We start from the raw sequence: 59,075 nt of genomic DNA on the forward strand, positions 1-59,075 counted from the left end.
GAATTAAGGTAACATATAATTAGGGTTTAAGGCTTGGCTTGATCCGAATTACGTCATTAGACTTATCCAACAATCCCAAGACAAAGAAGTCTACTCACTCATGTTCATCGTAGACATGGGGGAAGAAGAGAGAATGCGATAAAGTAAATTGCGAGAAAAGAAAGTAAAAGGAAATAAAGACTTCATTGAAATAATACTTGAAATATTCAAAGTAAAGGTGAATGTTTATGGTGGAGAGCTACTCTATTTATAGCTTTACAATTGACTTAGAAACTAAGCAACTAAAAGGGCAAAACAGTAAAGCTGCAATAGGGTAACTTGGGCTTGAAGAAAAAGCAGCAAAAGTGGCCTCTGGAGGTGGCACGACCGTGCCACATGTTGGCACTGGCCGTGCCAAGCTTCTGACTTGGTGGGAACATATTTTTGTTCTGTATCTTCGTATTTTCGCACTGTATTTGCTCCAGTCCTCTTTCTTCTGCTCCAAGACACCTTCCACCATATATTCATTCCTAAAATATAATAAAAAGCAATTTAAAGTAAAATATTCAAAAAGGAAATAAATATGCAATAAAATAAAATAAAATCTTTATAAAACTAAACTAAATAATGCATTAAATTTTTTTTTGAAGAAGTAAAAATGAAATATATTAACACTGGAGTGTAATATCCCTAGCACAAGGTGTACTAACGGGACCACTCCACCAAATCAAGAGTCAAAACATAGTTACAAAAAATAAATCAGTCAAGACCCAAACAAACCAAAGGGTCTGACCACCATCTCTCGGAACCGTTTACAAACATGGTGTTTTTAGCTTTTAGCCACCAATAGGAATGAAATTTAACTTTGTCTACAATCTGATCCATTGGAGTTTGAATGTTATTAAAGAGCCTGTTATTTCGCTCAACCCATATTAACCAAACTCCCAGCAGCCAAATGAGATGTAAAAATGATTTTCGGCGCCCTGAGATACCTGTGCAATGAATAAACTGGTGGAAATGGTCACTGATTGATTGAGGATCAGCACCTGTTACACCTAGCCAAGACCTAATATATTGCCATAATGAACTAAATAAACCACAGTGAATGAACAAATGAGATGCTGTTTCGACGTGCCCACAGCCTGCGACACATCCAACCATGTCTGGATGAATTATGTTGCACCTCAAAAGGTTGCTCTTAGTTGGTAGCCTATCTTGCAACAGTCTCCATGCCATAACCGACACCTTCAGTGGTACCTGTTTGTGCCAAACAATATCTCCCAAAGCATCCTGAGGATGTGCAGCCTGGCTAGTTAAGATCTGGTACGCTCCGTTAACAGTATAACCCTTTGAGATATCAGGGTCCCACTGCCACCTGTCAGAAATATCAGAGTGCAAAACAATATCATCAAGCAAGACCCTACACTCCGCTATCAAGTCCTCCTCCCACGCCCACAACCTACGTTTCCACTTCCAAGCCTCACCTCCATCCGACCATCCTAAAGTAAACATTTCCTCTACCGTTGCGAACTTGTTAATAGACAAGTCAAATAGGCGAGGAAAGCGCTTACGTAATGGAACTTCACCAACCCACCTATCATACCAGAAAAAAGTGTGTGAGCCATCCCCTACTTTTCTCGACACACTTAAATACTCATCAAACTCCCCCACACTTGAATCTTTGCTTGACCTCAAGCAAAAGGCAATGGACATAGCATCAACTAAAAGGATTAATTATGGCAATGCAATTGAAAACACAAGTCTCTTTGAAGGTTTTGTTTCAAGTACACTAATCATAATTTCAAATATTCCTCGTGATCCTATTCAACGCATCATCAAGTCTCAAGTGAGTGTGTGTGTGCAGTCCAACTTTTTCTTGCTCCTGTATAAGATAGATATTATGAGGAATAGGTTCTCTCCTTAATGCTAAAGTAACCGAGAAAAGTCATTTAAGTTAGGGGCTGCAGGTGCTTAGGGGCTATCTATCCTCATAGGAAGTCTTTTTGGATGTAATTGTCCTTTCCCCCTAGATTCAAAATCACCCTAAGCAGTGCTGCAAAATTTTCTTTTTATTTCATCTCCGCGTAAGAAGTCTTTTTGGATGTAATTGTCCTTTCCCCCTAGCATTGATGAATTTATTTTCTTTAAGTTCAAATTAGGGAGTCACCACCACAATTAGGAAGTTAGGGATTGTCCTTTCCCCCACATGTTGGTGCCATTCTCCCGCCCCATTTAACTTTTAACAATTAAGAATATAACATTGAAGCACAATTGATTAATTTCCCATACAAACTTATACTACTTTTACTCTAAAGACTTTAAAGGATCTAAGTTAACACTAAAGATAGAACGTGCTCCTTAAAATACCTATTCATACACTTGCTCAAAGATTGCAACCGGGTGCTTTTCTCATTGGAGAGTTTTTCACAATAAAACAAGTTATGGGTATAGCAAGAACACAAGAAACACAAGAAACCACTTTCATGTACAAGAAACAACCTTTAAAGAAGAGACAAAACAAAAATTTTATGCCATTTTTTTTACTTTAAAAACAAGCTACTAGTCATGCCTTTCACACAAAACAAAAGAATAAAGATCAAGGGAGTTTGGACACTACGACTCCAGACACTTTATTAGCCCCCCCCCCCCCCCCCCCCCCACAACACTTAGGGGAAGCATTGTCCTCAATGATTCAAACAAAAGAGAATTAAAAGAGAAGAAGAAGAAGAAGGAAGGGATGCGGAAAGCTCACAATGTGCCAAAAGTGCAAAAAAAATTGAATTTTTTGAGTCTGTAGGGTGGCACGGCCGTGCCATCATTCTGCCAATTTCAGCTTTTTTGAGTTCTCAAGCTGGCACGGCCGTGCCAACTTCAGCACGGGCCGTGCCATCCTTCTGGACACCGGTCTTCAGTTTTGCTTCCTTTTTTGAATCATAGTTGGACAATTACCTACAAAACAACTTAAAACAAACAAAAGCAATTAAATGCGTGGGTTGCCTCCCACGAAGCGCTCTTTTAATGTCATTAGCTTGACAAAAGATGTAAAAGTAGTTCCTCATGGAGGATCTGAGAGGGCTAGGATTGTTTCTTCTTCAACAGCTTCACCTGCATTGTAAATCTTTAGTCTTTGGCCATTAACTTTGAAAGGTCCAGTCTTTTCATAAAAAATTTCAATTGCCCCATAGGGGTAGACAGTACGAACATTGAACGGACCAGACCACCTTGATCTTAACTTACCTGGAAAAAGCCTTAACCTAGAGTTAAAGAGCAGCACAAGATCACCGCTCTTGAAGTTCCTTTTGAGGATATGCTTGTCATTCCAATTTTTAGTTCGTTCTTTGTAAATACAGGCATTCTCATAAGCATCTATCCTAAGTTCCTCTAACTCACTTAATTGAAGTTTTCTCTTTTGACCGGCTAACTTTGGGTCCAAGTTGAGGCTTCTTATTACCCAGTAAGCTTTGTGCTCAAGTTCAACCAGAAGGTGACAAGATTTTCCATAAATTAGTTTAAAAGGTGTCATTCCAATTGGAGTTTTGTAAGCTGTTCTATAAGCCCAAAGAGCATCGTCGAGCTTACTTGACCAATCCTTCCTAGAGTTTGAAACTGTTTTTTCAAGAATGGCTTTTATTTGTCTATTGGAGACCTCAACTTGTCCACTAGTTTGTGGGTGATAGGGTGTAGCAATTTTGTGTTTCACTCCATACTTTTGTAAAAGTATTTCGAAAAGTTTAGAGATGAAGTGAGACCCGCCATCGCTTATTACAACCCTTGGCACTCCAAACCTTGGAAAGATAATCTTTTTGAAAAACTTTATAACAACATGTGCATCATTAGTGGGAGAGGCAACAACCTCAACCCATTTGGACACATAGTCAACCGCCACCAGTATGTATTGATTTCCAAAAGAAGAGGGGAAAGGCCCCATGAAATCAACACCCCATACATCGAAAATTTCGACTTCAAGAATGTTGTTTAAGGGCATTTCATTCCTCTTAGTGATGTTACCGGTGCGTTGACATCTGTCACATTTAGAAACGAATTGATGCACATCTTTGAAAAGTGATGGCCACCAGAAACCAGATTGAAGAATTTTGAAAGAAGTCTTTTGAGTACTGGCGTGGCCACCATAAGAAGAGGAGTGGCAGTGGTTTAGAATACTACTTACCTCGTTTTCAGGAATGCATCTTCTGAAGATCCCATCCGAGCCTCTTTTGAAAAGGTAAGATTCATCCCAATAGTAATGTTTGAGGTCATGGAAGAACTTTTTCTTTTGTTGGTAGCTCAATCCGGGTGGTAGTACTCCAGCTGCAAGAAAGTTAACAAAATCTGCATACCAAGGTGCGTTAGTTTGTGCCAATAAGAAGAGTTGGTCATCCGGGAATGAATCATCCAGGGGCAACTCATTCTCATTGGTTTCCCTAAGGCTGGACAAGTGATCAGCTACAACATTTTCGGTACCCTTTTTATCTTTTATTTCAAGGTCAAATTCTTGGAGGAGCAAAATCCACCGGATCAACCTCGGCTTTGCATCTTTCTTGTTTAACAAATATTTTATTGCCGAGTGATCTGTGTAAATGATGATTTTTGATCCTACCAAGTATGGCCGAAATTTGTCAATGGCATAGACTACCGCTAACAATTATTTTTCTGTTGTGGCATAGTTTACATGTGCCCCATCAAGGGTCTTACTCTCATAATAAATGGCATGCATCTTCTTGTCTTTTCTTTGTCCCAACACAGCCCCTACCGCATAGTCACTAGCATCACACATTATTTCGAAAGGTAAGTTCCAATCCGGTGGTTGTATGATTGGAGCAGTGACCAAAGCTTCTTTCAACCTGCAAAATGCCTTTAGGCATGCATCATCAAACACAAAATCTGCATCCTTAAGGAGCAAGCTTGTTAGTGGCTTAGTTATTGAAGACAAATCTTTTATGAAACGGCGGTAAAATCCTGCATTGCCCTAGGAAACTTCTTACTTCCTTTACCGAGGTAGGAGGAGACATTTTTTCAGTAATTTCAATTTTTGCTTTGTCCACCTCTATACCCCGTTCAGAAACTAAGTGTCCTAGGACAATTCCTTCTCTTACCATGAAGTGACACTTCTCCCAATTCAACACTAAGTTCACATGTTCACGTCTTTCCAAAACTTTTTCCAGGTTAGTCAAACAATTATCAAAACTAGATCCATGCACAGAAAAATCATCCATGAAGACTTCCATTATATTTTCAACAAAATCAGAAAAAATAGACATCATGCATCTTTGAAAAGTAGCGGGGGCATTGCAAAGACCAAAAGGCATTCTCCTATAGGCAAAGGTACCAAAGGGGCATGTGAAAGTGGTTTTCTCTTGGTCATTAGGGTGAATAGGTATTTGGAAGAATCTGGAATACCCATCTAAGTAACAAAAGTGTGAATGCTTAGCTAACCTTTCTAACATTTGGTCTATAAAGGGGAGTGGGAAGTGATCTTTACGGGTTGCTTTGTTAAGCTTCCTATAGTCAATACACATTCTCCAACCGGTGACGGTTCTAGTTGCAATGGATTCATTTTTATCATTCTTAATAACTGTGAGACCACCCTTTTTAGGTACTACTTGAACCGGGCTAACCCATTTGGAATCAGAAATTGGGTAGATAACACCTGCATCTAGGAGTTTTAAGACCTCTTTTTTCACAACTTCTTTCATGTTAGGGTTCAACCTTCTTCGGTGTTCAACGGAGGGCTTATAGTCCTCCTCAAGTAATATCCTATGTGTGCATAATGAGGGGTTTATTCCTTTAATGTCGTCGATGGTATAACCTATAGCTTTAGGATACTCTTTGAGGACATAAAGCAATTTTTCAGTTTCAACCTCATTTAGATTTGCATTCACAATAACAGGGTAAGTTGAATTAGGGCCTAAGAATTCATACCTCAAGCTTGGTGGGAGTGGTTTAAGCTCCACCTTTGGTGCCTCTTTTGGTGGAGGGGCTGGTTCTTCTCCCATTAGTTCCTCCACGCCCATATCTTCTATAGGAGGAGTTTCATTCAACAACTTCTCATACTCTTTGGCATCTCCATCTAGCTTTGTACCTGCATCACTAACCAAGCATACCTCCAAACCATCATGTGTAGTTGATGCTAATGAGCATTCTTTCACACAATGGTCAATTATATCTAGCATGCAACAAGAGTCTTTGATGGAAGGATTTTTCATTAGTTTAGCAAGTTCAAATTCAACGGTTTCCTTACCAACATTAAATGCCAACTTACCATGCTTAACATCAATTATGGCTCCTGCGGTAGCAAGGAAGGGCCTTCCCAAAAGTATCAGTACTTGGTTGTCCTCCTCTATTTCCATCACAACAAAATCTGCAGGGATATATATTTCTCCTACTTTGACAGGGACATCCTCTATGATTCCAGCTGGGTACTTAATGGAACGGTCTGCTAATTGTAAGGTCATTCTTGTTGACTTAAGTTCCCCCAATCCCAACCTTTCGTAAAGAGAATAAGGCATTAAACTGACACTTGCTCCTAAGTCACACATTGCCTTTTTTACTATTTCAGGGCCTATGACACAAGGTATGGAGAAACTTCCTGGGTCTTTAAGCTTTGGTGGCAATTTATTTTGGATGATGGCACTACACTCTTCCGTAAGGTTCACCGTTTCATTCTCCTCAATTTTCCTCTTTTTTGAAAGAATTTCTTTTAAAAATTTAGCATAGGTAGGCATTTGAGTTAGGACATCGGTGAAGGGAACATCAATGTAGATTTTATTCATCATTTCAATGAACTTTTTAAATTGCTCATCAAGCTTAGACTTTGCAAATCTCTGAGGGAAATGAATTTTTGGTTTGAAGGGAGGTGCTGTAACTTCTTCACTTTGTGGTTTCTCACTCTCTTCTTTAGTCATCTCACCTTGTGGTTTACTAGTCTTTTCCTCAACCTCACTAGGCTTGACTCTTAAGGGGTCCTCTAATTGCTTACCACTTCTAAGCGTAACGGCGTTCATTCTAGGTTGGCAAAATTCTTGAACAACTAGAGAAAGCTGAGTCTCTAAGATTTTGTTGTGAGAGGAAATAGAGTCTACTTTTGATGTAAGTGTAACAAAAGAGTCATTCAAAAGTCTAGTTTGATTCGCAAGCTCCTTGAGCTGTTCGGATTGGTTAAAAAGAAAATTTTCCATTAAAAGTTCAAGATTAGACTTTTGAATAACCTTTTGATCAATTGCATAACTTGGTGGTGTTGTTTCTTGAACCAAGGGATTGGGGCTTCGGTTAAAACTTACCCCTTGGTTGTTTTGAATAAAGTTTATTTGCTCAACACTACCTAGTTCGCATTCACTACATGTTTTATAAGAGGGAGGTGTAGAAGTAGAAGTACTTGCACTAACATTAAGTTTTTCAAATTTGTGGGTTAGTGCATCAATCCTAGAAGCAAGGTGGTCATAGTTAGACACTTCGTACATACCTGCCCTCTTTTTGGAGGGTGAAGACCTTGTAATGAATTCTCCATCGGTCCATAGAAAGAGATTTCGAGCCATGTCTTCAATCAAGGCATAAGCCGTTTCGAAGTCCTTGTTCATTAGAGCACCACCTGCAGCTGTATCAACAAAGATTTTAGTAGCATGAGATAAACCATTGTAAAAAGTGTGGATGATTAACCATTCCTCTAGTCCATGGAGGGGGCAAAGTTTTAGCATTTCCTTAAAACGTCCCCATGAATCATGAAGAGATTCCCCCTCTTTTTGAGTCAATTGAAAGAGCCTTGCCCTTAGTTGGCCGATTTTTGACGGAGGAAGGAAACGGATGAGAAATTCTTGCTTTAATTGGTCCCATGAGGTGATAGAACCAACTCTTAGAGAATGGAACCAATTAAGAGCCTTGTTTTTTAGAGAAAAAGGGAAGAGATGCAGTCTTAAAGTTTCTTGGTTTTTCTTATATGTTACAGTGAGCCGCCAAAAAGTTGAGATATGAAGATTGGGATCCTCATCGGGGGATCCCGAAAAATAATTTTGTTGCACCATCTTAAGTTGGGCAGGCTTAATTTCAAAGTCTTCACCCTCAACCGTTGGAGGAGTCGCGTATTCTTTAAGAGCACATTTTTCAGCCATGTTGGTGTTATTTTTGTGCTTTCCAAGAAGTTGATGGTGAAGGAAAACTAAAAATAAAAAGAGAAAGAAGAGAGAAAGAAGAAGAGAGAATTCTAATCACTAAGAAAAAGTTAATCAAATTAGTTAACTCCCCGGCAACGGCGCCAAAAACTTGATAGGGCCAAACCGCAAGTGCACGGCCTATTGAAGTAATAGTAGTAAGTAGAGTATCGTTCTGCTAGGGAGTTTTTCAATCTAATTAACTTTTTAGAAAATGATTAGATGAGAAAGAAATAAGAAGTTTGAGAGTGAAGTTGTTTGAAAGTAAATAACAATAATAATAAAGAGCCTTTGGGATCATTGGGTTATCATAATAACGAATCTTTTCACAAGCAAGCCTTAAACTTTATAATTCTATGTTAATCTTAATTACTAAGGACAAGTTTCTCTTTAGCATATCACAGCTTCTCTCGAAGTCAGTGAGTGTATCCCTCCAACAACCACACCTATTCTCATGGGTGATTGCCTTTGGGTCCCTTGAAGATCGAAACTTTATGTGTCCCAAGGTTTGCTAGACTATTCTCATGTTTCGCAAACCTTGTCTAAATTCACTTGTTTGGATATCAAAGCTCCGCGTTCGCTTTATGAATTGATATCTGTGATGATGAATTAACCATTATCAAACCCTCCGCGTTCGCTTCCACAGTTTGATAATAATTAATTCATGTTAAAATGGTGAATTTAGATTAGGAATTAAGGTAACATATAATTAGGGTTTAAGGCTTGGCTCGATCCGGATTACGTTATTAGACTTATCCAACAATCCCAAGACAAAGAAGTCTACTCACTCATGTTCATCGTAGACATGGGGGAAGAAGAGAGAATGCGATAAAGTAAATTGCGAGAAAAGAAAGTAAAAGGAAATAAAGACTTTATTGAAATAATACTTGAAATATTCAAAGTAAAGGTGAATGTTTATGGTGGAGAGCTACTCTATTTATAGCTTTACAATTGACTTAGAAACTAAGCAACTAAAAGGGCAAAACAGTAAAGCTGCAACAGGGTAACTTGGGCTTGAAGAAAAAGCAGCAAAAGTGGCCTCTGGAGGTGGCACGACCGTGCCACATGTTGGCACTGGCCGTGCCAAGCTTCTGACTTGGTGGGAACATATTTTTGTTCCGTATCTTCGTATTTTCGCACTGTATTTGTTCCAGTCCTCTTTCTTTTACTCCAAGACACCTTCCACCATATATTCGTTCCTAAAATATAATAAATAGCAATTTAAAGTAAAATATTCAAAAAGAAAATAAATATGCAATAAAATAAAATAAAATCTCTATAAAACTAAACTAAATAATGCATTAAATTAGACTAATTATTGACTCATCAAAGTCGCAGCATGCTGCTGTGATCGGCGTTACACCAGCTGAAGTTGTACATGATATAATTACAAAACAAAATGGAACACATGTTTTAGAAAATGATCAAAACGTAGGTGCTTTTGCAGGGAAAGTTGTGCTTGCCATTCAAGGGGGAAAGGACCAGCATGCTACCGTTGACAAACAAAATGGAACACGTGTTTTAGCAAAGGATCAAAACGCAGGTGTTATTGCAGGGAAAGCTGTGCGCGCTACTTTTTAAGGGGGAAGAACCAGTTTGCGTTTTCAACAGCAGGAAATGTCACAAAAGTGGACTTCGATAAACGACGGTTTGTAACCTTTTATTTCACAAATGTGTTGGACATGATTCCTTATTTCTATTTTAAAAAAGGCTTTGAGGTATGTGGAATACTGGACAATCTGTTTTTATCAAGATATATGGCTTTGTTAGATTTGTTAATGTTAAAGATGAAGGAAAATTGTTGAAAATGGTGAATAATGTGACATTTGGTCAGTTTCGAGTATGGACGAGGGTTTCTTGCTTTAAACGTAACAAAAGTGGTGATGCAGGGCCGAATGAGAATGAAAGTGGTTGTGATGAGGGTGGGGCGGTGAGGGGTGTGGGAAGAGATGGAGAAGGAAGGTCATTGGGTGAGGGAGAAAAACTAAGGCGAGATATTGAAAATGGTGAGGGAGATAAAATATCAAAGGGGAAGAAGGTGGGTGGAATTGACGGGTATAATAAAGGGAGGGAGTGCATGAGGCTAGGGATGGGGAAGGAGAAAGGGGATGATGGTGAGGGTGTTATGGGTTCTATGTCTCTGGCGGGGAGGGAACTGAAGGAGAGACTGATAAGGTCTAGTAAAGGCAATACAGTTAAGTCGTATGCGGTGATATTTCATGGAGGAAGTGAATCAAAGGGTGTTGTTATAGAGGGTGCGAAGCAAGTTAGTAAGTTATTCCGTACTTATATATCAACGCCTAAAGATTTATCCTGGGCACGGAATGGTGTGGTTTTTACTGTGTGAAATTAGGAAGTTATTCCGGTGGTGCAAATGTGTATTCATGATGCAGGTTTTGAAGATTTAGACATCATTCCTTTGGGTGCTGACAAAGCGTTTATTCAGAGCATGTCGAAGTTGGATGTTATGTCGATGTTAACAGAGGCAAAATATTTTTTAATTTATTTTTTTTGAATCCTGTGAGGTGGAATAAGGATGTGGTGGCCTACGAACGTGGAGCATGGGTACGAATTTATGGTATTCCTCTTCATGCATGGAATGTGTCTTTTTTTAAGCTGTGTGTTTTTTACTGTGGAAGATTTGTACGGGTGGATAATAGTACAATTGCTAAAGATCCTTTTGATTATGCATGGATTTTATTAGCCACTTCGTCTTTGGAAGTGATTAATACATCAGAAAAATTATTGGTTAATGGAGTGATGGTGGAACTGAAAATAATTGAGGAATGTGGTTTTCTATCGGGGAGGACGCATGTTTGTTAGAAGATGATGATATTTCTCAGGTATCATGTCTAGATAATGATATAGATCATGAGGCTCCAGATACATGTGAGCATATTGCAGAACTTGTCAACCATTTGGCTGAGGATTGGGGGACTGAGGATAAAGCAAAACAAAATCACAACACATTTATTGATGACCCAGTTTCCAAGGAATCAGATCATATGCAGAATGTTCCTATGGTTTGTAAGCCTAATGGAGTGATAAGTCTAGCTGAGTTGGAAATAGTGGAAAATATGTAGTTGCAGCAGTTGGAAATCCCATTGAATGGGGTGGACATTAATCATCCTTGATAGTTAATTGTGGTGGATGTGGTCAATGAAAATTATGATGGGGAAGGCAAGCCAGTGGAGGGGGATGTAAATGGTTTTGTCAACAAAGAGAGTACAAATGGCGTGGTGGTTTGTGCTAGAAAGAGGCGTCAAAATTCTTGCCCTCCGACATCAGCTCGCTCTGTTACTTAAGGTTTGTGGAGCTTAGAGTGGATTCATGATCAAGTTCATGGAGTTGCGGGTGTGGTTACCTCATCCAAAAAGAAGAAAAAGCATAAGTTTCAGGCAAACGAGCAAGTTTCTAAAAGTGCGGTGGCGAGTATCTTGACAAAAAAAAATCGGGAGATTTTTTGAAACATTTTGTTGCTAGTTTAAAGAAGATTATGCGGCTTCCGAATAAGGATAGAAATCAGGTTCTTAAGGTGTTGAAGAGGAAGGTGCATAAATGTTGTAGTGGTAAAAGTACTAATGATCTGAAAGAAGCTACTTGTAAGGGGTCACAGGTATCTGATTCCTCATCTTCATCTGTTAATAATGATTGGAAAAATTGGGTTGTGTTACATGGTAATGACGATGTGGTTAAAGAGGATGTTGTGGGTATTGGAAAGGCATTAGGTGTAAATTTTTATGCCGATAAATCAAATATGTTTAATGCCCTGTCAAGATCGAGGAAACAAAATAAGGGGAAGGTGGAGGGAGTAGTGAAGGGGGGCAGTGATGTGGTTTGAAGTGGGTGTGCGCGTGAAGGGGTGGAAGTGGAGGTGATGTGGATTATTACTTGGAATGTACGGGGGTTGGGTGGGGTTGAGAAAAAGCAGGAACTTCGTAAATTAGTTTAGGAGAAAAATCCTTCAATTATTTGTCTTCAGGAAACGTAGTTAGTTGTGGTTGATGATATTACCTGTGCGGCGCTATGGGGTAACTTGACACATTTTTATTCTTTCCGGCCGTCTGTAGGGGCATATGGGGGTTTGTTGGTTATATGGGACTCTTCTGTTGTGGAGATTTGGTCTTCGTGTAATATGGAGCATGTGTTGATTATTTATGGTTGTTTTATTTTAACTGATGAAGAATTTTATTCTTTTAATATGTATGGTCCTTGTGATAATGGGCCAAGATTCTTCTGTGGAATTCTCTCACTACGCATCTTCAACGTGTGGTGGGGAAAAATGTCTGTTTGTGTGGTGATTTTAATGCGGTTCGGAGTATGGAGGAGAGACGGGCGAAAGGGGTCTGTCTGTTCTCTTGATATCGATCCTTTAAAGAGTTTTATTAATGACAATCTCCTAACGGATCTCACTCTTCATGGTCGCAACTCTATGAGTCGTCTTGATCGTTTTCTGTTATCTAAAGATTGGTGTTTGAGGTGGCCAAATTGTATGCAAGTGGCAACTATACGTGGGTTGTCAGATCATTGTCCGGTTTTGTTGTCTGTAGATGAGAAAAATTGGGGACCGCGACCTACACGCATGTTGAAATGTTGGTCAGATATTCTTGGGTACCATCATTTTTTGCGTCGCAAATGGCAGTCTTTTCAGGTGCAAGGGTGGAGCGGATTTTTGTTAAAGGAAAAATTGAAAATGATTAAAATCACTCTCAAAGAATGGACTTAACTCACACTCATAATTTGCCTTATAGAATTGATTCAGTAAAGGAAAGCATCTCTTTGTTGGAGTCTAAGGGTGAGGTGGAGGAGCTTACCGAGGAGGAGATTGTTTATTTACATGGGTTATCTATTAATCTTTTTTCCTTATCCAGGGTTAATGCGAGTATATCGTGGAAGCAAGCGAGAATGTCATGGTTGCGTGAAGGTGATGCTAATTCTAAATATTTTCATGCTATAATGTCAGGTAGGAGACGTAGAAATGTTGTTTCATCAATTTTGGTGGATGGTGATCGTGTGGAGGGAGTGTTTGATATCCAGGAGGCGGTTTTCAACAATTTTGAACATCATTTTAAGTCATTTGTTTCTAGTAGACCGGGGGTGGATAATTTGTGGTTTCGCAGGTTATCAAATGTTGAGGGTGCTAATTTGACTAAACCATTTTGTTTGGATGAAATTAAGATTGCGGTGTGGGATTGTGACAGCTTTAAGAGTCCTGGGCCGGATGACATTCATATGGGGTTCATCAAAGATTTTTGGATGGAATTGAAGGATAATTTAATGAGGTTTATTTCGGATTATGTTGGGTATTTGTATTGGCAGCATTGTTGCTAAAACAAATATCCTTGTATGTGTTGTTGGAACCAATGTTCCAACATGAGTTTAGGCATCCCTGTAAGATGTTGGATACGATGTTCCAACATCCTGGCACAGTTCAGTGTGCTTGGGTTCATGCCTGTTTGTACGCGCGCCCTTTATTGTTTAAGGAAACAATATTTCCTTATCTTATTGACCAAGCAACACGCATATCTTTACAGAATCAGCTGTGGAATATTTCTAAAGTAGTATTTAAATTTTAGGAAATATTTGTTATTGTTTTGGGACGATCCTAAAGATGTTCTGAAATTTTAGAACGTTCCATATTTGTTTCTGAATTCTGTTTTGCAGATTAGCTGAACCGTTCTTCTTTATGCTGTAGCCCAAGCTGCTTCAGTATATAAACAAGACTTCAAGACCTAATTGATCATTCAAGCCGTCATACTAAAAAGTTTAAATTTTTAGGGTTTTGAGTCTATATGTGCTCTACTCTTGTATCATGTTGATGCAAGTTTATAACCTTTATTGTGAGCCTTTCTTGTGTCGTTTGTGATACATGTTAAGGACTGTGTGTTGAGTTTGATACTCTTGTGTACTGCACCAAAGCTTGTAAGCAAGGTGTTAGTTGTGTGTTTGAAGGTAACTTCACCGTTTGAGTATGTGTTTAGGTCTGATAGGTCACAGGGGTTGTGACTGACCATAGGATAGTGAGATGGGATCTCAGATCTATGAGTTCCTAGGGTGAAGTCTATACAGGTAAGTCCTAGGTCTATATTGTAAACGAGGAGTTTGCTGAGAGCTATAGAATAAGGACTACACTAGTGGATTTCCTTCCTGGCTTGGTAGCCCCCAGAGGAGATGTGTTTTTCACCGAATTGGGTCATCAAACTCACCATGTTCTTTACTTTCTTCACATTTATTTTCTTGTTTTTATTTCTGTTTATTTCAGGATGTTGGAACATTGAACGGAACATTGCAAATGTTAAAACATCTTACAGAACATATTAAAACAAGTGCGCTTGAATTTTAGATTTTCATCGCAATTTTCGACTTTCCAAAGGTATCAATAGAACTTTCACTGTTCTTATTCCAAAGGTTGATAATTTGCAGAGCCTACATGAATTTCGTCCCATTTCTTTGGTGGGGTGTTTGTATAAAATTCTAGCAAAGATTTTGGCAAACCGGTTGCGAAAGGTTATGAACACGGTTATCTCTGATACTCAGTCGGCCTTTGTGAAGGATAGGAAAATTCTTGATGGTATCCTTATAGCAAACGAAGTAGTTGATGAGGCGCATAAGTTGAAAAAAGATTTGTTGGTTTTTAAGGTCGACTTTGGGAAAGCTTACGATTCCGTAGATTGGGGTTATTTGGATGAGGTTTTGGGGAGGATGGTGTTTCCAACATTATGGCGGAAGTGGATGAAGGAGTGTGTAGGTTCAGCAAATGCCTCGGTTTTGGTTAACTGAAGTATTACAAATGAATTTACTTTGAAGAGGGGGTTAAGACAAGCGCGACCCGCTTTCCCCTTTCCTTTTCCTTATTGTTGCAGAAGGTTTGAATGTTATGATGATTGCGGCGACGGAGGAAAATATGTTTACTAGTTATAATGTTGGTTCTAATAATCCTATTGTGATCTCTCATTTGCAATTTGCGGATGATACGCTTCTGTTAGGAGTTAAGAGTTGGGCTAATGTCAGAGCCTTAAGGGTTGTCCTATTTCTTTTTTAGGCTATGTCAGGGTTGAAAGTGAATTTTCACAAGAGCATATTGGTTGGTATTCATATTGAAGACTCGTGGGTCCATGAGGCGGCCCCTGTTCTGTCGTGCAAAATTGGGAGGTTATAGCTTATTTATTTGGGCCTTCCTATTTGTGGTGATGTTATGCGGTTGTTGTTTTGGGAACTGATTATTGACTGTATTAAGGCTAGATTGTTTGAATGGAAGAGTAGATTTTTGTCTTTTGGTGGTCGCTTGAGTCTCATTAAATTCGTTATGTCTTCTCTGCCTTTCTACACCCTTTCTTTCTTCAGAGATCCCTCAGGTATAATCGCCTCTCTTGAGTCTATTTTAAATTATTCTTTTTGGGAATGGTGTGAGGATCATAGGAAAGTTGCTTGGGTTGATTGGAATACTATTTGTATGAGTAAGGAGTATGCGGGGTTTGGGGGTGCGACGGATGAAGGAATTTAACATTTGCTTTATTAGGTAAATGGTGTTGGAGGTTTCTGGTGGATATCGAGGGTTTGTGGTATAAGGTGTTGTCTTCTCGTTATGGTGAGAAAAGGGGGTGAATCAAAGATGGTGGGAGAGACGGGTATGCTTGGTAGAGGGAGAATGTGAAAATTCGTAAGGGGATCGAGATTGAGGGTGGCAATTGGTTTGAAGAGAACATTCAGATGAAAATAGGTAATGGTTTAAAAACCTATTTTTGGTTAGACTATTGGGTGGGGGCGGTCCCTTTCCGGGAGAGATTTAGGAGACTTTTTGATTTATTGATTTATAAGGATAAGACGGTAGCAATAATGTTGTCCTTAGGTTGGGAGGAAGGAGGAGAAGCTTGAGGGTGGCGGAGTCGGTTGTTGGCATGGGATGAGGACCTAGTAGGGGAGTGTACATCTTTGCTTTCTAATGTCACTTTGCAGAATATTATTAAAGATGTATGGCAGTGGCGTCGTAATGTGGGTGATGGTTATACTGTCTGTAGTTTGTATCAAATACTTGTGAGGCAGGAGATGCATAACCGCGATGAATTATTTGATGCAATTTGGCATAAAATTGCTCCTTTGAAGGTGTCAATTTGTGTGTGGCGTCTTCTCCGCAACAGGTGGCCTACAAAGGAAAATTCGGTGCGTAGAGGTATTATTTCGTGCGATGCTCAATTGTGTGTCTGGATGTGGTAGTGATGAAACGATAGATCATCTCTTAATTTATTGTCCTATTTTCGGTGTGCTTTGGCAACATGTCAAAACTTGGATTGGTTTTTATTCGGTGGAACCCGAACATATTTTGGATCATTTCACTCAGTTTGCTTACTCCACGGGAAGCTTTAAACAACGTCGGTCGTTTTTGCAGCTTGTCTGGTTATGCAGCATTTATGTGCTTTGGAATGAAAGGAACCACATATTGTTCTCTGATAAAGCTAAATCTGCTATGCAACTTCTGGAAAGAGTCCAAATTACTACTTTGCATTGGCTGAAAGCTAAAAATGTGTGTTTTCCTTATGATTACCATATGTGGTGGCATCAACCTCTTGTCTGTTTGGACATTGGTTGACTGTTTTTTGTCTGTAATTATTCAGGATACTTTGTAGACTTTTGTTATGCTCTCCTTTGCACATCTTGTGCTAGAGAGTGGGACTTTTATCTCGTGGTAATATATATCATTTTTTATTGTTAAAAAAAATACTCTTATTAATTATAGTTAATGTGAAATGCAATAAATAATAGTATTATAATGGAAAAGAATAATAAATATTGTATTAATATCATAAAATAGAGAAATAATTCGAGACAAAGTAAAATAGTAAAGATGACACATATTTTAAATCAGATGAAATACTCTCAACCTTTCTTTAATTCCCTTCAACCTTGATGCCTTGAGGTAAAAAAAAATACCTTTTACTTTAAATACTTTTTTTGGGTAGTGTTACAAAGTAACGAGGCAAAAAGAAAAAGAGGGAGAGGTAAAACTAAGTTCCAAGCTTATCTCTCAGAATGAGAGATTCCATGCCAGGCGGAGGGCAGTTCCAGCGAGCAGAGCACCTTGCATGTGATCTTTCCTTAGCCATGAAATTTGCACACATATTTTGTTCCCTAAGAACATGCACCAATGTTGTATTACCATTTCCATATAAAGCATCTCTAATATGAAGGATGTCAGTAGCATAAGTGTGCAAAGTATGATCACGACCATCAATAATCAGGTCAATTGTTTCCAAACAATCACTCTCACAAATAATGTTGTCATAGCCTTTTAGACTACAAAAATCAAGACCTATCTGGATAGCACGTAACTCCGTTAATAACGCGTCACCTTCAGCTTCATAGTGAGAAAAACCAGCTATCCAATCTCCATCGTGGTTGCGAACAACACCACCAGCACCTAAACAACCCAAATCTTCTAGAAAGCTACCATCAATATTGAGTTTAAGTGTCCCTTCCGGAGGGGGGATCCAATGAGCTAAGAGGCGTGATGAGTGTGGGTCCAAACCAAGATTGGGATAGTAAGAAATGCATTCATCATGTAACAAAAAGGTCTTTCGTACTACATCTTGAATACGCCAGTGTTGATCCTCAAAAATAGTATTGTTTCTCCAACACCAAGCAACCATACTCCTGTAATAAACAAAATAGCAAAAGTACCCTTTGTCATCTCATGAATGCAAACTTTGACATCAAATTCAGAGAAAAAATTATTATAGCGCCCCATATTCAAGCGGAGCCAAAGCTCTCTAGAGTGCGGGCAATCACGTAAACAGTGAAGAATGTCCTTTATGGGTGAAGAGCAACGGGTGCAGCTTGGAGAAGCTACCATGTTGCGATGATGCCGACGGGCATTAATAGGGAGAGCATTATGAAAACAAAGTCATAGAAAGTGCTGAAGTTTAGCTAGTACTTTAAGACGCCAAACCCAATTCATGTTACAATTCACGTTCCAATTTCTATTTTGTTGAAGAAGCCAAGAGTATCCACTCGAGCAAGTATATTCATCTTTCTTTGCATGTCTCTAAGTCCACGCATCTGGAAGTCGTGCATCCAAGTTATTAGGAGCTGAAAGCTGATGAATGTATTGAACAATATCGGTTGGTATCGTAGTGGCAAGACCTTGCAAGTTCCACCTACCATCCTCCCACACATCCTTCAAACACATAACTAAATCACTGATGTTAACAAATGAGACCAATTGACAAAGGGGACCGAGTGTCCAGTCAATATTCCAAATCGATGAGTCTCCGGAGCCTACACGAAAACTATATCTTGCAGCAAAATTTGTAATGACATGTTGAATATCGCGCCAAGTGATTGATGGTTTATTATGTTTCTTATTCGTCCATAAAGGCGTGTTACCCAATTATTTATGGGAAATAACTTTCACCCACAATTTATCTTTATTATGAAGCATGTTCCACACTAACTTATCGAGGAGAGCTAAATTTTACTTTAAATACTTGATACACTACCAAGATTTTTGAGAGAAACCAATTGAAAATTGCTGTTCACACATTTGAGAAGGCTGGGACACACATGTAAAATACGGTTTTGCCCCCTCGACAGTTAAGTACCGAGGATTTAAAAATCCGGCTGCAGTTAACTGCCGAGAAATTCCTCGGTAGTTAACTGCCGAGGAAAACAATATTATAAAAACCTCGGTAGTTAACTACCGAGGAAAACAGACCCTTCTCTTTCTTCTTCTTCTTCTTCCACTTCAATCCCTTTTTTTGTTTTTTTTCTTTCACAACCACAAAAACTGGTTTATATTATAAGCTTGCTTTTGTAGGAGACTAACTCATCTTAGCCTTGGTCAAGTATTGTGTTGTTTATGCTATCTTCAAGTTATTAATGTCTTCGACGCAAATGGATGATGATGAAGTTTATCAATTTTAGATCCATGTTCACGTTTGTTGTGTTAATTTCACCATGCTTGCTTCGATTAACAACTGCCATTAAGAAAATGAATCTTCATATCATGTTTTTTTATAAAAGTAAAAAAAAAAATTAAAACAAATTCAACCGTAGAAGTAACGATTTTGTTGTGGTGTAAGTTTATTATTATATATATATCTAAATTCTTGTTTGTGTTGAAATGGAATTCACAAGTGATATGGTTGAGAATTAATTTGTAAGCTTTGTGGGGCCTATCATGAATGACCATGCTTGCTTTGAGGGGGAAGAAGATAGCCGAAAAACACCAGTATCATTCCTCGGTAGTTAACTATCGAGGTTTTCCTCGGTAGTTAACTGCAGCCGGATTTTTAATTCCTCGACAGGTAACTGTCGAGGGGGTAAAATTGTATTTTACATGTGTGTCCCAGCCTTATGCAATGTGTCAACAACAATTTTCAAACCAATTCTTACATTTTATTTTTCATTTTCCTGTATATTTTGTTATTTTAATTTCTCAACTAATTTCCGACAAAAAAGAAAAACATGAATTAAAATGTAATAAAAACTTTGAGTGTGTTGTCTTCAACTCTCTTCATCTTCTTCTTCATTCACACACACATAACATAATATATTCCTCAAATCCAATACGTTACAAATCCAATCCAGATCTAAATCTCTTCACTTCAATTCTATTTATTCATTCATTTCGAGTCTATCTACACCTTACTTTTTTTCAGATCCATCAAATTTCATTTTAAATCTCAAACCAAAAATTACAATCATACCATCTACGACGTCGTTTTAGCGAAGAATAACATAAAATGGGTGCAAATCAATCACAGCGTGTTGAAGACACCGAAGACGAAGAAGACGAAGAACACGAAGACGAAGAAGAAGACGAACATTCAAGAAACATTATCAACAATCATATAATTAACAGAACTCAATTACTTAACAACCGCCACGTGGCAAAGAAGGTTCTAGAACAAGAACCTGAGATCCTCCCTTGCCACGCGTCAGCCTCTCCGCTTTCTCCGCAACTGTCCTCACTTGGAACTCCGCGGATCGGTCCGAGTATAAAAGTGTATGATCCGTATAATGTTCTTGCACCGCCCACGCCGACGCTGGTGTCGCCTGCGTCGGCTGGGGCGATGTTTTCGAGGAGTTTTGTGGGGGTGGAGGAGGAGGTTGTGGAGGTTTATTTGATTTGTCATGGTGAGTGTGAGTTGAATTTGGCGCCGGAGTTGGTTGGTGGGAGATGTGGGACGGCGGTTTTGACGCCGAATGGTAAGAGACAGGCTAGGGCTTTGGCTGTGTTTTTGAAGTCTATGGGGGTTAGGTTTAATGGTGTTTTTTGTTCCCCGTTGGATCGGGCGAAGACGACTGCGGTTTCGGTTTGTAAGGTAGTTTTTCTTATCAATTTTGAATGTTTTTTTTGTTGATTATACGAATATATGAATGTGAATTTGAATTGAAGTTAGTAACTTAGTTATATGCTATGAAGCACAGACACTGACACGTTAGCACCGGTAGTTTTATTAAAAAATGAAATAATTGAATGTAAAATGTCATTTGTAGATTATTAGAATATATGGATGTGAACTTGAATGTGAACTTGAATGTGAATTGAAGTAACTTAGTTATCTGCTATGAAGCACAAATATAGACACTGAACAGTGTACACTGACACATGGACACTGGTAGTAATTTAAAAAATGACATAATTAAATGTAATCGGAAATGTTGGTGGCGTGTCTAGATGTGTTGGTGTCGTGTCTGACAACGACCGAATTTAATCATAAATGTTGGTGCTACATTGGTTTTATGTGATTTGGTTTGTGTGAGTTGAGTTGAGTTATGTTATGCAAGGTGTTAAATTAAGTGGATGTTTGGATTGGCGGTGAGATAGGTAGAATTATGGAGTGATAACGTGATTTTGATTAAAAAACTACATTTTGAAGTTTCAACAAAATCATGGTGTCGCTGTGATTTCGTTAAAATCGTTGTGATTCTAAATATGCGCTAAGATGGATTTCTCATAAGTGAGGAGAGGGCGAAGTAAGTATTTTCAACTAATAATGAGAAAATCAAAGATTTATGTTTTAACTTAACTAGCATTGTCAGTCATGGATTGTGGAAAACAGCAGGTTGTTCAAGTTTTGTTGACCCAATAGTGATATAGGGCCTGCTTTAGCCGCTATTTTATGTTGAATAGTGCATCGCAAAACGATAGCGATTTGTTCAAATTTTGCTATCACACTTGCTATTTAATTTGTTTTTGCACATGCATTTAATATCAACAAATGATTTATTTATTAATAGTTGACATTACTTTTATTAAGCTCTAACTGAAATTGTTCAGTTATGGTGAGATATGTTAAATTGTAATTGCGGTCACACCAAAATCGATAATATTGTGAAAAGTTAGGGATAAATGTGAGTGCAGTTAGATAAGCAGTTGATGAAACTTCTAAACCATTGATGTTGTGGTCCCAATTGTGCTTGTTTACTGCAGTTTAAAAACTTTGATACTCTTTTGAATGGCAAAAATTGAGGACGAGGTAATGTTGGTGTGTATATATCCAAATATGAGTATAGATGGAAAATTCAAGTAAATCTGATTCCCTGACTAATTATAAATGTGGATAGCAACCTAGATTATTGCTGTCAAGATTTTAAAAATGTCTACATAGTTAGTTTCCTCGTAAACTGATTGCTATCGGTGACTTGTGTTATTATAATTGCTCTTTAAATTCATTGCTTACCTTAATTTGCTAGTTTCTTGTTTTCCTTAGCATAGATCTCATGTCCATTGTTGGGATTTGGAATCTTTTGTAACTTAATTGCTCAGTGAACAGTAGACAAAACGAGAATTGAAAAAACAAGAAGAAAATCTCGGCAGTTTCTAAGATTCTATAATTTTCTTTCAATTTACATAATTTGTACTTTCAGGGTTTCAGCAGTCGAAAGGGCAGGGCGATGATTACAAAGAGAGAGGCCTCGAGTGGGAATACCCAATTCCATATAGATAGATTCTTATAGATAGATAGATATATTCTCTTCACTTCCCAAAATCAAACAATCACAAATCTGAACAAAGCCTAGACTTGATGGTGCCGCCAACCCCTTTTCATCAAAAGGGTTCGGTTTTGGTATCTCATATTCTGTCTTTGTCTTCGTCTTCTTTCTCTTTCTCTTTCTCTTTCTCTTTTCGTTCCTTATATTGAATTGGGTTTTTCCTACAGTGACGGATCTTTCAAAATTTACACTTGATATGAGCCCCTCAACCCATTCGTTTTCTTCTAAGTTTTTGAAACTATTGTTATGATTATTAGAGTGCTTTTATTTTCTCTGTTTTTTTTTGTTGCACTGAGAGAGTTTTGGTTGTGGAAACACCTTTGTTGTTTTCTCGTTTAAGTCGCATAGAAAAAGCCTAATTAGAACCACTGCTTGTTTCTGATAAACAGTTTTCCTTCACAAAAAAGGATCTCTGTGTTTTCAGAAAAATGGTGGGATTTGTTGTAATTGGGCAGCGGCCAGACAACCGTAGAGATGGAATCCACAGATGTTCGTATTTTTTTCTACTCACCATTCTACTAATTCCATCTCACATTTTCTAATGTCGTTACTGTCAATATTTTTTTACGTAGTTTATCGATACACTTATATATCGATATAAAACCAACGGATGATTTGATTTGGTATACTCGAGAGTATAAATATACAAGTAGGTTAGCAGACCTTGTCTTTCAGATGTTGACTGAAATGTGTCGGTGCGATTATTCATGCTGAAAATGGAAGACTAGAAGGACAAATAGCCGAAATTGATTTTTCATACTTACAATATTCATTTTTTTTTTCTTTACAGTATTGAGATGAAAACACTAATGGGTCCACATTAGGTTGTAAGCTGTTAGAGTAGACAGTAGTTAATTGGTTAGGCAAAAACAAAGAAGGTAGAGGGAGTTTGGTAGGGGGTAGTGATATGTGCAGGGAGACGAGCCTCTCGTATCCTGCATAGACAGCATTGAGTAACTACTTCCGTGGCGAGCAGGAACACAGAAAGTTCTACAACTCTTACTAATTGTTTCCTAATATCCAAATAAATTTCATCTACTGGTATGAAAACTGCCTAATCCAGAATGCTGCTCACAGTCTGCAAGAATGGAGAAGCAAAGCAATTGCTTTAGGAATTTCAAATTGAGCTATCAAACTTAAGAATGTATCAGAGAGGAAACTTTAGGGATTCTTGTATTTTGAAGGAGATACTTCATTTGTGTTGTTTATATGACTCAACCTGCATTTTGACATAGAGAAGTGATGGAGGAAGTTGCAGCTGGCTGCAGAAGCACTGCAAGCGTGCGCTGGCCGTTGGTACCTGTGGAAACAGGCTTGGAATCCTGTTAGGAGAAACAGTTGGAAAAAGAGTAGCAAATAGGAAATGTGCTGGTTCATTAGAGCGTATCAATTTTGCATTACTGAGAAGTCGGTGTGAAACGTGTTTCCCTTTGTAAGGTGTAAGTTCACCTTGTGTTTTTCTGAACTGTACCAATTATACACATTCATCTCCTTTCTTTTTCCTATTCTCTATCTTCTTTCCAATACTGGATGTTGCAAATCCTTAGGCAATGTGGGAAAGCTTCTGAAAGGCAGTGCTCAAATAGAAGTTTAAACTCAAGTAACGATGCTGAATACAATTTGATCCATGTGGACCTGCCAGTTTGGTCCATGATATGATACGGGATCATAATTTTTGGAGCTAGGAAATAAGAGGAAAGATGAAGGTTTGAAAGCTAAGCATAGAGGAAGCTGATTTTAAGGTAGCAAACACAGTGAGTAAAACAAACATTAAGATGGATAATTGGACACTTATTGGCATATGACAAAGAAAAGTATAGTGCAGAATAGGGATAGGAAGTATAGTGCAGAAGAGGGATAGGACAATCATCTTTTATCAAAACAAAAAGGAAGATGCGGGAAAAGGGTCCATGTGGTTTGGCTACAGTGGAACGAAAATCGATTGAAATGTACCACTGCCATAGAGAAGCCAACCAAGAACAACAAGCGAAGTAGATATCATTGATTGGGAAAATGAGTTCTTGTTAGTTGTATGCTGTCCTTGTAATTTTAGAGTAGTTTATTTTTTAGGCTGTTAGCAGAGGTAAAATAGATGGATGGAGTTGGTTGGTAGTAAATCATGGAAAGAGATACAGGTTCTGAACTCTTGCAGAGACAGTTGTTTAGTCATTCTTTCTCTTCTTAACTTAGGTTATCCATTGGAACTAGGACTAGAGAATATCACACAAATAAAATTCCAATTATGCAAGTTCCAGTTTGAAGTTCAGCGGGGGAGGAACGACTTGTGACTATAATTCTGAAAATTCTTAGTTAAATCAATTCAAGAAATCAATTTAACTGAATCTGTAGTAAATGCTATGAAGGGAATTTGGCATAGTAGCATTTCCTTCTATACTACATCAATTGTGTGAGAGACTTTCTAGTTTAAAGCAGAATAATAGATGGTATAGATAAAGCTAGAATTGTGTTTATATTTGTGGAAAGTAGTAGCATGATCGTCTTACATGAACTTCATGTGTCTTTGAAATTTCACTTCTAATTGTTACATAACTGGCTATGACAAATATATTAATTACATCTCAGAATTTTGTGCTATAAATCTCACTCTAATGATTAATGTTCCAATGGACAGGAAGTCAATTTTTCAGAGGAACGAATTCAATCCTCAGATGCTCTTTCCGAGATAAGCCAAGGAAATTGGGAGGGCTGCCTTCGATCAGAAACATACACGCCCGAAGTTATGAGCTACATCGACAGGTTCCAACCAGATTTTGCTGCACCATCCGGAGAATCACTTAGACAAGTAGAATTCCGGATGATTCATTTCTTAAACGAGACCGTCCTGGGATTACATGAAAAATTAAGATCAGTTTTCTCGACACATCAAAATGACAGCCACTCATTTTCTCAGCACAATTCCCATGCTCTCACAAACTCAATTCATGACCAAGATGGAACTTCTCTCCATTCAAACCAATGGGATTCTCTAGCCAGGCATCGACCTGTGTTCTCGAGGAAAAAATCTGGTAAGAGCAGGCTACAATTTGTGACAACCACTGGAGATGAGATCGAAGACGATATTCCTTCTAGCAACGGAAACCATCAAAGCTCCCTGCATAATTCTAATTTCAACAGCTTTTCATCATCTGTTTCTTGTATAGGAATATTTACGCATTCCGTGCCAATCAAATGTCTCCTTACTGGTCTTCTTGGATGTAGCCCTCAGATGTCACATAAGTTCTGCATCGAAGACTCTTCAGTGACTGTGTTGCAACATTCTCTGAGAACTGGTTGGCAGATAAAAAAGCTGAATGATACAGCTCATCTCAGGCTTCTTTAGGTAAAGCTGTACACAGCCATCTTAATTTTTGGCATTGGTTTGAAATTTGAATTATAAATTTCGCTTGGTTGATATTCACCTTTGATTGTAATTTGTCTCCTTAATTTATTTCTGCACTGGTCGATTCCGAAAGTGGAATGATTCAGTTGTTGGATTGTTGTATCAATTCTTTTTTGCTTAAAGTATTACTGAAGTTGTTGCAATTATAAATATATACATACTTGCCAGTGTATGTATCCATGTACTTCTAAGTATAAATTGTTTCAGAATTCAATAGCATTGCCAATATAATATAGAGATATGATATCGTCGTCTCTGCAAAAAGATATTTAAATTTTGTTATGTCACTTTATGTTAAGTACGAATTATTTTGTATGCTGCTATAATTGTAACCTGAACATGTGGGTAATGCTACAATCCAAAATGTCATGTGAGTCTAACATGTTAGGTAATGGTTTATAAACAATTGTGAAATGTCACAAACTCCGAATGTCTTAATTTGTGATCAAAATGTCTTTTGCAAGTACATCCCTCTAGGACCGGCATCACGGCCATAGAGGCGAACAGATCTACCTTCCTCAACGTCCCCGATGTTGACTCGTATATTCGTCCGAGAAAATTAGTTTATGCATTTGTTAATAGTATTTTGTTCACATCATGAATACTTCTAAACAATCAAAATTTGTTTTAGTTGTATCTTTAGTTCCTATTAATAATTTCATTTTCTTATAAGAGTAATAATTTTCTTTAATCCTAAGTCAAAAACATTGTTGCTGAAATTGCAGGTCAGAACCAAACTCTTAAAAGAAGATTCTAACGTTGAGTGGATGCACAAAATTTATGCTGACTAAATTGATTGATTTGTTCAAACTTGAAAGAGTGTATTGACCAATTGAAAAAATGCCATTGACCAATTGATTCTTCGTGTTAATAAAATGATGACATACCGTATTACAACACAATTGAACATGCTGACATGTTGTTCTTTTTTTTTTGACCAATTTCTCTTTTCTAGATCAATATTACTATTGCTTGGTCTACAAATTGTCTTCAGATATTACTTGTTCAATTATTGAATTTATTTTTGGACCAGTTATAATTGATTTTTTTTATGAAAATGATTGATCATGTTTCTTCAACTTTACTTGGATCCAGTTTTGTTCAACTTGAGATCTTATTTAACAGATACAGCCAAATTATAAGTGTGTGTTTGGAGGTAAACAACCAAAATTAATGCGCAAAACTAATTTTTAAATAAATTTATTTTGTAAGGTTAGTTTTAGTTAAAAATTATCCGAACATGTTTGGAGGTAAACAAAATTAAATTAATAACACCTTAACATAATTTTTTTCAAATTAAGAATAATAATAACACCTAAACATATTAAAACCAAATGTTAAATATGTTTTATTCTTTTTAAATACTCTTTTATGCGTGTGTTTATTTGATTATTTGTTGGCTATTAAGGTAATTATAATAAAATAAAAAATATATACCCTATTTATTAATAATTTTAGAGGCAAATTATTAAGAAATTAAACAACGCATAAGTTTCTATTATCAAAACAATCATAAAGAATATGCCATATGGTCAAAGCCGCCAAGACCTAAGATTAAGAAGGTTCGCAAATACCAAACTATTTGACATTTCCATTTCCCACTATATAAGATCACGTGAGAATTTCAAATTGTTTCCATAAAAAGACCATAAAGAAAACAAAGAAGCCAATTTGGTTCCAACTTATTCCAAGGAATTGGGAGAAAGAATAAACAAAGTTTTATTTCTTTGCTTTCTTCCAAACTAATTCATTCTTTGTATCTTCCCATATTTTTCTTTACCAAATATTTCTTCATGGATCGTTCTCTCATACCAAGCTTCCTCTACTCAACTGCCTCGTCGCCTCAAAAGAAGATCATGGAAGACGTTTCCCACGTCCATCATGTGGCCGCGGAATCTCCTAAGTTTATGATTCCTTCTCCCAATGAATCTGGGAGAAGGAATATAGAGTTGTTCTCTCGTGATTACTATCTTGCTTGCGCAGTTGGTGGAAGTATTTGTTGTGGATTTACTCATATGGCAGTTACACCTCTTGATCTTGTCAAATGTAACATGCAGGTTGGTCTTTTTCTCTTCATCTTATCTTCCCTTTGCATTATTTTAGGAAATTATTTGTTATAGATTGATTGAGCACAACTTTTTTATACATATAATAAGTCAATCAAATTATAAGATCACTTTGTTATATGTAAGTAATTAAAACTTTTTACAAATATTTACATTGTTATATATGTTACTTCTGATTTTTAAGACACAGTTTGATCATATGCATTATTCACATAATCTTTTTCGATCATATTTTTAGACTAATATATAAAGATAAATGTTAGTATATAAGATGTTGTTTGATTTATTTCAAAAAATATTTTCAAAATATCAACTTTTAATAATTTCTGCTAATAGATAATTAACGATATTAACTATCAAAGTTGTACGTTAACATGTGTTAAAATCATGCTTAATCATTGTGAATTTCAGATTGACCCCACCAAGTACAAGAGCATCTCCTCAGGATTTGGAGTGATGCTCAAGGAACAAGGAGTTAGAGGATTTTTCAGAGGATGGGCACCAACATTTCTTGGTTACAGTGCACAAGGTGCTTTCAAATATGGGCTTTATGAGTACTTCAAGAAGTCCTATTCAGATGTTGTTGGTCCAGAATATGCTACAAAATATAAGACATTAGTCTACCTTGCTGGATCAGCTTCTGCTGAGGTTATTGCTGATGTTGCACTTTGTCCATTTGAGGCAATTAAGGTTAGAGTTCAAACTCAACCTGCTTTTGCTAAAGGACTTTCTGATGGATTGCCCAAATTGATCAGATCTGAAGGAGTCTCAGGGTATGTTAACTTTCTAATTTTACAAATTTTATTTTAAATTTTTAGATACATTTATTATTCGTCATGATAAATGAAAAATCTGAGTTGGAAACATCTATATACGAAAGGGTATTTTAGTAACATTCATACACAATAATAAAAGGTACTGTAATAGTCATTATGGTCCTTAAATGCGTCAGACATTGTCACTATAGTATTTTAATTACAAACACATTGGAGACTATATTATCTAACGAAAGACACATTTGAGAATCAAAATGACTAACAAAAGACACATGTTTGTTTATGTAATTTTGATACATTTGAACTGTTGTGACAGGTTCTTGCACATTTAGTTTTTATGTTTTCCATTGTTTCAAATTGTACATGTTACTCATTCTAGATATTAGGATAAGCTTTTGATGAAATGTACAATGATTTCAGGTTGTACAAGGGTGTTGTACCTCTTTGGGGAAGACAAGTTCCATGTAAGTTTCCACACTTGTTTATACTTGCCTGCTAATACTTTTTGTTTCCTGCTAAAACGAACCGATTAAGCAAACTGTGGTTCAATCCAGTTCGATCCAATTCTATAAAACCGACAACCAATCGGCAGACTGGCTCGTTCAACCAGTTGAACGGACTGTTCCACTATGTGAACAATAAACTAATGAATGCCTATAATGTTTTTTTTTTGCAGATACAATGATGAAGTTTGCTTCGTACGAAAACATTGTTGAGCTGATCTACAAGCATGCCATCCCTACACCAAAGGAAGAATACACAAAAACCCTACAACTTGGTGTGAGTGTTGTCGGTGGATATTTAGCCGGTATATTATGTGCAGTTGTGTCTCATCCTGCAGATAATCTCGTCTCTTTCCTCAACAGTTCCAAAGGAGCAACTGCTGCTGATGTGAGTCTCGCATAAAATTTACCGCTCTTTCTTATTTTAGTCCCTAAACTACCGCTCTTTCATAGAAATATAACAAGTACTCCTACATAAAAAAAATGTTAGTAATACTCTATTTAGCGTGCTCCCGATTATTGGATGAAATTCACGTCAATCTTGTCAAACAAGAAAAGGGTCTCACCGAATTGAAAGTGGAGTTTATGTATTTTATTAAGTATCGCCGGTTTTTCATTGAACAATAAAAATACAAAGTTTAAAAATTAGAGAGTATGTTGCTAGCATTTTACCGATTATCTTATACTTGACGCCTAATTCATCATTGTTATTGACTATACTTTGTAATGCAGGCTGTGAAGAAGTTGGGATTATGGGGTATGTGTACACGCGGTCTCCCTCTTCGAATTCTTATGGTTGGAACTCTAACCGGAGCTCAATGGGGAATTTATGATGCATTCAAAGTTTCTGTGGGACTGTAAGTTCTTATAATTTATGCTTGTTATGTTCTAGTTCTGATATATTGATTGGTTCATCTCAACTTTTTGAATTTGTTTAGATTATTACGGAACTGAAAATTGTTTTTCCTTTATCAGGCCAACCACTGGTGGTGTTGCTCCTGCTCCGATTTCTGCTTCTTAGCTTTGCAGCAGCAGAAAGATACAACAGTTGATAGTTTGCTTGCGAAACAAGGTAATCAAACGAAAAGAGAGCTTAAATAAACAAAGGATTGCCAAAGCTAATGGGAATTTTTTATTGAATAATTAGTTAGTGTATTCCTTTATAGATATTACTTTAGTTAGGATTTGTAATGTTTTGCAGAATTTGTGTATATGAGTCTGTTTCACAATACCAAAAGTACTGTAATAACTCAACTTTTGCCTATTTCTTTGCTTATTGGGAAAAAAAGTATTACATGTCTCTAATCTCATCTCTCTCTTGATAGACAAGTGTAGTATGTTATGTTAATTTGTATTTCTCCTTACTCATGGTTTGTCATTTAACTTCTCAACTACTTTTTAACCAGCTAAGCTAACACTACCTCCTCCCCCTCTCGTTTGTATCTCTCTTCCTCTCTCTGTTCTATCTTGCTATTCTCTCTATATATATAACCCTTGCCTCTTTCCTATAATACTGTAATATCCCGCTGAATTTGTAATAAATTGTCGTATTAGTTACATGTCAAAAGATAAATAATTGTTAAAAGGGGTTAATTATTTATTGAGAAATGAGACATTAGTCTGTAAATGTCTCGCTTATTATTCCAATGAACTCGAAGAATTTAATGGTTACGTATTAATAGAGGGTAAATGTGTCTTTTTCCTTGAAGGGCATTTTGGTCATTTGGGACTCAAGATTTTTTTAAAAAGAAGAGGGGACCATTTATTTTTATTTTTTTAACCATTTTCTTCATTTTTTCCAAACCATTCTAGAGAATTCTCTTTCCCTTCTCCTTACCAAAAAACCGGTCCTCTCTCCCTCCTACACCCAAATCATCATCTTCATTTTTAACCTTTTGAAATCAACATACAAGCATGAATCCTCTATCCTTGTAACATAAGAATTCAATTGACAAGTTTATCCCATCTTTTCTCCTCCTTCAGCTGATTCTCCATCACCATCACAATTTGTGGAGTTTTTTTATGAAGCTTGAATTGAGGGTTTTTGCAAGTGCTTGAAGCTGAAGCCACAGTCCTTGTAAGTGAGTAATTAGTTGTGATGTTGGCTTTGTGATAAATATATCATGATAATATGTTGAAGTTGTTGTATGAGTTAATTAAGAACCAATTCTACATGTTTGGATAAGTGGAGTAGAGATGGGAATGATGTTGAAATTGGTAGAAGCTACAAGTTGTTATTGAGTTATTTAAGGTGTTTGGTTATATGGGCTGTTATGCATATATGTTTAGTGCTGTTATAAAGAAGGAATGAGAAGCTTCTACATGTGTAATTTTGGTACTAGAAATGCACGTTTGAAATTGTGGGAATCATATGGCTGAATTTCATGAAAGTTAGTAAGCGCGGGTTCTGGTTTTGTATTCGTAAATCTGGTTGTGTAACTTGGAATGAAGTGATTGTTAAAGTTATGGATTCCTCATTTAATTCCCTACAGTTTGGACACAAACTTTGTATGATTCGGATTTGAAACGAGTTTGGAAAACGCGTTTGAAGTTGGACAATGTTGCTGGAAAAGCTGCAGAAAAAGGCTTACGGGTTTTGTCATGATTTTTGCGAAATGAGCTAAATTGTGGATTTAGACTAGTTAGAAAGGTGCAGAATTGAACGCCTATGATTAATAAGAGTTTTGATCAAAGTTTGGAATGAATTCGGAACACGCAGAAGCCATAAGCTACAGTTAAGATGTTTAGGATAAAAGTGCTTACGAAGCACACCGAAAGCTTAACTAGGACTCAAGCAGCGCGGAGACTTCAGAAAATGTTAAGGTGAGTTGATAACGATCATTATCATATATTTTCATGATTAATATTATTGATATTTGATAAATTTTCTATGTTAAAGTGTTTTATAAAATGGGGAACACACCCTTCGAATATTTTTCTCGTCTTGATACATATTTAAAGTCGATGATATTATTGTGGTCTCTATTTAAATTTTATCTATGATTTATAAGCAAAGGATTTCAAATTGGGATTTGATTGTGTGCTTGGACAAATTTGATATTTTACGAATGATGGTTTTTAAAGCTATATGTTTTGAGAAAAATGATTATCATTGCGACGACCTAGGTGCACCTAGTATGTGATTTCAATTAGGTAGAGTTACCCCGTTAGATGGAGCCGCCCCTATGGAAAGGCCGCCATTAGGAGGAGAGGGCTATCAACGAGAGGTAAACTTCCTAATTGAAAATGTTTTACATCTTGTTTTGAGTCGAGAGAAAAGAGCTATCCGTTAGATGGAGCCGCCCCATGGAAAGGCCACCATTAGGAGGAGAGGGCTATCAACGAGATGGAGCTAGTTCTCGATTCACCCATTTGATTATTTTCACTAAAGTTTGATTTCTATACTTTATTTAACGTTGATTATTTTGGTATTATGAAATTGAATATGATTTTATATTTTATTTGAAGTGATTACTTTGATTCCATTTCATTAAGTTCGATTTTTATTTTCTATTTGGATTTGATTATCTCGATTTCTTTTCATTATAATCGATTTCTATATTTTATTTAAAGTTGTGGATTTGGTTTCATCTCTTGACGACATTGAATTTTGATATAGTCTTATTTGGTTTGATAAAGTTACAAAGTTTTCCGAATCTTCACTGTACACTTGATTGTGAGTTTATCATATTTTTACACGGGTACTAGCTTTGTAAATTAAAATTAGAATTGAGAAAAGCAACTATCGTGCTCTTATGTGTTTCCCTTCTAGTTGGTAGTGGTTGTTGTCTCTCACTAAGTCCTTGTGACTTACCCTTTTTCTTATATTTTTACAGATTCAAAGTCAATTGTGTAAAAAGCTTCTAGCAGGGTTAAAGATCTATCAGTGTCAATCTTTTGGTAGGTTTCCTATGTGTATAAATTGAATGATTAATGTATCTGCAGCTATTGGTTGTTTACAAATGTTTTGTTTGAGTTGTACAAACATTTAGTTATGTCGCTTTGAGATTCTAATGGTAATACTAGTATGAGAAAAATGTTATTTGAGATACTAAATGATGAAACAGGTTTTTAAAATAGGATTCATATCTTGGAAATGTTGAATTTACAGAGGAAACTCTGTCGAAATTTCAGTAAAAATTTTTTAAAGTGAAAACCGAATTGGAATTGTTTTTATTTTATAGTTTGTCAAGATGAATCAATAGGCTTGCCGGGCTAGAATGTTCTAGTTCGTGCGCCGGTCACGATTAGTGTTTTTGGGTCGTGACAAAGTTGGTATCAGAGCTCCGGTTGTAGGTCCTAATAGCTGCAGACATAGAATGAAAACAGATTCTTGCTAGTAAATTGTGAACTGTGGCACCATTTACTTGCAAAATCTATTAGCATTCTATGGTAGTGTCACTTGTTGTCTAATCTTGTTATTTCTTTTGGTCTTTGATTGGTCTCACTCTGTTTGTCGTCTTGTCCTTTATTCGGTCAAATTTCATTCATTTAGTGAGGGTGTCACCCATTACCAAGATCTCCACTAGAAGGGAAATTAATTCCTTATGGGTTTATTGCTCAACCTAAAACCTTAGTTAAAGAGGTCGTGTTTTGGGGCGTACTCGTGGTCGAAGTAAATCAAATGATGGAGGATTTGCGTTCATGTCGACGAATGTGTCATAGTTATAGGAGTAGCTAGTGTTGAAGTGTAAATGGGAATGTGAAGATTGCTATAGGTATTATGACAACTTGTTTGGGGTTGCTGTTGGAAAGCAATAGGTTAACCTAAGGCAAACAAATTTTAACGGTCAATAAGAAGCTAGTTGAGGAGAAAGCGAACAATCCACCTACATGGACTTAACCCTTACATTTTGTAAGTCTAGTGTGTGTAAGGATCCACTGAAATTCATTGATAGCGTCGAGGGGTTATGAAGGGCATTAGGATGCTCAAACATAAGGATTTGGGAGTTTACCTCATGTAAGTTTGAGGGTGTAGTTTGTGACTTGTTTGATGCACTTACACATGGAAAATAAGTGGGATCGATCACCTCCGTTAGAATGAATTGAGATCTCTTGATTGTTTATAGCTCATTTACTTCTATAAAGTGTTTGAGATGAATTAGCACAAGAGTATGAAAGATTGGAACAAATTGATGTTATGCCAATTTTAGAGTACAAAACTTGTTTTACAGAGCTTCAAGGCTTAATCCTCATCCTATCAAAGAGGAGATGTGTTTCAAGCGGTTCATTATAAGGTCAAGGGAATACTTAATTGGATTTGTTGTTGAATCTAATTGTGATGCTTTGAGGAGGTTTCGAGTTTGACATTTCAAATTAGGCAGCTACGACATGATCATCTAGTCATGTATTAACATCAGTAGCTTTAGTATAAAGTTTGATATGATTTTGAGGATGAGTTGGTTATCCTTCTATCTTGTCACCTTAGATTGCTATAATAAGGTAGTTAAATTTGAGATATTGGATAATCACTTTTCTCTTTTTTTTAGGAAAATGTTGTTTGGTACTATATAATCAGACCTCAGGTTTAGGAGCTAACAAGTTAATGAAGAGAGGTTGTCTAGGATAATTGATCTTGATTAAGGATATAGAAGTGAGTGAAGAAGAATTATAAAGTCCCAAAAATATTTGGATTTCTTGATATTGTCCTGAAGAACTTCCTGGATTGTCACCTGATATCGAGATTAGATTCTCTATAGACTTGGTTCCTACCACTCAACCCACTTCCATACCTCTTTATCGAATGACCTAGAATAACTTACGTTGTTAAGGGACTGACCACAAGACCTTCTCAATAAGAGATTTATTGATCTAAGTTCGATTCCTTGAGGATTAATGGTATTGATTATAAGTAAGGAAGATAAATATGAGTGATTGTGTGTAGTTTATAGACAAGTGAATAAGGTGATAGTTAGGAATACATATTGTTTACCATGCGTTTATTAGTTGTTTGACCAACTTCAAGAAGCTTAGTATTTTCCAAGATTTATTGAAGTAGGGGTATCACTAGTTGGATATTAAGAGTGAACGTACATCAAAGATAACTTTTCGCACATACTACGAGCATTGTAAAATTCTGTTTATACCTTTAAGACTTACTAATGCTCCAACGTCTTTTATGGATTGATGAATTGGATTTTTCAACCTTAGATTTGTGGGTGATATTGTTTAGTGATGACATTTTTGTGTATTCCAAGAGTAAAGAAAGGCATGATCTAAGAGATCCTACACATGAGTGAATATGTCAACAATAATTTTGCTCTTAAGATTTTGAGGCATTAGCAATATGAAAGGATTTTTTTTTAGATTTATAACAACCACAAAGGTCTTAGTATAACTTAAATTTAAGACAAATAAAGTGGATGGAGTTCTCTTAAAGACTTTGATTGCAAAGAGTTGTATCACCTTGGAAAGTCGAGTGTTGTTGTAAATGTTTTGACTAGGAAATAGATAGGTAGTCTTACTCATTTCGACAAAATGAAGGGACCTATAATTAAAGGGCTACAAAAACTTGTTGGAAAGGGGGATTCAATTTTAGCTTGATCATTCAATGACATTATTGGTTGTGTGTAAATTTGTTCCACCGTAATTTACAGTATCAGGGATACTCAGTTAAGATTTAAACTAGGTAAAATTGATAGGACCTTGGAGGAATGAAGCGTACGAAGAAGGAAAGGCATGATGTGAAGTTTATAATGAATTCTCTTAAGCAAGTATTCAACGCCAATGGTGGCTGGTACCTGTGCAGTTTAAATTAGTCAGTCAGAAAGAATTAGTTCGTAACAGACGTATGTTGGAATCTAAAGTTGAAAGTTGGAGAAATTATTTGTGCTTATTAGCAAGTAAATCGCTAAATTTCGAGGACGAATTTTTTTTAAGGGGGGTAGATTGTAATATCCCGCTGAATTTGTAATAAATTGTCGTATTAGTTACATGTCAAAAGATAAATAATTGTTAAAAGGGGTTAATTATTTATTGAGAAATGAGACATTAGTCTGTAAATGTCTCGCTTATTATTCCAATGAACTCGAAGAATTTAATGGTTACGTATTAATAGAGGGTAAATGTGTCTTTTTCCTTTAAGGGCATTTTGGTCATTTGGGACTCAAGATTTTTTTAAAAAGAAGAGGGGACCATTTATTTTTATTTTTTTAACCATTTTCTTCATTTTTTCCAAACCATTCTAGAGAATTCTCTTTCCCTTCTCCTTACCAAAAAACCGGTCCTCTCTCCCTCCTACACCCAAATCATCATCTTCATTTTTAACCTTTTGAAATCAACATACAAGCATGAATCCTCTATCCTTGTAACATAAGAATTCAATTGACAAGTTTATCCCATCTTTTCTCCTCCTTCAGCTGATTCTCCATCACCATCACAATTTGTGGAGTTTTTTTATGAAGCTTGAATTGAGGGTTTTTGCAAGTGCTTGAAGCTGAAGCCACAGTCCTTGTAAGTGAGTAATTAGTTGTGATGTTGGCTTTGTGATAAATATATCATGATAATATGTTGAAGTTGTTGTATGAGTTAATTAAGAACCAATTCTACATGTTTGGATAAGTGGAGTAGAGATGGGAATGATGTTGAAATTGGTAGAAGCTACAAGTTGTTATTGAGTTATTTAAGGTGTTTGGTTATATGGGCTGTTATGCATATATGTTTAGTGCTGTTATAAAGAAGGAATGAGAAGCTTCTACATGTGTAATTTTGGTACTAGAAATGCACGTTTGAAATTGTGGGAATCATATGGCTGAATTTCATGAAAGTTAGTAAGCGCGGGTTCTGGTTTTGTATTCGTAAATCTGGTTGTGTAACTTGGAATGAAGTGATTGTTAAAGTTATGGATTCCTCATTTAATTCCCTACAGTTTGGACACAAACTTTGTATGATTCGGATTTGAAACGAGTTTGGAAAACGCGTTTGAAGTTGGACAATGTTGCTGGAAAAGCTGCAGAAAAAGGCTTACGGGTTTTGTCATGATTTTTGCGAAATGAGCTAAATTGTGGATTTAGACTAGTTAGAAAGGTGCAGAATTGAACGCCTATGATTAATAAGAGTTTTGATCAAAGTTTGGAATGAATTCGGAACACGCAGAAGCCATAAGCTACAGTTAAGATGTTTAGGATAAAAGTGCTTACGAAGCACACCGAAAGCTTAACTAGGACTCAAGCAGCGCGGAGACTTCAGAAAATGTTAAGGTGAGTTGATAACGATCATTATCATATATTTTCATGATTAATATTATTGATATTTGATAAATTTTCTATGTTAAAGTGTTTTATAAAATGGGGAACACACCCTTCGAATATTTTTCTCGACTTGATACATATTTAAAGTCGATGATATTATTGTGGTCTCTATTTAGATTTTATCTATGATTTATAAGCAAAGGATTTCAAATTGGGATTTGATTGTGTGCTTGGACAAATTTGATATTTTACGAATGATGGTTTTTAAAGCTATATGTTTTGAGAAAAATGATTATCATTGCGACGACCTAGGTGCACCTAGTATGTGATTTCAATTAGGTAGAGTTACCCCGTTAGATGGAGCCGCCCCTATGGAAAGGCCGCCATTAGGAGGAGAGGGCTATCAACGAGAGGTAAACTTCCTAATTGAAAATGTTTTACATCTTGTTTTGAGTCGAGAGAAAAGAGCTATCCGTTAGATGGAGCCGCCCCATGGAAAGGCCACCATTAGGAGGAGAGGGCTATCAACGAGATGGAGCTAGTTCTCGATTCACCCATTTGATTATTTTCACTAAAGTTTGATTTCTATACTTTATTTAACGTTGATTATTTTGGTATTATGAAATTGAATATGATTTTATATTTTATTTGAAGTGATTACTTTGATTCCATTTCATTAAGTTCGATTTTTATTTTCTATTTGGATTTGATTATCTCGATTTCTTTTCATTATAATCGATTTCTATATTTTATTTAAAGTTGTGGATTTGGTTTCATCTCTTGACGACATTGAATTTTGATATAGTCTTATTTGGTTTGATAAAGTTACAAAGTTTTCCGAATCTTCACTGTACACTTGATTGTGAGTTTATCATATTTTTACACGGGTACTAGCTTTGTAAATTAAAATTAGAATTGAGAAAAGCAACTATCGTGCTCTTATGTGTTTCCCTTCTAGTTGGTAGTGGTTGTTGTCTCTCACTAAGTCCTTGTGACTTACCCTTTTTCTTATATTTTTACAGATTCAAAGTCAATTGTGTAGAAAGCTTCTAGCAGGGTTAAAGATCTATCAGTGTCAATCTTTTGGTAGGTTTCCTATGTGTATAAATTGAATGATTAATGTATCTGCAGCTATTGGTTGTTTACAACATGTTTTGTTTGAGTTGTACAAACATTTAGTTATGTCGCTTTGAGATTCTAATGGTAATACTAGTATGAGAAAAATGTTATTTGAGATACTAAATGATGAAACAGGTTTTTAAAATAGGATTCATATCTTGGAAATGTTGAATTTACAGAGGAAACTCTGTCGAAATTTCAGTAAAAATTTTTTAAAGTGAAAACCGAATTGGAATTGTTTTTATTTTATAGTTTGTCAAGATGAATCAATAGGCTTGCCGGGCTAGAATGTTCTAGTTCGTGCGCCGGTCACGATTAGTGTTTTTGGGTCGTGACAAATACTTTCATGCTTTGATGGTTTGATACATATAATATTTGATGCCTGATTCCTGGATATTGAAATTTTAGTATCATAATAGAAATATTTTGGTCATTTTGACGTGTAAATGGATGATCAAGGGTGTTATTAGAAAAAATCTAAACCAAGTTATAATATTGGCATCAAAGACATATTTAACTTTTTATATTGTCATGCACCTAGTTATAATATTTTTTACATATACCAAAATTTTGACAAATAAGATTAAAATAACCCTCATGGGTTAGTCTTATGATGTAAGACTTGATATTTTGGGGTTACCCTCTCCTCCGTTAGTGGATGATGAAATTGATCTCCTTAATTAGAATTGATCACTGAGTCGTATATTGAATTTATATAAAAGAGATCAAAATAAGTTTCAAGTTTTTAAATTTTTGAGGGACCAAATTTTACTCCATTAATACTAAAGTTTTCAAATCACTTCAAATCATCAAGTTGTATGTCTAGTCATTCAAAATTTGTCAAATCAAACCAAGTTGCTTGGGTTCCAGTGGCAAGGAGCTCCTTCCAAGGACGTACCTGGGGAATACCGGGTTCGATTCCCAGGGGGAACAACACTTGGCCAGTGCGCATGCCTCTACGAACGAGCCGGATTAGTGGTCTGTAACATCCCGATATTTATATATATATTCTTTGTAGTTTTCTTATTTTATTAAAATAATTATGTTCTGTATAAAGAAATTAAGAAAATTATAGCATCCTTCTTCTAATTAAGTCATTAAAATATATAAAGTCTATTATTGGATTTTTAGAATTATCCTATGAGCAATTTATCAATTAATTAACCAACCATGATACTACTCTTTTCTAACTTATTTTATTTTATTAGTGTTGCAAATATGTATGAGTGTTAGGACGTGATTATTATATTGAGCATAGACAAAACTATTTTCTTTATTATTTATTTGATCACTCATATATCTCCACCGTCACATGATTTTCTTGCCTTATTCTTAGTGGCCTTAATTCCCATCTCCTTGCACATGTTTATGTCCACGTTCATTTTAGCCCACGTTATTTTGTTGCTCAAAGAAGTTAAAAAGCATGATTTCCTCCACTAAGCCAATTAAACTACTTATTAGCACTATCTCTTTCCACATTGGTTTGGCATCTAAATACCTTTAGCATATATAATTATCTCATACGATTTCAGTTACAATGGGTAATTACCATATATAATCAACTCTTGTCTCGGTGAAAGTTGCAATCCAATACTTATACCTCTCTCCCTAATCGCCTTCCCATATTTTATGGAAGTCTTAAAAACTTCTCTCTTGCACTCTCACAGTTACAAACCTTCTGCATGAAGACGTTTAACAAATATACCTTTGCAACCTCTTTTGATTATCCCACTCATCTTCACATTCTCTACCCATGATCGGTCATTCAAATTATTTTCCAGGTCCATCAATTAGATCGTATCATTTCCTCCCAGTCCAATTCGTGTAAGTTATTAAGACTTCATGTTCTTCCATTTCATTTATATTCTTATTCTGTGAAGGTACAAATTCATTCCATGTTTTCCTCAACCTGCCTCTATACGTAGGATTAAGATTAGGCCTTCCTTCGCCGTCGAATTGTGTTGATTTTTGGGAGTTGGATCACGTCACATGATTCTTCGTTTTCTAAAGTTCGATGGTGTCTCTAGTTAGAGGAGTTGCGTGTGTATTGCATCTGCAAAGTCGGCACTCGTAGATGCACTAGGAAGGAAAAGCACCCAAAAGGTAAGGGCTTTTTCCCCATACGTCCATACTAAGTGCTAGGGCTTTGTTATTAAGTAGAGGTATCAATTCTTGTCTTTTAAAAAGGAAAATAATTAAAAATGTATTTTCTTGGTAAAATTTAATCCTTTCTAATAGTGATTATTCTTAATTATGTTTTATATGAAAGTTGTGTATGATGTGAACTGATATGTTTTATATTATTATGCTTGCTATGTTTTTGTGATGTTAGGAAAGAAATGATAAATTTTTGATAAATTAAAGAAAGGAAAAAGATGAAAATATGTGTTATAAGAAGATATAGATTTGGTGCTCCAAATCATTCTTGAATGAATTAATAGATGTCTAAATTTGTGGTATATGGGTGACTAATTATCGTTTAGAGCAAACATACTATAGTCTTAATATTTTTCACTTCGGGAGCCACTTTTTGTAGGATTATGGCAGTGAGATAGTACACTACTATATACTTGATGAGATAATGCCTGCCTATTTTGAATGCTTGTGCAGCTAAGTTTGATGGACTATAAAATTGGTGCTTGCTTATTATTCATGAAATATGTGTGTCTATGACTTGTTATATGAAGTTTGATTCTCTTTTATGTGTGTGGGTATGTGATCATGGATGTTGCACGTAAAATTTGAGATTGTTATCGAACTGAAATAATAAGAAGAGAAATAAGCTTTTTATGAAAGACTTCTTTTGTCGTGTGCATGATGTGGTATTATTTTTGTGTGGTGCCTTAGTGGCGGGTTACAATTATTTCTTAGTGGATGCCTGTGTGGCGGGTTATAATAATATATTTCTTTGTGGTGCCTTAGTGGCGGGATAATATCATATTGCATTGTTGTGCCTGTGTGGCGGGTTTTAGTCTGCATTTTCATGATCATGCATGGCATATGCATCTGTGTGGTGCCTTAGTGGCGGGAATTGCAATTATTTTCTGTGTGGATGCCTGTGTGGCGGGAATTGCAATTATATTCTGTGTGGATGCCTGTGTGGCGGGAATTATATCCGGATCATATAGTTATAAGAGCATGCATTTTACACATCATTGCATTGCATTGAGTCTGTTGTATGCATGTGATTGATTATTGACTTAAACTATTTTATTGTAAATAAGATGTCTGTGAACCTTACTTTGAAGCATATGACTCGAATGTATTTTTCTAAATTCTTTTTGATTGATAAGTTTTGATATTATCTATTTTATGACATTGTTTCTTGTGCTTTGAGTATGAACCAATTTGGATAAGGAAATTGACCCTTACATTAATATAATGTTGTAGGTACCAAAGATGCTATATGAAGTTTGATGTGTGATGAATGCGTACGCGGGGATAAAAATTGGGTTTTTGATTGAATTGTAACTTTGGAAGATATTTTTGAAGGATATTTATTTTAAGAATTTTGTATAGGTTTAGCTAAGAACTTATTTTTGATGAAGTAAAAAAAAAAATAGTAGTGTTTATCGAAAAATGAAAATGAATTAGACGTAATGTCTTGGATCAAATCCGGGGCGTTACATGGTCCACCTTTGGTGGGTCGGAAACCGGTGTGAAAGCCAAAAAAAAAAATTTGTCAAATCATAATTTTTAAGTGTAAAAACTTAATGGCGGGAGTAAAACTGTGACATTTCAAAATGAGAATCAATTCCATGAATGAGACAAAAATATAAGGATCAAAAATAAAATTAAACAAAAAAATTGTTAATCCGTATCAAGTGCACTAAAACTAAAAAGGGTTAATTATGTTTTTGGTCCCTACAAAATTGCGACCTTGTAAGTTTAGTCCTTACTTAATTTTAATAGCATTTTTAATCCCTACAAAAAATTTCTGCACTCAATATTAGTCCTTACTCAATTCAAATTTGTTTAATTTATGCTTAAAATCTTAAGTTTTTCAACAATTTTTTACAGGCGTGTTAAGAACATTATTAAAAGGTCCTCCGAAAAAAATATCGCAAAAATTTGATTTCTACGTCCATATTTTTGTTAATTATATCTTAAACTTTTGTCGTTTTAAAAAATTCATATTTAATTTATTTCATGTTAAAAAATTATAGATTTTAGTAAATGAACCTTTTATAGTGTTCTAAACTTGTATAAAAAGAATCGTTAAAAAATTTAAGAGTTTAAGGATAATTAAACAAAATTTATTTTAGCAAGGACTAAAATTATAAGTAAATTTTTTTTTGTAGTGACTAAAAATGCTATTAAAATTAAGTAAGGACTAAACTTACAAGGTCGCAATTTTGTAGGGACCAAAAACATAATTAACCCAACTAAAAATTAGTAATATTTTTCGCTGAAAAAAAAAACCTAATAATAGATAACACAATAAATAAATATTAAAGAGAAAAATATATTGGCTCTGTTTGGTTAAATTAACGGATAGCTGATAAGCTAGCTGATAACTTATAACTGGTGATTGATGGTTGATATGTTATAGCTGATGACTGGTAACTGATACCTTATAAATTAATTGAAATGTTTGATAAAATTAACATTTCAACTAATTGATAAAGGCAAAATGACATAAAAAAAAAAAACATTTTTATTTCATTCTAATTTTCATGAAGACACGAACAACATGTCTTTTATATTAAAATAATAAATAAAAAGAACAACATTCCTTTTTATTTAAATATTAGTGTATTTTTATTTAACATATGAAGCCAAAAATAACAACATTCCTTTTTATATCCCTTTCAAAAATAACATTCCTATTTATATCTCTTTCATCAACCAAATACAATATGAAGCCATAAAAAATTATTTTAACAATATGAAGCCATAAAAAATTATTTTAACTAGCGAAAAGACTCTTTTTATTGCACTAACGTTTGAAAATTATGAACGGTGTTTTTTAGGAAATTTTAATTTTGATTAAAAATAAAAATATAAATGTTTTTTGCTTTCAAATTATAACAAATTAAACTTACCATGATTATCTATTTCAATGAAACCAACAATATAATAAAAAAATATAATCTATATTCTTATTTTTTTAATGACACCAACAACAATCTTTATATAGAAAAAGTTGTTGTTTAAGGGTATAATTGGGATAATGAAAAGGTAAGTATAGATATATTCATCTAGTTTGTTACACTTTTTAAATGATAAAGAAAAAAAATGGACATTTATGTTTGTTACACTTTTATTTTAATATTTAAATTTATTCTTATCTATTTGCTACATTTGTTATTTGTATTTAAAATTGAGAGTATTTTTTGAAAGGAAAAAGTCAGCTCAAAAGTGCTGAAAGGGGTAGTTTTCTTTATATATAGTATAGAAACTAGAGGAACATTTCTATCTTTCTATTCTTTTATTGCACTGACGCGTATAGATTATAACGATATTTTATAAAATATTATGTGTAAATTACTAACGATATTTTATATGAAATTTTTTTATATAATTTTTTTTTGTTTAAGGGTATGGTTGGAATAACAAAAAACCAGCCCAAAATCCTTCCAATGTCCTCCTATTTTCTATATATAGATTTACGCTAATGTTGTCAACCATCATGATGGAACATTATATTTTCTTTTATCAAATTTTATTATTATGGTGATAAAAAGAATCACAAACAAGAATCGTAAAGAATCGATTGAAGTATAATTAAAAAGAAAGATATAACAGTTCAATGTGCATTCCCTCAAAAAAAAAAAACAGTTCAATGTGCATTTAATATATATAACTTTGTTTAATTTTATAATAAATTATAAAGTGGTAAAAAAAAGATTTTAAATAAAATAGTAACGGTAAAAGTGGGGAAAAAATAATAAACTATAAATTATAGATGAGTGTTATTTGAACAATTATTTAATAAGCTATAAATTATAATCTCAAACATTACTTAAAATATAACTTCTAAAAAATAAACAATAAGCTCATAAAATAAGCTATAAACTATTCGCTATAAACTAACTTATTGACCTTGTCAAACAAAACTTATTGATCTTATCAACAAACTATTGAAAATAAAATTAAACTTATTAAGGCAACCGTATAAAATAAAAGAAGAAGTAAAATCCCGAATTTTTCGTTGCAAAAAATTAGGAGTTTTACTACGTTTTTTGTATTATAAAGCTGCCTAGTTGACTATGCAAAGGCAAACAATGGAATGCAATTGAGCAGTCTTTCCTTCTTTTTTTATAAGGTTAGCAGCTTACTTTAACCTTTGCTCCAGCCGATGTGGGACTAATATAAGGACAAATAGCCTGTCGTTACAACTCTTCCGATTCCAAATATGTTTAGTCTTTCTCTTCTTCCTTTCATATGTTTCTCAACATACAACCTACTGCATCTAATTTCACCAAATTCTTAATGAATTATTTGCGAAATTTGATACGCGATGTACCTTGTTTGTGGGAGCCCTTAAACAAGATTGATGGTGAAGGAGACATAAGGTTGGACATCTACCTAGCCTCTTAACGCGGCCATACCTCCTCATACATCCTCGTCGGTCTTCCAGTATGCACTGCAGGCCAAAATATCGAACCATGTTTCTGGTTCCGACTCTCATGTGATTCTGGACTATATTCAAAATCATGAACCTGAATGCATAACATAAAATTTCATTAAATACCTCTTATTAACTCATGAATTGATATAGCACAGTCATAACATGTTAATGTATTTTAATATGTTTCCATAAACAAATAACAGTGAATATTTTACACAAGAATATGCATATTACCTCATGACGCAGTCATAACAAATGGAAGACAATGTCTGCAACTTGAGAAAAGTACTAATTGGAACCCTTTGTCCCGTGCACTGGTTCTAAAATTGTCCGCACTAATTACGACGTAGCTTGTCAATGTTTCATAGCTTATATGTACTTATAAGACAAATTAAATTTGTACAAGGAGAATTTCTTAATTAAGAGGCTAAATCTGGACAAAATCAATCCTGATTAAATGAGAAATATATACATGGAAAATACTCATATTGAAGGGAAAGAATATCTCAATAATATGGAACCAAAACTGTGCATATCTCAACATTAAGAAATATCATACAACAATATATTGACAAGCGATGATCAGCCAATAAACAACTTCTGCATCTTCCACTTTTATTTACAGTTGATGGTGACTACGGATTTTGTTAAACTCAGAAACATGAACCTGACATCAAATACAAAATTTTAGGGGTATAGGCATCCATGCTCTCAAATAATAAAAAAAATAGGAATCCATCAATTGCAATTCCCAATACTCAAGTTCAACCAAAACTCATCCATCATTGTATTGAGTAAATTCTAGAGATTTTGAATCATAAACAAATATGTTATACCAAAACAAATATAACCAACACGTTATTTTTATTAGCAGTTATCTAGGAAATGGTCATCCATGAAAGTTGCAACCAAATGCACAAAAGAAATGTTTCAGGATAGAATGTATAATGTGATTTGCATCTTCAGTTTAGCATTTGCAAAGAGTATCAATTTGATCTTTCACATTCATCAACCACCTTGACTAAGGGAAGTGTAATTTACAAGGAGAGGAGTCAAGTTTAACATACGAGGGGAATGGAATGGAATGTAATTCAAGTTTTTCTCAAATATGTTTTGCGTAAGAGTGGAGGGGAGTAGACAACAATCTTCAAGTTCACCTCATTTGTCACTGTTTTTAGGAAACTTAGTCTTGATTTCCTGAGCAAGATTTTTAGCATCATCAACCTTTGAAACAGAAACAAGCCCATTGACAAGATTTTTCATTGTATTAACAGTGGGGACCCAACCTTCACAAATCATGTCCATGGCAATATCCAAAGCAGGTTCAAACTCCCCAATCTGGCACAAAGAATCAACCAGAAAATAAAAACAATCACTCCAAATCCTGAAAAATCGTTTCTTCATGTCTTGAAACAAATATGCAGCATGTTCAAGGTCCTCTTAATTCCTCAATGAGCATAGACATCAAAAGATAATAATAGGACGACGGAATCAACTGACGCACTCTCGTACTATAAAATACGCTTAGCCTCATGAAGCTTCTTCAACTTACATAAACCCTATAGCCTAACACTATAACTTCCAGGACAGAGTTATCCCATATCTAAAATACCAATTTCCTATTAATTTAACCACCTTTTCAATTTCCAAAAATTTATTCTCATTAAGAAAACCAACGTACGCTTTATCAAAACTCAGAGCATTAGGTTTAACACAGTTTCTACGCATGTCTTCGAAAATGGAGAACACAGAACTGGTTGAACCAGAATCAACTAAATAAACAATAGCCAAGTTATACGTATCGACATTAGGTTTAGTCGAGTTTTTTAAACAGTGATTAAAGTTTATATTTAAGTTGCTTCTTCAGCAAGTAAAAGGAATGGTATCCATAACTATCAAACAATTACAAGACATTATAGGATTATTATAATTTAGTTGAAACATTAAGCATTATGGTATATAATTTGCAAATCAGAGCTAGCAGAAAGATATATAATAAGTTGCAAAGACAAGGAGCATTAAAATCATAGACTAAATAGTACGATAGTCTTCATTGACTCACAATCACAACAATGCCAACAAATATTCTAGAATTCTAAATCATGTTGAGGAGAATCTGCAATGGAATCCAAGGGTATCACAGATGGATGTAGCTCAACATATTTTATAAATTCCGATATCTCAGCATATAGTTTATTACTCTCTGGACTGTTGTCCTTTGGCGGTAGACGGATCGTGGGCCACCAAAAACGACCCACAACCCCGTAAATCTTTTTTATCTCCTCTAGGGTGCGACATTCAATGGTAGGCCATGGGTGGTGATCTCTTGGACGTTCAATTTTGTCACGTCGAAACTCCTTTGAGTTGCTATCGAGTAGATCCTTCACAAGTTTACCATAGGATTCTGAATCCAGGTCGTCGGATACATTGAAAGAGACTGGTACAGCTTTCTGAGTTACATAATTTTTAAGCAAACTATGAAATTCTGGGTAGCTTGCAACATCCACACGAATTTGGTGCACCTCACTACATAAATTACGAAAACAAGGGTTTGAGAGGAGTTCCACAAACAAAGAAAAGAAAGTAAGAGAGGACTTACACTCTCTTCCTCGATGACTTCTTAATCTTCTTGTATTTGTAGTCTTTCTTCCATTGGTAGTCTTTCTTCCATTTCATGATTTTGCTTTTGCTCAAAAACCTAGACAGAGTGAGAAAAAAAAGAAGAATGTAATATATGGATGTATCTATCTAATGAAATAATAAAGAAAGAATTTCTGGATTTTGAAGAGGACTTTACCTTCTCTTGCTGGAAGGCTGAACCGTAACTGAAAAAATAGAGAAAGAAAACATATATGGTCACAACTACCACCAATAATAATCAAAGAAAAAAAAAAATTAAAAACCAATATTCTGAAACCCTGATCATCATAAACCCTAATCATCATAAAAACATACCTGGAGAAGAGTGTGAGATGAGAGTTTGATTCATTTGGATAATCGATGCTAGTTAAAAAGTACAGGAACAATCGCAGGAAAAAGAAAGGAGAGAAAACTAGGGTTGGTGAAGGGAAAAATAATGGGTGCTGTATATATGGGATGGGAAGGTAAGATTTGGCCCACAATATTTATAAAACTCTTATTAGACGATTCAATTCAAGCTCATGTTCCTGCAATTTTCCAAACAAAGTAGCCAAAGACATAAAAGATAAATCTTTAGATTCAGAAATAGCGGTCACTTTCGGTAGCCAACTTCGACTCAAGCATCTAAGAACTTTATTAATTAAATCCTCATTATCGAAAGATTTTCCAAGGGCTCTGAGATGATTTATTATATGGATAAATCGTTTTTGCATATCTTTAATATTTTACGGGATTGTTGTTTGAAGTCATCTTGCCTCTTGAGACGATTAGTCCTTAACAAGAGTTCAAGCTCTGATGCCACTTATTGAACAAGTGACTTCAAACACACAAGAGGGGGAGGTGAATTGTTGATAAGTGTCATAAAAGTGTTAATTTCATGTTATATTTTAAGAACTTTGTGTTGCTTGCTTTGCAAGTAATTGAAGGAAAAGCCGAGAAATAAGTGTTAAATACCTTATTACGCTTTACTTATCATTACTCTATCTTTTTGTGCAGGAATTAGCCTCAAGACACTGATCAAAGACCAAAAATCATGAAAAAGTGCAAAAATGGCAGAAGCTGTCCAGCAAGCTTGAAGAAATGGCGCTAATAGCGTATTCTACGCTATTAGCGTGTTCAATGAAGTGTCAAGGTCCAGAGAGATACGCTATTAGCGTATCTGGAGCGAAGCCAAGAAGAAGTCATGAAGAAATACGCTATTAGCGTGATCTACGCTATTAGCGTAAATGCTCCAGAGAATTACGCTATTAGCGTAATTTGGGCGAAGCCGGGCCCAAGGACCAACGTGGCAGAATCTCATTGGCCACCAAATAGGCCGACCTACTTCGCTAATAGCGTGGATTTCGCTATTAGCGTAGGTGCAAAAGTTCAGCCCCTTTAAATAACACTTTTACTTCTCTTTCTGATATATACTATTCCATTAGATATTTTTATAGCATTCTTAGAGAGAGAAATAGGGCTAGTGCATATAGAGTGAGAGTGATTTTGGAAGTTGGATTCTTCTTCCTTTGTGAGACATCACAAGGTGTAATGATTCCTTCCTTTTCAATCCATCCTTGCAAGGCTTCCATGATGATGTGTAGCTAAACACTCTTTGTTGGGATGAGAGGTACTTGATTCTTGCTAACATGTAATCTTTTGATCTTGCAAAATATGATTCTAGCAATTTATATTCAATATTGTTGTTATTCTTGTGTTAATGCTTTCAATGAGATTCAAGATGATTTGGACACGAACTCTTGAATCTAGAGCTAGAGTAGCAATATATCTTAGGTTATGTCATTCTTGACAAGTTTGTTAATCTTGTGATAATCACCATAATCAAGAGTTAAATGCTTTCGGATACTTAATCAGGCTGGACACGGTCGATTAGGTTATTCGATCGACTTTGTTATCGTTTAAGGGATTTGGACACGAATGTTTAAACGATACCTTAGAATTAATTATATCGCTTTGGACACGAAGGATAGTTTAGAATTGATTGTGATAATGTTGTTTACAAAGCTAGAATTCGTATGGATCATTAGTTTACGTGTGACGCTTGGTTAAGGAACGCTACTCCTAACAAGTTTCAATCCTTATTAATCTCAACTTTTATTTTTTGCAATTAGTTTAGTTAGTTACATTTCAATTCAAACAAACAATCACCCTTTTTACTTAGAATGATATTTGATGTTGAAATATCCGTGATGTCGCACTAATCCCTGTGGAGACGATACAAATACTTATCTTGTTTTTGATGCAAAACTAATTCATCAATTGTGTTCTTTAAAAAACGATTTAAAATAAGCACTTAAAAATGTTTAACCAATTAAAATAAAGTGCTTATAAAAAGTTTAAATAAATATAAAAATAGATATGGTGAGATAAAATAAATGACAAATAAAGTAAAAGAGATAAAGGGATGAGAGAAAAGACACAAGAAGTTTATACTAGTTCGGACTAAAACAACAAGGCCTAGTCTAGTCCCTAAGGAAAAGCCCCTTGAGATTTTCACTGCTCTAGCTTTTAATTAGGATAAGTTGGCAACCTTTTACAAATAACGAGCACTCTCCAAACAAAACAATCCTTTGTATAAGAGTCTCTAAAACCAAGAGATATCACCTCACTTGAAACCTTGGGATCGCACCCAATACAAATAAGAGTTACAATAATTAAATAATACACCAAATATGTAGATATAACAAATGGAAGCATAAGAACTACAAGACAAACTATGTAGTATAAAAGAGCTTTCAAGATAATAAATTAGCAAGTGTAAAAATAATGAGAGTGATGAATAATATTTTTTGACAATGTTTAGTGCAAATATGAGTTCTGTAAAAGGAGCTATCACAAAGCACCTATTTATAAGAAAATGATAATGAAGTGCAATTGATAAAATAACCTTTCGAAAATACATGTACGAAACTAGACGTTTTCCCTTGATGCAAAAATAGACGTTATGAAATTGTCAATTATGCAATTAAAATTAAACTAGCCGTTTAGACACAATGAAATTACATTGTAATCAATTAGGCAATATAGATATGTCTTTTAAGAATGAAAGTCAAGCCATTGCCAACGGTAAGAAAATATGATTGATTAAATGCATGCTAAAAAAAATGATCATTTGTATAAATGGTTGATTGTGGCTTTAAAGAGAGAATCACGTAGCAGCATGAGCAAAGTACAAAGGATCATGCCAAAGTATTATTATGCCTGAAATGATCTCCTTAAGAAAAGCATGGAATGATAAATGAGAAATTAAGAATAGCCGTCATGAAAAACATGTAAAAATAATTATGCAGTTTTCATAATAAAATATGGCTTTTCAAGAAAAATATTTTAATGCAAAATCATGTTTATATGAAAATTATTGTGAGTGTGTGATTTATTTTATGAGAGCTTTTTCTACTACTTACATAAAGTCCTAATATAAATAAAAATAAAATCCAAGACTAGAAAGCTTGAATCTTCTTTTCCGCTTTTTGCATCGTTGTTCTTCTAGGACTTCATTTATCAATCATCAAAACTAAAGTGTTCCTGTCAAGGCATATATTCACACTAAGCTGAAATTACTGATCAAAAGCAGATAGAGTTCCACTTCTGAAGTAATGTTCAGGATCAAATTGCAGCGGATAAAACAGAGAGAGAGAGAGAGAGAGAGAGAGAGAGAGAGAGAGAGAGAGAGAGAAGAAAGACACAAAGCAATTATATAGGTTCCTTCCACAAACCGAAAGTAGTCATGTCCCTCTTGCACTTCCAAGGAAAGTTCACTAAAATGTAATATCTGATTACAACTGCTCACTGCTAAAACTAGCAAGAGACTTCAAACTACTCAAGCACAACTGCAAGAGATTTCCTATGCTCTTGAACACAATCAAGAGACTTCCTATGCTCAAGCACAACTGCAAGAGACTTCTTTTCAAACAGAATTACAAAGAAAAATGTTTGAGATTGAACACTTGATATAAAATCAGTGGTGTTCACAATACAAATCAGATACAGACTCTTAAGACTCTAGAATTTCTAAGATATGAAAGTTGTTAAGAAATTCTAAGTGAACTTTTGATGCAGAACAATTTTAACAGAGTTTTGACACCAGTAAATTGTTGTTGAGTCCTTACCATTCTCTAAGTATTCACTCATTTATATAGAGGTGTGAAAGAGACGTTGTAAAATTGTCAGCACATCAAAAAAAAGTCGTTTGAAGCTTTGATCAATCACCAATGATCTTTTGCATGATATGGTTATTGTCCTATGAAGGATCAATTTCAAATCCATTCCAAGTATGAAGAAACATCGTTGCAGGCATAGCTGTTATTCTTGTCCTGTAGCAGAGACAGAAACATAGTAGTGGAGGTAGTGGTTGTACACTTCGTACAATTGTACTTTGTCAACGCTCTTCAAAGAATAAGCATCCAATGCCTTCAAATCCTTTCAAAATAGTTGTTGCTTCACTCTCCTGGTCTTCTGCAATGCTAGGCGTGATTAAAACCGTTGAACAACTTTTGAAGTTTTAAGTCTCTCATCTTCTGATGAACTTCAGCTTCTGGTGATGTTGCTTCTGATGAGGTGCTTCTGATGAACATGCTTCTAATGATGATGTCATCACTTCAGGAGCCCTTGACTTCAGGAGCACTTTTCTTCAGATGCTTCAAGCTTCATTCTTGTTGATTCCTTTGCTCTCTTTTGTTCCTTCAGAACCTTATAAGATACCAAAAGCATGATTGGTATAAGTGATAATAAGATTACATGAGTATTTGTGTAGTTGTGAATTTATTAAGGAGATAGCTTTTGTATCTGTCAAAGCATTCAAAATGTAACACATCTTTAGTGTTGTCAATGTGATTTGGGGTGACTGTCATATTGTTTCAGTGTTGACTTTGACTTGAACAACTTATTCGTTGAGATAGTCAAGTATGTTCCATGAGTTAGTAATTTAATTTTCATTGTGGATTTGGAGACTATCGTTTGAATATGTTTGATACATTTTGCAAGGTATTAGGTTCCAAGGTTCAAAGTACCCAAGGGCTTTTGCTCTGACTTTCTTATGGCTGCTGTTGTATCTACATGTGGCTTTTGCTATGCATGTCTTATGCTTCTTTTGTGTTTAATGTAGTATCTAGCCGTGGTTCAAAGTGTCAAGGTCGTGTTAGCTTTTTAATTGTGTAATCTTTTGAAAAATTCTTTCATACCAAATCATGATAGTGAATTTGATTTTTGGTTGTGTTATCTTTTGAATGATATTTTATTATATGGTATTGGTGGTTGAGGATTCTTTGCTTCTAAGTTTAAGTCCTATTAGTCTTCATAATTTTTGTGTGACTTTTTTGTGTTTATATTTTAACTGTTTGCATATCTGTGTGGTGTGATTTCATCTACTTCTATTTATTTACCTGCGTCGTGCTGCTTACTCCCTGACATACACGTTTGCATAATTTGTATCCCATTATTATCGTTGTTGTAAACCTTTGAGTAATTGTATATTATTTAATAAACTTTTATTTATTACTACTATTGCTATCATAATGTTTGTTCAGTTGTGTTATCCGTGCATCGCACGGGTTACACACTAGTTATCAATCATTAGATTTAATGATATACTTGAAACATTAACTTTTGCTATCATAATTTATAAACTAGAGCTAGTTGAAAGCATAGTTTTAAAACTCGGCTAGTTTAGTGAACCAGCCAAGTCAAAAAAAAAAAAAGAAAAACTGAAGAAAAAAAATATCAAAGAACAGAGAGAGATCTGGCGATGGAAAGGAAGAAGATAAAGAAGGCAAGAACATGATTGAAACCAATCTACTTGTTTGGATGAATGTAGATTTTGATTTAGAGATAATAGAAGGCTTTTTCTTTAGAACAGTTGGAGGTTGCTGTTATGGGTGCCTTTTGAGAGGCTTAGGAGGCTTGGAATGGAAACCTTCAACTTGAGTAAGGGAGGAGGCGGCACTACAAGTGTGCAACATAAAAAAATAGGGTTATGTTTTAAACTTTATTTGACATTTAATGGTCCCATTTTTTTTTTTTGGTTACAAGGGGAAAGGAAACAGAACAGAAACAAGAAAACAAAAATAGAAGAAAGAAAAGAAAAGTCCTAAAAAGGACAGCAACTAGCCCCTAGGATAGCAGGCTCCCCAAGAGTCATTCTTCAGCAGAGTTTTCATTCCTTCAGGTGCAGCCAAGTGAATAGATAGAGCAGAATCAGAGGAAGCTTCCATTTTAGCCAAAAAAAATCAGCGCATTGGTTACCCTCCTGCGGAGTGTGAAAGATGGCAGTATTGTTGGCGGATAGCAGGTCCTTAACTTCAGCGACGAGGGCAGCATAAGTGTGATAATTCATGGCTGGTCCTGTAATGAGACTTAAGCAAAGAAGGGAGTCGGTGTAACACACAAATTCAGTGATGTTCAAGTCTCGAGCCAGAAGTAAACCATGGTAGATTGCAGAGAGCTCAGCAAGTAAAATGTCTTCTAAATTAGAGATGAAACTAGAGAAACCGGATAGGTAGTAACCTGCAGAATTTCTCATGAGGCCTCTGAAGCCAGTTCGTTGAGGTGTTCCAAGAAAACTCCCATCCACGTTAGGAATGTGGCACGATTGATTGTAGCAGTTCCACCTGATAAAACACTCTATAGTCTCACCCGTTCCATGCCTAGAGAGCGCATTTTTTATAACTTAAGCCGAGCTATAGATGTGGAAAGATAGCCGGTTTAAAGACCAAACCTCATGATTCAGACAAGATAAATTGCGGTGTCTCCAAACCCACAAAACTCCCGCCGAGAAGAGATTAGAATCAGAACTCATCAAACCTGATTTCAACCAGTCATATGCAGAAGAAGAAGAGAAGAAATCCAGATTATTGAAACCAATATGATGTCAAACCTCGGATGGAAAAATGCAGTCCCTAATGTAGTGGAGAAAAGATTCTCCATGGTTACCGCACCGAGTGTTGATTTTTTCTTGGGGAGTGCCTGAAGAATAGAAGGCTTTGGACTTGGACAGGTTGATGTTCAATCCGGAAACCTTGCTGAACCTGTCAAATAAATCCTTGATGAATCGAAGCTTAGAGTTTCTAGCCTTGGCAAAAAGGAGGGCATCATCTGCAAAAAGGAGCTAGGTGGGAAAGTCTAGGGCCCGTGGTAGAGATGTGAATAGGCTCCTAATTACCTTGATGAACTGCATTATTGATAGAAATAGATAGTTTCTCCATGCAGAGGATGAAAAGGTAAGGAGAGAGCGGATCACCTTGTCTGAGACCATGAGAAGGCTTAAAGGAGGCATTTTGTTTCCATTCCAAAGGATAGAGAAAGTTGATGATGAGACACAATGCATGGTGAGCTTTATAGTAATGTCAGGGAAGCCAAAATCTTGGAGACAAAAATGGAGAAATTCCCAATTAACATTATCAAAGGCTTTTTCCAAATCAATTTTGAAAGCCACATAACCTTTTTTCTTTTTAGTCCTGCGCATAAAGTGAAAAAGCTCCTGCAAAACAATAGCATTATCAGATGTGCCCTTACCAGGCAGAAAACTGCTTTGATAGGGACCAATAACAGTATCAAGAATGGGTCTGAGGCGGTGGACAAGAACTTTGGTGATAATTTTGTAGATGATGTTACATAGGTTGATTGGTCTAAAGTCTTTGTAGGTATTAGGGGGTTCAATTTTGGGAATAAGAGCTATGAGGGTGTCTGAGATAGCTGAGTCAAAATGGCCGATTTCGAAGGCTGAGTGGACAAGCTTGAAGATATCATCTCCTAAAATATGCCAATATTGCTTAAAGAAGATACATTGGAACCCATCTGGGTCTGGTGCTTTGAAAGGCTTCATAGAATTGAGGGCAACCGCCACCTCAATTTTAGAAACGGGTTGGGTGAGGGAGATTAAGTCAGGTTCGGTCAAAGTGGGGTGGTTTCCTTCATGATAAGTGCGGTTTAAGTGGGGATGGTTGCTGCAAAAAAGATTCTTGTAGAATTTTTGAGCTTCTTCCTGGAGGATATAGTTATCAGAGGATCAAATACCATTAGGGAGTTGAAGCTTATGAATTCTATTTTTCTTTCTTCTAATGATGGTTTGAGCATGGAAAAAGGAGCTATTTTTATCACCAAACATGACCCATTGTTCCCTGGATTTTTGGTACCACAACATTTCTTCTTGGAAAAGAATATGATTGAATTCCTTTTGAAGTTCTTTTTCAAGGAGGACATGTCCGAGGGAATCAACTCTTTCCAAGTAATTTTGAACCCCTTTGAACCTGTTTTCAACACGCTTCTTTCTTTGAAAAATATTGCCGAAAACTTCTTGATTAAAGATGATGGAATTTTCTCTAACCTTACAAAGAGCAGTGATAGCATTGTGATTAGAAGATTGCCAAGCTCTATCAACAACGCTTCATAGTCTTCAATGATAGTCCCATTTAAAACCTAGCAAAATTTTATCTTTCTATTTTATTTTTAATCGTAAAAGTAAACACACCTGGGAACAATCTTGTATAAACACACCTTTTCAATTTAGCTCAAAGGACTTTATTTTTTAAATATCATATTGCACACCTTTCTTCAAAAATTATATTATACACCTAGATCTTATAAAATTATCACTTTATTGATTAATCATAAGATATATTAAACAAAAATAGCAAAAAGATAGGAAATATTTTACCTACTTGCGTTATCCTAAATAAGTTTATATTTGAAAATGAGTTTGTGAAATTATGTTAATTTATCAAAAAAAATTATATTTGTATAGATTTTTATAAATTTTTATTGACCAAGTCATTCAATTTGATCTAGTTTAATATATATATATGTATTTTTTTTAATGACAGAGTTATCCGATTTAATCCAGTTTCATCATGCGGTTCAACCAATGACCTAATGGTTCAACCAATGACTCGGTGACCCAATAACCTCACCGAATCAATGACCGGTCCGAGTTTTAAAACTATGGTTGAAAGATCTATAATTATCAGTCTAGTAACACTAACACAATAAACAAAGAGTTAACACATATCAATAAGTTGCAAAGAGAAGGAACATTAAAATCATAAACAAACTAGTCCAAAATAAAGTAATAAACACCAAATTGAAAAGAAACTTAGTACTAGTCCATTGATTCGCAACACAGACGATATGACAATATTCTAGGATTCTAAATCATTGTTGAAGCTGGAACTCAATATGGATCAATTTCGCGGTCTTCAATCCCAGCATCCATCCGATAGTCGTCCATTTGATAAAATAGCTTAGGGTTGTTGTCTGGACACACACGCATAACGACTCTCCAATAGGGGCCAATAGCATCGTAAACATTTTTCATCTTTTCTGTTGTTTCACAAGACACGGCCGGTCGCGGGAAGTGATCGGATCTTGGATGTTTGATTTTGTCACGTCGATTCCACTTTGAGTTGCTATCAAGTATATCCTTCATAATACAACCATAGGATTCTGTATCCACGTTTTTGGATACATTGAAAGAGACTGGTTCAGCATTATCAGCTACGTACACCGCAAGCAAACGCTTAAATTCATCATAGCTTGAAATATTCACTCGAGTCTTTGTCTTTCTCCTGCATAAATTTGAAAACAAGCACTTAAACAATGCGAATATTTAAAACCTTTGTATCGAATGCGTAACTATCTAATGAAAATGTTTGTATCTGCATAACAAAATACATCTAATGAAATAATAAAGAAAGGATTTCAGGACACTTACCTTTTCTTCTTGGACGGCTGAGGGGGAGAATGAATATCAATCTTAGCCTTTAACCGAAATTTGTGCATCTCAGCCAATAGTTTCGCTTTCTTGCAATCCCCAAAATCCGGTCGTGAACGTATAATGACCTTCCAATGACGGCCAAAAAGATTGTAAGCAGCTTTCATAAACTCTACGGAGGAACAAACGATCGGATACTGGCAGTGACCGGGTCTTGGATTTTTAATTTTGTCACGTCGACCTGACATTACGTTGCTAAGGCGTATATCAGACAATATACATTCGTAGTTCACTCGACCCAAGCTATCGCTTACATTGAAAGAGACTGGTGCAGCATTCATAGTTACATACTTGTTAAGCAAATCCTTAAATTCTGGGTAGCTTTGAACAACAACATCCCTACATAAACTATGAAAACAAAGGTTTCAGGTGGTGTTCCAGAGGCTTATTAAGTTTGAAACTAATCAAAAGTAGGGTTGTTCAAAACCGAACCAATCCAAAAGAAAAGTTGCAAATCGAACCAACCAAAACGGAAACCACAAAAAACCACATTTGGTTTGGATGTATTTGGATCATTTTTTAACTCAACCACATGGTTTGGTTCGGTTTACGGGTTTTATTTTACCAACTGAATCAAACAAACCTAATCGCAACGTAAGAAAATCAATACTTATGGAAACTCAAACGACACTTTTATAAAATGATTTTTTTTTTCTTGTTAGGTTTCTTATTTGATTTGATTTTTATTTCAAAATTGTATCTATGTGTTACTTGAACTTTTAGAGAATGATAAAATCTTAGTCTTTTGCATTTCTTATAAAATAGGATTACTTTTTGTTCACGTTCTTAATTTGCTCTATGTAGTTGTGAACATTGTTGGATGAAATTTAAAACATTGTTGAAAATATGTAGTGTTTTAGCTTTTTAACTTGATTTGAATTTTCGAAACAAAAAAATTGTATTATCCGGGAAAAAAACGACACCAACTGATCCAATCCAAACCACATTATTTTGGTTTGGTTCGGATCATATTTTAAAAAAGTCAACCGAACCAAACCAAACTCCTTGTTTTTTATCTTGCGGTTCAGATAACTTTTAGTATCAAAACCACACCGCATCAAAAGGGAACACAAAAAGGAAACGGATTGATGTATATATGGGAACACAAAAAGGGAAAAAGGGAACACAAAAAGGGAACACAAAAAGGGAACACAGAAACTAGGGTTGATGTATATATGGGAAACGGATTGTCTCCCGTGTGATTTATCTTCAGTTTTCTCCTATAACAGATCTAAGCCGTTCATTTATTTTAATGACATATCAATGGTTAGGATGAATATTGAGTCGTCTGTCCATCACTATACTTTAATTTGATTTTGTTGCCCCCCCACAATAATATAAATTGAGTCCTTAATTACTTGTAAACAAATAATCAATCTCCAACTTTTGTTAGATTATTCCTTCAAAAAAAAAAAACGTTTGTTAGATTATAAAGACATTTGAAAACTTGGGTAAATATAAGAAGTTTCTTTCACAAATATAACAACAATGAGTAGATTTCTATTTTTACCAATTTTTTAAAACAAATTCTTATAGTATATGGACATCTGTATCCCAAAAAAAAAAGTATATAGCTAGACATCTAAAATTGTAAAAAAATATAAGAAAATTACCAAATTTTTTAAACTATCTAATGAAACTACCATTATATGGAAAAATAACTCAACCCTTTATAACAAAACACAAGCCAAATGAGGCTAAAATGGTGAAAAGTGAAAGAAGTAAACTTTGTGAATACATTTATTCCTATGTTTCTTTGTAGGAAAAGAACAGTCTCAATTAATTGAAAAAATCTAAATGGGGTTAGTTAATTTATGGTGCTAACTATGTATGTGTTTGTTTACAATCAAAGAGTACTTTAAAATTTCGATATATTAAAGATTATTGTAACTACATTAAAAAACAAAAATGATCATTAACCCAATTATAT

The 59,075-nt window shown here is 35.3% G+C and overlaps 6 protein-coding genes, 2 long non-coding RNA genes and 1 other non-coding gene across 9 annotated transcripts; 5 read left to right on the top strand and 4 right to left on the bottom strand.

The window, feature by feature from the left end:
* Positions 1–738: 738 nt before the first annotated feature.
* LOC146914084 (uncharacterized) lies at positions 739–1,491 on the bottom strand. The gene has a single exon (XM_085720998.1). The coding sequence runs from the start codon at positions 1,489–1,491 to the stop codon at positions 739–741; it is 753 nt and encodes a 250-aa protein (XP_085577124.1).
* A 1,543-nt stretch (positions 1,492–3,034) lies between these two features.
* Positions 3,035–8,081, bottom strand: LOC146914085 (uncharacterized). Its single transcript, XM_085720999.1, has 7 exons — positions 7,992–8,081; positions 7,465–7,850; positions 7,257–7,356; positions 6,563–7,121; positions 5,595–6,502; positions 4,649–4,867; positions 3,035–4,441 (listed from the first exon to the last, which is right to left on the bottom strand). Exons 1-7 carry the CDS (start codon positions 8,079–8,081, stop codon positions 3,035–3,037), a joined length of 3,669 nt encoding a protein of 1,222 aa, XP_085577125.1.
* An 11,545-nt stretch (positions 8,082–19,626) lies between these two features.
* On the top strand, positions 19,627–25,729 carry LOC146914086 (uncharacterized). Its single transcript, XM_085717008.1, has 2 exons — positions 19,627–20,440; positions 24,748–25,729. Exons 1-2 carry the CDS (start codon positions 19,859–19,861, stop codon positions 25,453–25,455), a joined length of 1,290 nt encoding a protein of 429 aa, XP_085573134.1. The 5' UTR covers positions 19,627–19,858; the 3' UTR covers positions 25,456–25,729.
* LOC146914087 (small nucleolar RNA snoR143) lies at positions 22,492–22,652 on the top strand. The gene has a single exon (XR_015016946.1). It is a non-coding gene; the product is annotated as a small nucleolar RNA snoR143 (small nucleolar RNA).
* Positions 25,730–27,183: 1,454 nt separating the features above from the next.
* Positions 27,184–30,165, top strand: LOC146914088 (mitochondrial phosphate carrier protein 3, mitochondrial-like). Its single transcript, XM_085717009.1, has 6 exons — positions 27,184–27,572; positions 27,993–28,354; positions 28,778–28,821; positions 29,034–29,248; positions 29,593–29,717; positions 29,836–30,165. The coding sequence occupies exons 1-6, from the start codon at positions 27,309–27,311 to the stop codon at positions 29,879–29,881; spliced, it is 1,056 nt and encodes a 351-aa protein (XP_085573135.1). The 5' UTR covers positions 27,184–27,308; the 3' UTR covers positions 29,882–30,165.
* A 216-nt stretch (positions 30,166–30,381) lies between these two features.
* Positions 30,382–38,486, top strand: LOC146914089 (uncharacterized). Its single transcript, XR_015013890.1, has 3 exons — positions 30,382–31,683; positions 32,697–37,058; positions 38,072–38,486. It is a non-coding gene; the product is annotated as an uncharacterized LOC146914089 (long non-coding RNA).
* Positions 38,487–39,550: 1,064 nt separating this feature from the next.
* Positions 39,551–41,692, top strand: LOC146914090 (uncharacterized). The gene is made up of 3 exons (XR_015013894.1): positions 39,551–39,992; positions 40,094–40,271; positions 41,559–41,692. It is a non-coding gene; the product is annotated as an uncharacterized LOC146914090 (long non-coding RNA).
* Positions 41,693–46,718: 5,026 nt separating this feature from the next.
* On the bottom strand, positions 46,719–47,967 carry LOC146914091 (uncharacterized). Its single transcript, XM_085720486.1, has 4 exons — positions 47,698–47,967; positions 47,540–47,567; positions 47,342–47,440; positions 46,719–47,268 (listed from the first exon to the last, which is right to left on the bottom strand). Exons 1-4 carry the CDS (start codon positions 47,729–47,731, stop codon positions 46,830–46,832), a joined length of 600 nt encoding a protein of 199 aa, XP_085576612.1. The 5' UTR covers positions 47,732–47,967; the 3' UTR covers positions 46,719–46,829.
* Positions 47,968–56,386: 8,419 nt separating this feature from the next.
* LOC146914092 (uncharacterized) lies at positions 56,387–57,571 on the bottom strand. The gene is made up of 2 exons (XM_085720487.1): positions 57,086–57,571; positions 56,387–56,939 (listed from the first exon to the last, which is right to left on the bottom strand). The coding sequence occupies exons 1-2, from the start codon at positions 57,424–57,426 to the stop codon at positions 56,546–56,548; spliced, it is 735 nt and encodes a 244-aa protein (XP_085576613.1). The 5' UTR covers positions 57,427–57,571; the 3' UTR covers positions 56,387–56,545.
* Between the last annotated feature and the right edge of the window lie 1,504 nt (positions 57,572–59,075).

This window comes from Medicago sativa, chromosome 6 (genome assembly GCF_051527215.1).
Source record: "Medicago sativa cultivar Bolivia chromosome 6, Bolivia_mono, whole genome shotgun sequence".
NCBI classification, from domain to species: Eukaryota; Viridiplantae; Streptophyta; class Magnoliopsida; order Fabales; family Fabaceae; genus Medicago; species Medicago sativa.

Excerpts from the sequence above, each read along its gene's own strand:
- LOC146914086 (XM_085717008.1), top strand. The coding sequence starts at position 19,859 with ATGGGTGCAAATCAATCACAGCGTGTTGAAGACACCGAAGACGAAGAA. Across the intron at positions 20,441-24,747 it reads CTGCGGTTTCGGTTTGTAAG|GAAGTCAATTTTTCAGAGGA; the intron begins GTAGTTTTTCTT and ends TCCAATGGACAG.
- LOC146914088 (XM_085717009.1), top strand. The coding sequence starts at position 27,309 with ATGGATCGTTCTCTCATACCAAGCTTCCTCTACTCAACTGCCTCGTCG. Across the intron at positions 27,573-27,992 it reads TTGTCAAATGTAACATGCAG|ATTGACCCCACCAAGTACAA; the intron begins GTTGGTCTTTTT and ends TGTGAATTTCAG. Across the intron at positions 28,355-28,777 it reads AGATCTGAAGGAGTCTCAGG|GTTGTACAAGGGTGTTGTAC; the intron begins GTATGTTAACTT and ends CAATGATTTCAG.
- LOC146914091 (XM_085720486.1), bottom strand. The coding sequence starts at position 47,731 with ATGAATCAAACTCTCATCTCACACTCTTCTCCAG. Across the intron at positions 47,568-47,697 it reads CATCTCACACTCTTCTCCAG|TTACGGTTCAGCCTTCCAGC; the intron begins GTATGTTTTTAT and ends CTATTTTTTCAG. Across the intron at positions 47,269-47,341 it reads AAGTCATCGAGGAAGAGAGT|TGAGGTGCACCAAATTCGTG; the intron begins GTAAGTCCTCTC and ends TAATTTATGTAG.
- LOC146914085 (XM_085720999.1), bottom strand. The coding sequence starts at position 8,081 with ATGGCTGAAAAATGTGCTCTTAAAGAATACGCGACTCCTCCAACGGTT. Across the intron at positions 7,357-7,464 it reads GATGGAGAATTCATTACAAG|TGCAAGTACTTCTACTTCTA; the intron begins GTCTTCACCCTC and ends ACTTAATGTTAG. Across the intron at positions 7,122-7,256 it reads TTATTCAAAACAACCAAGGG|CTCAAGGAGCTTGCGAATCA; the intron begins GTAAGTTTTAAC and ends CAATCCGAACAG.
- LOC146914084 (XM_085720998.1), bottom strand. The coding sequence starts at position 1,491 with ATGTTTACTTTAGGATGGTCGGATGGAGGTGAGGCTTGGAAGTGGAAA.
- LOC146914092 (XM_085720487.1), bottom strand. The coding sequence starts at position 57,426 with ATGAATGCTGCACCAGTCTCTTTCAATGTAAGCGATAGCTTGGGTCGA. Across the intron at positions 56,940-57,085 it reads CAGCCGTCCAAGAAGAAAAG|GAGAAAGACAAAGACTCGAG; the intron begins GTAAGTGTCCTG and ends AAATTTATGCAG.